This window comes from Papaver somniferum, chromosome 7 (genome assembly GCF_003573695.1).
Source record: "Papaver somniferum cultivar HN1 chromosome 7, ASM357369v1, whole genome shotgun sequence".
Taxonomy (NCBI): domain Eukaryota; kingdom Viridiplantae; phylum Streptophyta; class Magnoliopsida; order Ranunculales; family Papaveraceae; genus Papaver; species Papaver somniferum.
The window spans coordinates 262,419,274-262,491,362 of record NC_039364.1 but is presented as its reverse complement, the minus strand read 5'-3'; the positions used below and the strand labels follow the sequence as shown (position 1 = coordinate 262,491,362).

Below are 72,089 nucleotides of genomic sequence, written 5' to 3'. Positions count from 1 at the left end.
TTTTTATCTTTCCCTATCGGAGATATAATCTCAAGTCAATTATTCCAATTGAACTCCTACGATAGAAAATGGCAAGATCAGATCGCTCAACGACAAGAGAAGTAGTTTCTCCTGGCTCCACAATCCCAATGAAGTCTTCCACTCGTCAATCGACAGGGTCTCGAGAAGAAACCTACGATTAAAGGAGAATCGACTCTAGCAAACCAACTAGTATCACACAGGAGGTGTGGGGATTAGTTCTACACAGTTGCTAGACGTCTCCTCATATAGTTTTCAAATCAGGGTTAGCAATCCAAGTTACCTTCGTAACAAAGCATTCAATTTTCACCGTTAGATGAAAAACCTGATTTATCCAAGCTAGTATCTTTCAACCGTTAGATCTAAACTTAGCTTGTCACACACAAATGAAATGTATTCATTTAGGTTTGAGTAACCGTACCTAAACGTGTACATTGGTTGGTTCACAAATGGTTGACCAATGGTTAGCCATATGAGTGCTTTCATATCAACCGTATTCATCTTTCTCATAACTAGTTCAAATGACTCATAAGAACTAGTTCAAGAGTTGTTAAGTTGCTTAGGTCTTTATAAATAGACACAATTGAAACAAAATCGGTTTGATTCATTTGAATCAATTCATGAACAATATACCCACGGTTTGCAAAGATTGCACTCATTATAATTTATTTTTTTAAGTCCATGAACTACCGATTTGAGAAATAACCAGCTTGGGTACGCGTACGGGTATGCGTACCTTAACTACCAGATTTTGAGTTGGTTTTAGTTTCCAAACTCAGCAGACTTTTTTGGGTGTAAAAGTTCCGCCAGTACGCGTACGGGTACACGTACCTAAGGTGACTGGTTTTTGAGTTCGTAAACTTCAAACCCAACAGAATTTCACGGAAGTGAACTTCCGCCAATATGCGTACGGGTACGCATACCCAACCTGTCTCCTTAACCAATACCGCATGCACACATATGCACACACTTGATTTCCGGCACATGGATTTATACACAAATGTGAGAACACACTAAATTCTTACATCCATAGGTGGTTACATATTCTAAGCACTACATTTTCAATCATTGAAACATTCTTCTATAATGTTATAATAGTCGTTAGACATAAAGAATCGACTATCGTCATCAAAGCTATTTTCAAGACTGAAACGTCATCATGACTTTCATCACGGGTAAAGATGAAGATGGCTAAAGCAAAAGCTTACCAACACGTATTTCGAGAAAAAGATAGGCGAGTAAACTCGGCTTGAAATAACAAATGTGTATGTATGAAAACTATCATACTTATACGACTGTTGTCTCAAGAGTAGCAGATAGAGTAGATAGTCTTTTGAGTGACAAGATGAGTTCAAGTCTCCACATACCTTTTAGTCGGATGAAGTTCCACCGGTTCCTTGAGTAGTTCTTCGTCTTTGCAAGATAATCTCCATGGAGTCTGAAACTCAACTATTCCTAACTATCCTAGACCGAGACTTAGTCATAAGTATACTAGAAATCAATACATATAGTTTTGATCACTAATATTGACAAACATGCTAGATATAGGAATGCATGCGAGTTCGACCGAGCAATGCTCTAACAGACCATAGAATATGAGTTTGGTGGAACCCTGATTCCCAGTAGTCTCTCAACATTGTCATTATCTTTTAATTTATTTTCCAGTTTAATTTTATAATTGAAGTCTAAAATCAACTTCACAAGTCCGAGAATCAAACCCTTTTCTTACCACTTCAAAACTACATCATGGGTAACATCACCGAAAAGACATCTCATGGAGTTAAAATTCGAGGATGAAACTAAATAAAAATATCTAAAATGGACGACCTTCTCGAAATTTATACCAAATCGGTTAATAAGTTAGTTCCTAATGATTGAATGTATTTTAAAGATACCTCAATAAGAGAGGCTGGAGGTTGTAATTCGCTTGTGTCGTGGGTTGACTATGACAGGGAAGGGAAAATATTAGCTCACAAGTTGTTCATGTTTTTAAAGAGTTAAATTCTAATATTAAGATAGTTCTTGCAAACTTGACTCCTTCAGATGACGAGATTAAGCACACGGTTGATGTGCGAAAGGAATATTAATTTTCGAGTCGCTACTTCATATACCAGGTTTCAAACACAGACAATTTGTAACGCTTTATCAAACCTGACAGTAAAGATAAGACTTACTGTCATGGCCTTTGCTAGTTTCAAAGTTTATAATCGATTATGTAACGTGGTTAGGATACACTAAAAAGCCGACTATATCCTCGACAGTAAAATATTTTGATGGAAAAATTAATTGCATCAGAAAGGTGATTGATACATATGAGCAGGTCATCTTATAGGTTCTTAACTCAAATTTTGGGTTTTTTATATGTCACCAATATGCTAGAATTTTTATTTTATTTTAAAATGGTGTTTATGCGTACATGAAACTAATAATTAGTGTTTGCATATACAATTTTCAATATATAATTTTCCAAACAAAACATTCAAGTTATACCCTTGTATGAATATTTATTTGCATCTAATATAAAAAAGTAAGATCTACGTTTCTTGGATTTAGAGATAATTAGCATTTCAAACCAATACTTATTTTTTATATAAATTATCTAGAATTAGGAATTGATTTCATAAAAATGCTTACCAAAATGTCCAAATTCCTAATAATATTATATGCGCAAAAGATATTTATGCAAAAAGAAAATAAATAATATTGCATATAAATAAGTGTATGTAAAAGGATATTCATTAAAAAAATCATATAAGGGGTAAAGGAAGAAGACTTTCTGAACTTCTAGATAGAAGGTGACTATGAAAGAATTCTGAGGTTCGCGGGTGGGACGGAAAAAATGATGGTCTGGCAAAATCAAAGCATTGTGAAGGAAGCTTTGATTATCTTGAGGGAATGTAATGGTTTTTTGGGGTTCAAGTTCATAAGAAGAAGTGGGTATCAAGTAGCGGATAAATTGGGAAAAGAGGAAAGGAAATCTTCCCTGTTTACAACTTGGAATGAAGAATTGTCAACCTTTTTAGACCAATTTCTTTTGGTCGATATGATTAATAATAGTATTTCAAATGAAAGTATCCAGGCTACTATTAGGTTATTTAATGTCTTTCCTAATTCTAGATATGTACCGTAGAGTATAGTGGATGATATTTCTGTTAATACCACTAAATTGATGTTGTCGGATAATCACAACTGGGAGCTTGTTTCTGTTGTGACAGTATGACAACATTTTTCTAATTTGTTTTCTTTATCTTGCTGGAATGTATTCATCTTTATGCTAAAAAAAATTCATATTGCGACACATTGTTTTCTACAAATGAGATAGCTTTTGACAATTAACCTGGTAGTACTGCGGATACTAAATGTATCCACGCCCAACTATTCAAATGCAAGAAAATAAGTCATGTTATAAATTTTGCATGTGTCAATTAACTTCTTTTAAAATATAACATTTTATCGTTATATCACAATATGATACAGTGTGAATCTAAGATACTGATGTATGATCGTACCTCAAATTATAGGTAGCAATGATGCTTATGTGTTTTTAGATATAACTAGCCCATATTTTCTCATGTGTGATCAGTGACCTGCTGCTTTAAATGATTTTCATGACTTGGTTTCACTCTAGAAATATTACGTATGTCAATAAAAATCTTTTCCGACGAATAGTGGCGAATCTTTGAATGTGGAACTACAAATATGATTTTACCTTATAAAGGGGAAGTAGTTATGATCCATGATGACTTTGGATTATTAAAGAAAGAAGTGTGTGAACGGCATGGTTGATCCAGTTGAGATGGCTATTTATGTTGTCCAATGTAATATCGACATGACAAGTTTTATTAACGAAAATCAGTTGAGTGAAGATGAAATACATGAAATGTTCGATTGTATTTATCGTAGAAAGACATTACTTGTAAATTACGCAGATGACGTCAAAAATTTACATTTGGGTGATCACGATCATATCTCATTAGCATGTTTTGGTAATTCTCAATTGGCATAGGGCTTCCTTGATTATTTGGTGCACAAGAGGTAAATTTCTTAAATAAATTTTTTTATTACATATCCGATTTGTGTTATTGAAGCGGATTTTAGTCGTTTCTTTTTATGATAGATGGAAACGGACACCACTGGGAAGGTATTTACAATGGAAGATTGTTTTAAGTCCACTACAACTTATCTTAACACCCCAAAAGTTTCCTGCAACTTTTGGTTTTCACGAGAATTACGACATGACCAAGTTGACGAGTGGTTTCATATTTGTTTCGTACGAGACAGTAAAAATATTTTAACCTTTTAAGCAATGTTGATTAACTTGTTTTATTTGTTGTATTCTTTAAATTTATTGTTGGAAGCAAGGATGAGGATCCAATTATATTTGTTAAAGAAGAGATTGAAAAATCTTCTCTTCTTTATGAACTTCAATTTTTTTATTTTTTTATTATTACAACTCGTGGCATTATTAGTTCTTGGTTATTGACGATATCATCATCTTGATTGAAGTAAGCTTGTTGAGTAAACTTTATGTTAATTGTACCCTTATGCGTCTGTGGAGATGAGATATTAAAAAAGTGGTTGTGGGTATTTACTCGCATATTTATGATCTCATCTCTTGAATGTGTTATTAGTACAATTCATGGAAATTCTTTCAATTTTTGATCATATGCCAAAGAGTTGCTATATTTGTGAGACGAGATAAATTTTTTGTGAAGCAAAAAGTTTGCTACTTCAAACTTTTAGAATTTATTTTTGCTTCTGGTATCCAAACACCCCATCTGAAAATATTAGGGACTTTCTTTTCTAGTTTGATATAAAATAGAAAAAATTACTTATGTTAGTTTTGCTTCATAGTTGGATCCATATTGTCCTCCAAAATCGTCTTCAAAAACTATATTTTAAGGATATTTTCGCCCTCATTCATGAGTTTTTTATTAATATTAACAACATATGTTGTATTGAGAACATTTAAACAAGAACTCATGTGAACTTATATTTTTTATAAGAATTTGTTGATACAATATTATGAAAACTGAGATGGTGTACGGTGACGGATGGCGACAATAAACAATGTCTGTGTATTTTATTGGTAAGACTATTTTAGTTTGACAAATACATAGTGAGACCGTTATAGTTCGACTGCTTAAATATTAGTATAACTCTATTAATCTGACTCGAAAAAAATCCTCTTGATGCCTTTTTACTAAACTGGTACAAAGCCAGTGGATGAACAAAGAGATATGCCTGGCAATAGAGTACTCCCTTTCTGATTGGCACTTCATAACCTGTTCAGACTGGAGAGGATCCGAAATCCCGGTAGTCAATTCTCTAAACCGAGCCGTATCAAGGTAAATGCTTCATAAGTAAACAACATCTTCATATCAAATGTTAGTAAAAGTCTCAAATTAAATACCACCAACAACCACTCGAGACCAATGTACGTGCAGTAATATTTGTATTTAATTATATAAATTTTAAATTTAATACTCACACGAATAGCAGTATCCATACATAAATCTTTAAAAATGAGTAGAAGTGGCTTCGATCATGACAATATAAAACAAGTAAAAGAAGAATGATGAATATGTGATTCATTTGAAAATTGTATAACATTTTGAGATTTTTTGTTGTTTAAAATTAAACAACCCCAAATAACGCAATAGTCGTTCCTAATTGAACAACCGAAGTAGCATTCAAAATATGCAAGAAAGGGTAATTATAAAACAAGGTATTTGGAATGCGACCTCTGATGACAACATGAAACTAGCACTAAAGGGATTTCCCCACCTTAACTAGATGCATCCAAATTGGTGATGATGTTTAAATGGGGTATTAGTAGGGGCAAGAAGGTTATTTTACAACTTTATTGATGACTCAGACTTCTTCTCACTAACCATTTCTCATCCTCCATTATAGATGCATGTTATAAGCAAGAAGCCTGGAAGAAATAAAATCTAATTTATCTATGCCAGTGCCCAAACATGAATGAACATCAAGTAAGTAGAATAAATTTGTGGCCAAAGTATTAGGATGAGAGCCACAAAGTAGATACCATTTTGAAAATAATTTAAAGTTGTGCATGAGCAACAAGATAAACTAGTATATCAAACTAAATTGCATTAACTATTTTAACTACAATTTTTCATAATTATATTAATCTTACATAAAAATCATCAGAATGAGTTCAATGAAGGCGGATGTAACAAATAAGGATTAGATATAAGAACCATGGAATTTCCCATACATCAATTAACATGAGAATATAAAACACCTAGAACAACAATTTAACTAAAAAAGCACAAACAAGAGGAATCCTCCAGAACCAACAGGAGGGTTAGGGTTTCAAACGGGGTCAGTGAAACAAATTACAAGAACCCACCATTTATCCAATGTAAAATAAAAATTATATGGAAGTATATAACCATACTATTTGGATTTGATTCCTTCACCTCAGTAGGTATTTCTGCAAGTAACGACGACTGCAAGTCTGCACAAGAGGAATGAAAAAGTGAAAGAAAATGAAGATTCATAAGAAATAAGAACAAAAGAAGATGGGTTAATGTATTATGTTTATTATTTTCGGGCAAAGTTAACTTATTTACCCCAGCCTAACCTTAACTTCACCTATTGACCCACCAAGGGAGGGTAATTTGGTCCAAAAAAAACCAACTCACACGGACGTTCCAACTACTTTTCAAGCGCATATATTTGATGTTGTATAACGATTTATCATATTTTTATACTTTTCGATTAATGCATATATTGATGAGCTTTTCTCAACAAACATTGTCGGATGAAGTGTGGAACTTCACTCAAAGTGAAATAGTATAGGAGCGAAGAAGTGGAGATGCAAAACGGAAGTAATGGTTTTCTAATCCTAGTTGGTTAAGATACTTAACTTAAGTGAGTGATTTGAATTGGTTAAGGGGAGGAAGACGGCAAAAAGAATGTCCATCAGGGCTAAAACACTAAAACCAAACATATTAAAAATAATTAAATAATTGGACTATACATAAAAAAGGTGAAAATAAATAAATCCTGTATGGCGCTCTGTTTGTCGTATATGGTTCTCTTTTGTCCACTACGTCATTTCAAATATTGAAAGATACTGGTCATACTTAAAAACTAATCAGTTGTGAAGGAATAACTACTTCTCGTTGCACTCAAATACAAAAATAGAATTATAATCGACTAATTATTTTCTTAATCTTTCCCTTTCTTTGTTTTTCCTTTTCCAGTAATTCGTAATTCTCAAAAAAAAAACATCGGTTGAACTTTTAGAATATGAAGGAGCTGAAGCAGCATTTTAATGTACAATGGAGATTAATGGTTATCACATCAAATTTCAAAGCGGTTCTGAACCTATCCTAAAGTTGTTAATCGAGATGTATGTTAAGGCAAAAGAAGAAAGAATTGACAATAATGTTCATTTTGATAACTTCTTATTGACAACGTGTATCATCTCTAGAAAGACAAATAATAACTTATCCAATCTGATTCAGAAATTTCTTAATGATCCTGAATAAAATTGGTCTTTGTACTTCCCTAGTTATACAACTTAAAATATAGTTAGATTGAGTTTATTTTCTTATAATTTATTTTCATGATATTATTAATTTAAGAAAATAGTGCAAGTGAAAAAGTACAAAAAGTTCCCGATTGATAACTTGGTAGATTTTTTAAAATATTCTTAAAAATTAACTTTTATCTTCTTAAAAGTTAATTTCTACACCTAGGAATAAAACTTTTTTTACATGACTAGATGATAGAAGGATGAAAAAAAATGCAAATGCAAGCAAGGGCAAAGCCAGCCCATGGAAAGAATAAGAGACCACCCACCCTGTTAGGCTGGATTCCAAGCCTAATAATTGTTATACTTTGTACTCTAAAGCACATTTTGGCATTCATGCCTACTCTTAATATTTGACTTTATTTTTTCAATCCATGTGTAGATTTCTAGCTCCGCACCTGAATGTAAGCTACATTTTTTTGTTGCTAAGAGCATTTCCAATGTAAGGCCGAGTACTATGGCAAGGATATCCCTTAGCTATGCCTTATTTTAAGTGTAGTGAAATGCGTTCAAAAGTCATATCACTATGGGAAAAAGGTTTCCCTTAGCCAAACAACACCAAAACATAGTTTTCGTGCAAATAGTGCAAAGTACCCATTTTTAGTAAAAAAATAAAAGTTTTAGTAAAATAAAAACAGTAAAAAAGAGAAGTATTAGCGTAAAATAGTGAAAACCATAAACAAATGTACATATCTATTGAATATTGAGCAGATACTCAGTTTCCATAAAGTAGAATCCCATGAAAACTCAGTTGCTAGCATGTGAACTAGCATGCTAGATAGTTTGTCTGAATGATTCAGCGCCAGAAAAAACACATTTTCGCTGAATGGTTCAGCGCTGGACGATATATCTGTTAATTTGACAACTGAGATTTAAAACCTTGAACCATTCATCGCTGGGCTGACGTGAACTGCTAATCTAGCTGCTAGATTAGCACTCCCATAAGACTTAGGTGGTTTTGCTATCTGACGTGGATTGCTAATCTAGGTGCTAGACTAGAACCCCACAAGACTAAGCCTAAGGGGTCAAGATCATCCTAGGTGGAGGTCTTATTAGCACTTTTTTCTTTGTGGGTCATTGCTAAATGACAAAAAAAAAAGAGATAAAACCTTTTACATAGAGTTCATCTCCAATCCCCAAGGTTTATTTAAAGGGATATTTTGACTTTGGGTCACATAAAAGTGACCAGATTTGCGTTTGGGTCACGCAAAATTTTTAATTAGAATTTGGGTCACGAGACCACGGTTGACTGCATTGACAGTTAAGGAAGTTAGTTAAGTACTGAAATGACCAAATAAAATATTAGACTTTGATTTATTTACCAACCAAACCATATAACATCCGTTTGTCACGTGTACGGCTACCAATCATCCATAAAACAACAACAAAATATCAAAACTCTTTAATCTCTTTCTCCTCCCGTCTACTCTTCTCTTTCTCCTCGCATAGTCTGTTTTTCAAATTCTCTATGAATCCTCTTTTCGCTCCGAATTAGTTCCTTTACAAAATCTCTGATAATTGGAATAATAAGAAATCGTTCTCAATTACTCAAAAAAAAAAAAAATCCTCTTCGCTAAACACGAGTTAGGATTTGATTTTGGCTTGATTCTGCTATATATGGGTCTCCATCTGTTAGTAAGGTTCACAGTGAAACATGAGTTAGGGATTGTGAATAATGCTAAGATTGAAGTTGGGTTGGAATGAAATCATGAGAATTTTAATGTGATTATAATAGTGAAATGAATCATTTTGGTATGAGTTGAGAATAATTTTAGGGGAAAATTTGAAGTTGATGCCGTAAAAGAAGAACCGATTTGGGTTTGATTTGAATCCTACTGGAATTTCGCAATTTATGTTGATTCAATCAGAAATTTCTAAAATTAGGATTCTTCATAGGTTCAGGGTTTTATTTTCTTTTGTTTTTTTAACGATTTTGTGTTGATTGAATGATTAACGGTGAAGTTTAAGTCAATGATTTTGATAGATTTTTCATGAATGTAATTATGTCTACGTGGTTGAAGTGTATGGTGAAGATTTAGGGTTCATATGAAATGGAGGTTCTTTTGTTGGTGGAGAAGGCGGAGGCGGTGGAGCTGGTGTGAATTACAGTCAAACCTCGATAAACGAATGTTCGGTAAATGAATAACCTCTCTAAATGAATAGTTTTCTCCGGTCCCGACTTGGGCCAAGGTGATAAATGAATAACCTCTCTTAATGCATTAACGAATAAAAAAATTTGGATCCCTAAAGGCCCTATAGAAATATAAACGAATAATCATTAAATTACATATAAGAAATACATATAAAATAAACCAAAATACATAATCAGAAAATTTTACATAAAATATGTACGTAGGAATGAACTCAAAAATTATTTATGGTTGATTGTCTTTTTCTTCCACCCAAATCAAAATGCACCGTATCCTTCATTTTATGCAGTGCTTGCACAATTTCTGGAATATTTTGCTCGTGTTGTAGCAAGTAATTTTTTAAAGTGAACATCACTTAGAAAAGCATCTCTAGATGACACATTCGGTACGACTCTACTACCACCTGGTTCAGGATCATTCTCATCATTCGTTACTGACTCAGTAATTTCTTCGTTTGTTGGAGACTCCATAACTGCATCATTCTCGGTAGGTGATAGACGCATTTATATGTCTTATATAATCTCAATTGTATATATTATTAGTGCTCGATTTTATATTTATTATGGCTTTTTATGTCCCTGTAGGTATTTTTGGAGAAATAGGCTTTTGCGGCGAAATCGGCTAAAAAAGTGGTTTTTGCGCTCGTGGGAGAAAATTACTATACGGACCCTCACTTTAGATAAGGGGTAACCCATTTCGGGCATGTGCTAAAGGGAGACCAGGACTGGATAAAGGGGAGTTGACTTTCCTTCCCAAATTCAAAAGAAGAAAATTGGCGGGAAAACTAGCTTTCACGCCTGGCAGATTTATGGTTGGATTATTGGACGTGTTTTAACGAGATTCAATCGCTGTAAATGATTGGGCTGGACTTGTATTGATCAAACAAAGTTAGTTTGGGTTGTTTAACTAATCAAAATGGGCTGGATAATCTGTTGGAGGAAGACAGCGTCAACAGCAGGAGCGTGAACATATTTCGAAGATATGGTGATTAATCAGCAGAAGATATCATAAGATTTGCTTTTATCCTATCTTAACAAAGTTTGGAAAGTTATTAAAAACCAAATATCTGCTATTAACGAGAAATCAGAGTCCACAGGGAAAGAAATAACGGACGAGGCCGTGAAGAATAATAGAAGATATTCGGGATTAAACCAAGAGATTTTTGGGCATGTCGAGTATAAAAAGTCCTGTGGGATTTTAGAGAAGCTTTATCAAAAGTTTGGGGAAGGTTTGGGACGCAGAGGAGCGATGAAGAAGGATTAACAACAATTCCCACCTGCTGCTGTTGCTGCCATTAGAGGACCTTGAAGAACACGAAGAACAGACTGCGCAGAGCAGTCTTATTTTTCGCAGCGTTAACAGCAGCATCTAAGTATCGTTGTTTTACAGCAGTGGTATTCTATCGTTGATTTGTGGACGCCTTTTGTGCGTCGTAGTTTCACTGTTTTATATTTATCACTCTTTTAATCATATTTTGAACATCAAGTATGTATTTTGAGAACATGATTATTATGAGTAGCTAAACCCCAATACTGGGATGATGGAGGAAGCTGTTTTTCAGCCATGTGGTTATTTAAATAATTCTTAATTCACTTTTTGCACCGATTTTAATTGATTTATGATTTCAATTAATTACTTGTGATTTTGTTTGATGGAACATGCTTAGTCCTAGGGATTCTTGATGTGCCATGCTTATAATATACAAGTAATATTTTATGGAATCTAATTTGGCAAAGATAGAGTTAATATTTGTTTTAATTTGAGCTATAATCGCCTAGGATTAATTTCTGAGCCACTTGAATATGAAACACATTGGAATCCTGAGTCCTGATTCCTCTTGATCTTGTGACATATTTTCTGTATATATGTTTATTTTTAAATCTTTACAAGTCCGAGCAACGAATCCTTATTTACCTCGCACGAAAAATACTACAACAAAATGGCGTCGCCGACGCAGACTTGTTTATAGATTTATTTTTATTTTTTTTTTAGGTTTATATTTTTTTTTTATTATTTATTCCTTTTTACTTTGTCTTTTTTTATTTGATTTACAGGTTTGAAGTGGAGCACTAAGGACTTGGAGAGGAAAAAGCTTAAAGCGAAAAGCGAAAAGAGAAGAAAAAAGGACAATTTTAGGATTTAATTTTTAATTTTTAATTTTTTTTTAGAGTGTGTGAGGAAAACTGTAATTTTTTTATTTATTTTGGACTTTGGACTTTAAACAATTGGACTTTATTTTTTTTATTTATTTTAACCCTACGGAAGGGTATTATTAAACAAAAAAAAAAAATTATATAAACTGTGTGCAGGGAAGGACGACGATTACTATATCGTCTCGGCCCCTCGGGTTCGTACATGACATAGGAGTCGTGGCCCGAGTCGACTTCAACGGTTCATCCCCCGTCTGGTACGGGAGGTAAGTCCATCGAAACACTCGCGAATCTCCTGTAAGCGAGTTACTGTATTCCTTAAGGTGATTCATTGATTGAGGACGAATTTGGACTGTTTTTAAATTCCTAGTAAAGGGCAAGGCCTGGCCAAATCAAGATAAGGACTCGGATTTCATCACCGTTTCCTTCTTGCCCGCCTTAGGAAAACGAAACCAAACGCGAACCTAAGCCTAAAATTTTGAATAGAACGAGACCAATAGGGTAACGAGCTTAATAGGAAACTCGTTCGAAAAATATTGGTTGCTCTTTAAGCACACTTCAAAGTTCATGATGGTTTCTGTGAGTTGAATGCGTGACTGCGCCGCCTTGTGATAGCGATGAGGCCTTGGGTATCAAAGCTCCACTGAGCTTCCCTCGCCTCGATTCAACTTACATTAGCTCGGATTGATTCCAGAGGGGTGTGCTCAAATTGTAACGAATTCCTTTTCGAAGGAATAGAAGCTGGTCTAGAAAACAATCTAAGTGGAGCCATCATGCTTTTTGTTTGCTAGATTCTATAGGTTTGATTTGGTCGAGTCAGCCTTGTTTGTGATTGTGTAGAATTCCATTGCAATTAAGAATGTCGAACTGGTATGATAGAAGCCAATACAATGATTATCGACCTGAATTTGAATATGGACATCATCCTTTTTATGACCATGTTGGGAATAGTGGTTGGGAACGCCATCCTTTGGAAGGATATGGGTCATACCCTGGTGAGCCCAATTACTATCCACACATGCATCAGTCTTACGAGCAAGAAGATTATAGTACTATTTCTTCGTCTCTAGAGGATACAATCAAACTATTGAAAAGTAGTCCTTTTTATGATCCTTCTGATAATTCCTCTTTACTAGAGTCAACACGTAAGTTAGCTGAGTCGAAGCGTAAGTTAGCTGATATGAATAGTATAATTATAGACGAAAGAACTACAATAATGAGTGAACCTTCTTTATAAGACCACCTCAAGCGAATAGCTGAGACGAACGAAATAATTGCTCGAAATTACTTGAATTGCCAATATAGTGTATCCAATAATACCCTTGAGAATGAAGATAGTTATTTACATAATCAAGATAACAAGGTTAGAATTGGTAGCACTACTTGTTTTGATAAGGTTCGATCTTTTTCATGTTATAATGATGATTATGATGAGGATAGTATTGATAAAGAACATGAAATATGTAGGAATAGTGATCAGGAATCTAGTAATCCAATTGAGCCTTATAATGATTATATTATTTCTGGTTCAGATCCTAATAATTTTAACAATTATTCACATATTCAAAAGGACAAGGATTTGACTAGATATACCCCCGTTTTAGACGATGTAGTATTTCCTTTTGATTACGAAGCCGATAATGGTTTAGAGGAACGAGTTTATTCTGAGAAAAATATTGTAAAGTCTAGCGATTTAGAAACAATAGTCTTAGACGAAGAAGATGAACTCGTAGAGCATTTAAACATGTGTGAGGAGGCATCACCTGAGTATAACCTAGAAGAAGCAATTGACCATTTTCATGATTCTCATGATCTAGAAATTAGGGAAATTGTAGCTAGTCTATCTAGAGACACCCAAAACTCCAAGTTTGGGGGTGATTATCATTCTCCATGTGATTTAACTCTTAGAAAGGTCCCTCACTTGGGTCTTGACATATCTGCCTCAACCATTTTACAAGATTATCTTCATACACGTTTTCCTGAACATGGTGATGTCCATAACGAAGTTCAGTTATTAGAAACCCATCCTATGGTTGATGTGGTTTGCCCAGGCTATGATACCCAGATTGACTTTGTTTTCCCACCAAATAGTTTTCTTCCAATTGTGGGAACGTATAAATTTCAAACGTGTCACTTATTAAGTTCTGAGACTAAGCCTAAGTACTTTAGGAAATTAGAATCGACACATTTGCTTCAGAATGACCACTACTCTGACTGTGGTCAACTATGTAAGTCATACCTAATTGACTTAGAGGATCCTAAATTATTTAGGTTATTTTGTGATTCCAGGTTCTTATCTGAGTTTTTCCAGACTCTAGGACCTAATAATTTGGATCCTACCTATGAGGAAATGCATCCGAGGAAAATAGTTTATTTAGACCCCTTCATAGAACCTGAACCTGAACCGCAATTAGCGATAGTTATCCAGAAACTAGGTAAGGGCATGCTAGTCTTGTACATTTTCTTGGTTCACTGCAGTTTCCTTTTGTCAGCTCTTTTTGGTTTTAAAGACCCACAGTTATTCCGGCTACTGTTATACGGTTCGAGTTGACTAAACCTTTTTTATGTCTGGCTGAAGACTTTAAACTTAGCACTTCTTGGGAGGTAACCCAATCTCATGCAACACGGTAATATTTTTCCTTATCTCTTTTGCTTCAAATGGTAACAGTTTCTCCTTGTTCATGCTTTTAATTTCATCTTTAGAACATTGAGGACAATGTTAGATTTAAGTTTGGGGGTATGGGAGAAACTTTTTAGTTGCAGTATGAATAAATAAACTCCAGAACTTAGAAATTTATGCCTATTGAGGATTTCACTAACTAATCTAAGTGGATGGAAGCATTTTGATCGTAGGAGTTGAGGAACCAATCTGATTAGATGACAACATCTAGAAGAGTCTATTCATAAAAGCACATAGCTCAGGTGTTAGAAATAACATGATAGTTTCACCATATCTCGTTGAGTCCTTTTCACTTCTATTTTTATTTTGTTTTGTTTTTAAACTATGTTTCTCTAAGTGATTAGGTGGGGCTCACGATTCAAGTTGTTACCAATGCTAGGGTGAATTAGAGTGATTGAGATACCATAAAAAAAAAGTTGCAAAAGAAAAAGAAAAAAAAGAGAGATGAAAAAAAAAATGGTAGTTACCAAAAAGTTGAAAAAAAAAAAAAATTGAGACCAGACCATTTGACCAAAAGGAATAAATTCAATAAAGTCGATCACTGGTACCCTTGTATATGCCAGTTGTGTTGACCTAGAGTTAGGTTATCGACCACTGGTTCCCTTGTATATGCCAGTGTGTTGATATTAGTCAGACTAATATCTCAATCCATTAGGATAGGTTCATTTTGGCGGAGGCCTTCAGACAGATATGGGAAACGCCGTTCACTTAGTAAACATCAAAACCATCTATGTTTTTCTATATCCATCTTCTTGATCTATCCATATGATTAGTTTGACCCCGAATATGATGTCCATAGTGCAACTATCTGAGTAGATCTCTGTCACGTATATATGAATTTTAGTATGCTTGAGTGCAAACTCGTGTACATCAATTGGAATTTCGCATCAGGGTACTTCCTCTTGTAGTCATTAAGTATGCCAACCAAGGAAATTCTTTAGTGCCTTCCAAGGTTCGTTGTAGATAGCTAGGGTCTGGAGTATAAAGGTTTTGTGGGTATATCTCTAGTAATCCCTCCCGAGACTATAACTCGGCCACTAGGGACACCTAGGGGTTTAAAGGCTTATTGCATACGCTAAATGCAATCGACGATGCCTGCGACAGTGAGTTAGGATTTTATTTTTTATTTGATTTGCTCGAGGACTAGCAAATAATAAGTTTGGGGGTATTTGATAGACGCATTTATGTGTCTTATATAATCTCAATTGTATATATTATTAGTGCTCGATTTTATATTTATTATGGCTTTTTATGTCCCTGTAGGTATTTTTGGAGAAATAAGCTTTTGCGGCGAAATTGGCTAAAAAAGTGGTTTTTGCGCTCGTGGGAGAAAATTACTATACGGACCCTCACTTTAGATAAGGGGTAACCCATTTCGGGCATGTGCTAAAGGGAGACCGGGACTGGATAAAGGGGAGGTCACTTTCCTTCCCAAATTCAAAAGAAGAAAATTGGCGGGAAAACTAGCTTTCACGCCTGGCAGATTTAGGGTTGGATTATTGGACGTGTTTTAACGAGATTCAATCGCTGTAAATGATTGGGCTGGACTTGTATTGATCAAACAAAGTTAGTTTGGGCTGTTTAACTAATCAAAATGGGCTGGATAATCTGTTGGAGGAAGACAGCGTCAACAGCAGGAGCGTGAACATATTTCGAAGATATGGTGATTAATCAGCAGAAGATATCATAAGATTTGCTTCTATCCTATCTTAACAAAGTTTGGAAAGTTATTAAAAACCAAATATCTGCTATTAACGAGAAATCAGAGTCCACAGGGAAAGAAATAACGGACGAGGCCGTGAAGAATAATAGAAGATATTCGGGATTAAACCAAGAGATTTTTGGGCCTGTCGAGTATAAAAAGTCCTGTGGGAGTTCAGAGAAGCTTTATCAAAAGTTTGGGGAAGGTTTGGGACGCAGAGGAGCGATGAAGAAGGATTAACAGCAATTCCCACCTGCTGCTGCTGCCATTAGAGGACCTTGAAGAACACGAAGAACAGACTGCGCAGAGCAGTCTTATTTTTCGCAGCGTTAACAGCAGCAGCTAAGTATCGTTGTTTTACAGCAGTGGTATTCTATCGTTGATTTCTGGACGCTTTTTGTGCGTCGTAGTTTCACTGTTTTATATTTATCACTCTTTTAATCATATTTTGAGCATCAAGTATGTATTTTGAGAACATGATTATTATGAGTAGCTAAACCCCAATACTGGGATGATGGAGGAAGTTGTTTTTCAGCCATGTGGTTATTTAAATAATTCTTAATTCACTTTTTGCACCGATTTTAATTGATTTATGATTTCAATTAATTACTTGTGATTTTGTTTGATGGAACATGCTTAGTCCTAAGGATTCTTGATGTGCCATGCTTATAATATACAAGTAATGTTTTATGGAATCTAATTTGGCAAAGATAGAGTTAATATTTGTTTTATTTTGAGCTATAATCTCCTAGGATTAATTTCTGAGCCACTTGAATATGAAACACATTGGAATCCTGAGTCCTGGTTCCTCTTGATCTTGTGACATGTTTTCTGTATATATCTTTATTTTTAAATCTTTACAAGTCCGAGAAACGAATCCTTATTTACCTCGCACGAAAAATACTACAACAGTAGGATAGTTTAAAAGTTGTTCGACGTCCATCAAATTTCTATTACGTAAATTAGAAATGACACAAGTTAATCTTTGAATTTTCTTCTTCTAATTGACCATTTCTATAACGCTACATGTATTTTCTTAAACTCTACGTATTCAATTCATATAATCGGATTAGTGGTCACAATACACACTTCCGTACTTATTCTATACGTATATCAACGATTGAACTTCGAATGTACACTAATATAAAATCACAAGAAAATGAATGTTAATTATATTCTTGATAAGAATTTTGACCAATACCCCTAGATATATTTATACATCTTCTCCTTTACGATTTAACTTCTTAATATAGTAAATATTATCTAAATGAATGAATATAAATGAATAAAATATTCATTTATCGATAAACAAATAACCCCGCTAAACGAATATTTTTTCTTAGTCCCGAAAGCATTCATTTATCGAGGTTTGACTGTACATTGTTCTTGTTGCACGTGCAATGCACATGCTGACGCTTAACTGACACCGTTAGCAGGATAAAAATTAATTTAAAACAAAATTATTTATGTAACGGTCAAGACGGTCAACCGTGGTCTCGTGACCCTAAACTCTAATTAAAATTTTGGGATGACCCAAACGCAATTCTGGTCACTTTTATGTGACCCAAAGTCAAAATATCCCTAATTTGAATTTACAAACAAATCATAACGTGAATTCAAGACGCAAGATCATGACAAAAATTTAATATAGACTTTCTCATTTACCTCCACTTAGCCATGTCATCTGTTTTTGTGATCTTTATCTTTGTATTAGAGATAAATATTTGGTGAAAAGAATATTAAATCCTAGACGTCGACTTTCAACCCTTACGATAGAGAATCGGAGGCACTCTAACCGCAAAGTTTACTATGCTTATAATTTATTCAAATTTAGATTAATAACATTCAAATCTTCTCTAAAATCTTCTAATCACACTACGATTTCAAATTACTCAAATTCACTCAAATTTTACTATTCCCGGTTGGTTAATTTACTCAAATTTTACTGCAAGCTTTCACCGGAAGATCCACATTTCAGTCGGCCCCGCGGTTGCAAGGTCATCTACTTTAAATGTTCAAAATCCAAATGACCCTTTTTACTTTTACCACTTGAGGAGAGGAGAGAGAGTACTGTACTGTAGTACCATAAAGTAGTGGTTGAAGATGACCAAACCCCCCAATTAACACCTTTATGTTTTACTGCACCAAAAATAGCAGATTTGCACAACCAACGAGACAACACCCAAACAATAAATAAAACACCAAGCAAAAAAAAACACTTCCCTGTCTGATCCCTCTGTCTGCCATGACGGAAGGTGACTTATCTGACCTGCAATAAACTTAAAACTTTTCCGTGACTTCAAAAAGTAGTCTTACACACAGTGAAGAAGGAGAACAAACCAAAGAAATCTCAACTTTCTCCATTGTTTCATTCTTTCTTCTTTTATCCATGCAACTTTTCTGGGGCATTCGCTCTTCTTCTTCACAAATTCCATCTGCTGAGTGAGTTCATTTATTCAACATAATAATGAGGAAACATGGATGGCAACTTCCTTACCATCCTCTTCAGGTTAGTAGTAATTTGATGATTTTAGTTGGAGCGTTTTTTGGATTTGTGATTTTGAATTTTGAGTGTTTGTTTTGATATTTTAGGTGGTTGCTGTGTCGGTGTTTCTGGCATTGGGATTTGCTTTCTATGTGTTTTTTGTTCCTTTTGTTGGAAGGAAGAAGAAGTTTCAATACATTATAATGGGGATCTACACTCCACTTGTAAGTTCCAACACTAATTATTTTAGGGTTTATGGAAATCAGATCTGTGTTGTTTTTCTAGTTTTTAACTTTTTACAAATGTCGGAAAGTTTGATCTCTTCTCTAATCATGAATCATGATTTGTTGTTTTTCTACTTCAAATTTTCTTCCGTTTTGTGTTGGATCAAACTGGAATTTGATTTCTAGCTACATTTGGAAATTGGGATTTCATTAGTAAACATGAGGGAGACTTGGACAATCAGTTGTTGAAGCTGAATTGAAAGATCATCTTTGTTTCTACTTCAATTTTTCTTCCCTTTTGTCTGAGATCAAACTGGAATTTAGTTTCTAGCAACATTTGAAAATCGGGGTTTCATTAGTAAACATGAGACTTGGGCAATCCCAGTTGTTGAAGCTGAATTGGTGTTTGTTAAAAAACCTGTGTTGATTCAAGATAGAAAATGTAGTTTTATACAATTCTTTTGTTACTTATCAGCTGAGGAATTCAGAGTAATTGCTGTTTAACAGATTGATTGACCGATTAGAGAACTTGATTCGGTGGAAACAATCAAACAATGAAACATCTGAAACCAACTTGTTGCTAATGTGTAAATACACCACAGGGTCTCTGAGATTTTGTATGCCGAAACCTTGAAAATTGTCATTAGGTGGAGTCTTGAAGATATCTGATTTGCATATCGCTATGTCAAGGATCATGAATAAAACAAGTGCTTAATAAGATGCAGAAAAAGAAACTGTGTGACATACTACTTATCCTGTATAAAAATGGATGGTTTTAACTCCAGGATAATGTTTGTACTCTCATTTGATTTTGTTGCACTTTGATATCTTTGAAATTGGATAACTATTCTCTTCTTATTGAAATTTGTATACATATGTTTACTCTTATCAGATTACAGGCGTCGTCTCCCTATACATTTGGTGCGCAGCAGCTGATCCTGGGGACCCTGGAATCTTCAAGTCCAAGAAGTATGTCAACATCGTAGAGAGTAGAAAGCATACATGGCTCAAGGAATCTAAACTAGGTGGGAAGTCAGCACCCTCGATAAATGATGCAAATGCTGCGACGGCAAGAGGAATGCCGTTGAGTGAAGGTGTGGTGGCCTCCTCAAATGAAATTGAAGAGAAGAACGGATCCTCTCATCATCCTTCATGCTGTATGGGTTTGTTGAGGTGGTGTCCTTGTGCTCTAATATGTAAATCCAGAAATCTCCATGAAGAATCCTGTCAACAACAAAAGAGTGAAGAGGGCATGTTCTACTGCAGTCTGTGTGAAGTGGAGGTGTGTCTACTTGCTCGTCTGTGTTTATAAATTTACTTCGCTTAGGAGTAGGCTGGAGTTCTAGTAGATACATTATTGATAGACAACAGGCTTCGATATAACGTATAATGATTCTTTTGAATTATTGATAGACAACAGGCTTCGATATAACTTATAATGATTCTTTTGAATTATTATCCAGGTTTTCAAGTACAGTAAGCACTGCAGAGTTTGTGATAAGTGCGTAGACCACTTCGATCATCATTGCAGAGTATGCAACCTCTTGATTTGACAGAAACTATTCCTGTTTGCCGGAACAAACACATCTAACATCTTCTTCCATGGGTTTTGTAGTGGGTCAACAATTGTATTGGCAAAAGAAATTACAGGCAGTTTTTCACCCTTATGGTCTTCGCCCTTCTCTTGGTAAGCTCAAGCTCTCTTTAGTCATTATTAATGTGGTAAATTCAAACTTTCAGTCCGTGTCCTTGATGAACTATATGATCCTACTTCCTCTGAATTTTTCTTGATCTCTGTGCCATGTCGGGATGCCATTCTGCTTTTACATCTATATCACCCTTTCTTAATTCTGGAAATCTTTGAAATAACAATGAAAGCCTTCTTTCAGTCTCCACCTGTAATCTTTCTGAGTTTGTAACATCAACTTCCCCTAAACCTCTGTAATGACACGCCACACTCGTAAGATCAAAGCGTAAGCATTTTATCTGCAGTTGCTTTTCCAATTCGGTTATTATTGACAGGTATCATGGTTTGTGCTCATTGGGCATGAGATTGCAGCTCATTCTTCAGTGGTCTACTGGAATCCTTGTAATGATCAGTTGTTTTCTGGAGCGAAAGCAGTTCTCAACAGAGATAACTTCCAAATTGGGGAGCAGTTTTTCTTTTCTTCCTTTTATAGCAGTGGTGGTGAGTATGATTCTTTTATTTTATTTATCCTGTATTTCATGTTATTCCATTATACAGTGGTGAAGTTAGCCAACTGAATGTTTTTATCGAGTTCCATAATACACTGCAAATGAACTTTTTTACAGGCTTCTTGCACCATTTTGGCTATGATTGCTACCTTACCACTCGTGCAGCTATTCTTCTTTCATTTACTAATTATAAAAAAGGTCAGTCCAATAACCCATTCATTACCCCACTTCCTCATGAAATTTGGAAGAAGCAATAGCGTAGTCTATTTTCTGCATTTTTATTTCTACATTAATCTTAAAGAAGCTGATGATGTGATTGTCTTTGTTTAAAAGGGAATCAGCACATATGATTACATCATAGCATTGAGGGAGCAGGAACAACAATTAGTTGGAGGTCAGCAAACCCCTCAAATGTCCCCTGTTAGCTCTATCACTGGGTTAAGCAGTGCAAGCTCTTACAACACATTTCATCGAGCCGCTTGGTGTACTCCCCCACGTCTGTTTCTCGAGGATCAGGTAAGCTATTCCTCTGTCTTTTTTATCTGAAAATATGGTTTGTCATAAACTTAACCTTATCAAATTATAAAATCGTGACCGAGCGATTTCACCTTTTACGATGCTGATATTCAAATTTCTGGTTTTCTTCCAGTTCGATGTAGTTTCTCCTGACACCAACAGGACACTAGGTTCTTCAAGGAAGAGGATGATTGGAGAACAACCAATCAGGAAGAAGAATCCTGGGGCTGTAAATCTAAATCCTTGGACACTGGCACGTTTGAATGCGGATGAAGTATCAAGACTTGCCGCTGAGGCGAAGAAGAAGTCCAAAATCCTTCAGCCCGTTGGGAGAAGAGAAGCAACTTCTGGACTAGAAACAGATAGTAGCTTTAGCAGCAGTGGACGGATGGCGCCAAGGCCTGAGAACAGAAAGCGAACCACCAAGAGGGTCCGCCTCCCTGCAGACCTTCCACATGAAGCCCTCGCTAAGATATCTTCCAAAACTACTGATATTCACAGAAGTGGTTTCAAAGCAGAGACGTCAAGCAGTTTAACACCATTGCAACTTGAAGCACGAAGCGCTTTCCAGACAAGTCGGGCCATGTCTGCCACTACCAGGAATGTCATTTCTTCTCCTGATAGCAGTCAAGATTCCCCAGATTTTCATCCTTTCCGTATATCTTCATCAGGGGCTGAAGAGGCTAGAGGGCTCACTGGTCTTTCAGCTGCTGCTTCATCTACACATAAGGGAATCCCATTTGTAAGATCTACCAGTGATGGATACGAGCCATCTGGAGGTGAAGACAGTGACCGTGTTCCCTCGAGAACTATGCCCAGATCTACGAACTTTAATAAACTCTGGAGTTCTGCTCAAAATGAGTTGGCGGTTGAATCCAAGGCGTCAACTTCAACTCTTTTATCTAACCTTAGAATGCTTTAATGGATTTGACAAAGTTTGTTATTCTTTGATTCATGATCTAAGGCTTTGATTGGTGTTGCTGACTCATCAACTCTCAATACTACTGCCAGTTGGGATGAAAAGAACATCAAGAGACAAGTACAACTTACAGTCTGGTTCAGATTTCCAGTGGTTGCTGAACTCTATTCTGCCTGGTTCTTGGTATAAAAGAACCGAATGCTGTTACACGCTTGTACACTCTCTTCCAAAACGTCGCTATCAGAGGCTGTATCGCTCCATTCGAAATAGAGTACCAATTAATGGTGGTTACGCTAACTTGTCGTAGTCGATAATTATGGATAAATGGATTTGTGAATTAAACTACAATCAATCCAATTTACTTGTTGGTTGATCACATTTATACATATTGGTTTGGTTATTCACCATTGACTTCTTGGCATTGTTCTGTAATTGTGTCTTTTCTCAAAAATGCTTTTCATTACCTAACCAGATAAAATTGCAGGAGAAGGAATGAATTTTCTTAGCTATAGAGCTTTCAATGTACATGAAAATGACAACCAGAGATGAATTTTGTGCAACATTTCAATCTTTAGCTTCGAGCTATTTTATCCATGTAATGTAGGGTAACTCTATAACTCTGCAAGTGGAAAAATTTACAGTTATCTCCATTGTTTCAGTTAAACTTCTTGTAGCTTGTCATCAAGGCAATTCATGCAAATATTTTGAGTCTGTGAATATTTCATTTTCCTCCATGCTCTTAATACTGTAATAATAATAGTTTGAGTTTCCTTCCCCGTCTATTCTTAACTCTGTCTTGCAATTTGTGTAGAAAATGCAGGTGATGACAGTTTCTTGAAGAATGAGAAGGGAGTATAAATAAGCAATCAACAGACCCTCTAAAGCCATATAGAAGCTGATTTTATCAGACAGATGGTAAATTGTTACGACGCGGTACTGGAACAAAGCTTCAAGAAATGCTAGACCCAAATTGACAGGCAAGGCTAAAGAGAGAGCAGTAGACACCCTGCTTCTGATCAGCACACATGCCTTGAGAATCGCCACAAACCCGCCACAGTTCTCCATTCCTGCAACTACCAAAGCCATGTTGCAGATGATAAGGGTGTTGGCAAGGATTAATGAGTACACAACTGCTCCACCAGCAGAGAGGAAGAACGCCGAGCCCGGTGAGGAATACCCGAATTCACTAAATGTGTTGAAGAGAACAAAAAGAAAGCACAGTCCTACCGCGTGCGCGGAGAAGATTATAAATGAGTTGCATAGATGTGTAAGAAGAAGAGGGTTGTAAAGAAAAAACACAGAAGAAGTAGTAGTTGAAGGTGTTTTGTGGTGCAGAGCTTGAATTATAGCTGATTTTGCAATAAGAAGAAATGAGAGGGTGAAGGGAAAAGAAAAGATTGAACAAGTTATGGTTTGAGATAGTTTTACATTGAGCAGGAAGAAGAAATGCGACGACGGAGGGAATCCGGCTGCATTGAAAAGATTATCTAGGCGAATTTGGATTGTTAGTAAGAGCGGATATGAGAAGAATTCAACTGCTTGTGACAGAAGAACTAGAATTGAGACGGGCAACAGAATGAGCGCCACAAAGAATGTGAAGTACTGGTAGTTTTGAAAGAAAGCATGAAATGATTTTCTCAAAATCTTGATCTTGTTCTCCATGGATTATCTTGGATTGTTTTTTCTCTGATTTCAAAAAGTTTCAGAGAAAATGATGGTTTAATCAAAATTCAAGAATTGTCAGGTTCTTTATATATGAGCCAGAACAAATAGACATTGATGTTTTATTCTCCCTTAATTTTTTAATTTCTCGACTATATTATTGGCAGGATTATTATTTTCTAAGAAAATAAAATAAAACAAAGTTATTATATTGGTGGCTTGTTTCAAGTTGGGTGTCTTTTTGGATGAATGTGATTGACCTACTCATACGCCTACAAGAAATGGATGATGGAGTTGTTCTCAAATTTCCAAACTCTCTTTTCTTTCCATTTTTCTCCATCTTATTTCCTATTATCCGATCATTCTTAATCTAGCAGTTTCATAATCAAAAATATATAAACAACATTTAAACAATCTAACTGATCCGATTAAGTTTTTCATTTTGTAGTTATTGTCATAAATATATAAAATGGTTGGTTATAGTGCTGCCAGATCAAAAATGTTGGGACAACGTAAGGGCCATTTCTTTTACCTTTTCAGGATATATGATATCTGAACCAGAAATTAGGTCATTTAGGTTTACTTAGGTGAAGGGTTTATTATCTTGTAAAGAAAAATGTCACAGTTAGCTTGCCTAATTTAATTTAATGTGGTCCCTCCCCCATTGGGAGGAGGAGGAGGAGTTGGAGAAGAAAGGTACGGTGATGGGGAGGTGGTGGCATCATGAGTTGGGTGTGGAGTCATTTATAAATGCAGGCAGCTGCTGTTTCCTGTTAGTTGAAGAATTTGTTTACTTATGTGACGTTACATCTTTTACTTTACTTTGCATCTAATTTTTGATTCTTCTCCTCCGCAAGAAATCAAAAATCGAAGTCCATTTTAGTTGGTGGAACTACAACTGATTATCTGAATATCTAATTTAGACACAAACCAGCTTATTTTCTAGAGACGAAGAAAATAATTTGGTTTGAAATTTACCTTTATATTCTTTTATCCATAAGCGACTTATGGTACATGTCACAATCTAGAAAAAGAATGTATCGTGTCAACATGTTCACAGCACAGCATAACACTGAACGAGAACACTGGGAAAAAAAAAAAAACTCATGCACACTTGGTTTATATAATAAGAAAAATGTATGTATTTTTTGTAATGAGAGATTATTATACGGTAGACTTCTTCGTCATTTCATGTGCTAAGATGCCTCGATTTATATTATACTACTCCATGAGACGGCGACTCTTATCGGAAAATGGATATTATGCAGATTTTTATGAGTTAAAATATGCATAAGTGTGCATGATTTCAAAGGATGTTTCTTGTATTATTGGTACCGTGGATTATTTTTATGGCAATGATTGTGACCTGTATGGATAGAATTATCATGCCAGAAGTACCATGGAATAATTATAATCCATCCTGTTAACTCTTCTCTGGCTTGTCCTTCTAGTGTCCTTCATGATCAGCTGGTGCGTGCTTCGCAAATCGTGCCATGGTTGAACAGTGGAGATCCGGTCGTCATTGACCTCTTCACTCTTGGCTCTTGCAGCTAGTTCCAGGCACCCTTTAGTTAAGGCTGGGTAAAATGTACAGCGACAAACATACATCTATGCCTAGTTGTGTCCACAATACTTGCATCCTTGTCACTCTCCGGTTTTTGAAACCATTGGAAAAAAATATGGAAACAGTCATTTATGGGCCTGGTCTGATTGTTTGTGTTAAGGATACAACTATCATCGCTCATTCAAAGCAGTAACTACAGTTGTATCCTTCTAAGCTATAGCTGTCATATTATGTCGACATTCTAGTGTCCGTCAATTTTGTATTTTGGTGAAATTTCCACACTTGATATTGTGGATTCTCATTCAATATAAAGAACCGTATACGACTATTATTACAAAATATATTGCAAGATTGTATACCAAAAATACAAGATTGACAGACATTAGAATGTCGATATAATATGACAGTTATAGCTTAGAATGATACAACTGTAGTTACTGCTTTGAATGAATGAGGATAACTATATCCTTAACAGTTTGTTGGTCTATAAGACTATACCATGACTATGAGTACAAATACCACCACAAAATTTTAAATTTTCAAAGTTTTCTAATTTTTACATTCTCTCTTTAGATAAAAAATCAGTTGAATTTGGAAAATGAATTATGGGACGATATTCATTTACTAAGATGAACTACTAAGGGCCATTATATAAAGTGTTGGACATCATGTGTAAGTCTACAATTATGGGGACTAGGGTTTAAAGATGCTGAAAAGATGAACCATGCAATGATGGCTAGACTTGGCTGGAGATTGCTAACCCAACCAGATTCCTGGTGGGTGAAACAGTTTAAACAAAAATACTTTAAGAATTAATCTATGTTTTCTATAAAAAAAATCATGTTGCAGGGAATCAATCTGATTCACAAATATCTGGGTTGGGATGTGGGAGATGGTCAGTCCATTAATATTTCGACTGACCAATGGATCCCTGATCTTGAAATTACTCTTGATCAACTCTGTTCTGAAAAGAACAAATCGTTAACACTTTGTATCGGATCTGATTAATCCTGATACAAATAAGTAGAACCAGAAACTAATTAAAGAATCTTTTCCTCATATAATTGCACAGTCTATTTTGAACATCAACTTGTTTTTAGATATGGATGAAAACTTAGAACGAGATAAACCTAGATGGAAATTAACTAGGAATGGCATCTTCACAGTTAATTCACTTTATGATAGACTATGTGGAATGCATGATATTGACAGCACTAAGGAGTTATTTTGGAAAGCTGAACTTCCACAGATAATAAAATTGTTTGTATGGAAATGTCTGAATGATGCTTTACCAATTAATCAGATTCTCTCATGTTATATGCCTGATGTACATGAAAAATGCATATTCTGTCAGGATCATATTGAAACCTTAGAGCATCTATTTTTTGAATGTGCTTATTTTAAATTAGTTTGGGGGAGTTAATAGTAATTCAGGGTTTTTTCTTTGAAGGAACAATATAATCAATGACAGGTAGGAAGGGACATTTTGACTGAGACATGTGCAACTAAATGCTGGTTCATATGGAAGGAAATGTGCAATAGAATTTTTGAAAAAAAAAGCTACCTCTTCTCTACAGCTTTCGATTACAATTCAAAGGCATATGAACTATTGGGGAATGTCTAGAAAAAATACGAACCAGCAAACTAGTTGTTCTAACTGAGTGGCATAATAAATTAAATGTCCCCTGGAAATTACTTGACTATTGAGACGCCCCAACCTAAGCACCTGCTTAACTAACAAGATTACAACTAATTGAAGCATCAAATCTAGATTAATGATCTTAAGAATCTCAGTTTCATAAGCTAATCCCAAAAAGAAACCCATACGCTCTGATATGACATAAATGAAGATCTATCGAGTGATATGAATATAATAATGTGTTGTTTTACGAAGAAAAAATAATACATACACAAAAGATAAACAAACATCTTCAGTACGCTAAAACTTTAAGCAACGAAATCAGATATCTTTGCGCGCACCATTTCTTCTGATTACTGAAACTGAAGTGGGAACGAGTGAGCACATCACCCCAAAGGGTGCTCAATGATAACATATAACTCTCAAGTAATCACTAACATGCTTCACAATTCTAACATAATATAAATCGAAAGATACAAGAAGAAACTAATCATACAACTATTTATGCATCATGAAGCAAGTGTCACTCTAGCCTCGCCAAACTCATTGGAGGAGACGACGAGAGAACAACCCTAATCAGTAATAATAACATCGTCCAAACAGAGTGCCCATACAAACCATGATTCAGAATATTACTATCAAGATCAGAAAGTTAGTCAAACTAGTAAAATATGCACACGAGTGATTTCCCCAAAATAAAATAATATATATAATAACGAAACGGGGAAAAAGCCGCCCTACTAGGTAATATTATAAAGGGGAAGAAGCCGCCCTACTATATATTATTTGTATACTATCGAAACGGGGAAGAAGCCGCCCTACTAATATATTGAAACGGGGAAGAAGCCGCCCTACTAAATAATATTAAAACGGGAAAGAAGTTGCCATACTTAACTTAGCAAAGAACCGTGGGGAATCACAGACACTCCTTGCGGGGAAATCATACAACGCATATTACACGCACATCAAGACACATACAAGCATTACATAGATAGTAAAACACACAACATGCTAAAAGTAATAAAGACTCTTCATGCTCGCAATACAAAGAATGCTCAATGATTACAAGAAGGTTACAAAGTTCCCACCTGATTCTGAAGGAAAAAACTTCTACCTTGAGATCCTCATTCCACTGGTTCATCCTTTAGATCGGTCGCTGTTAATGAAGACTAACTGTTAATCGCACAAGCACTCTAAGAATTAGCCAAAAGTCTCATACAAGGCTCATACAAGTCTAACTAATGGTTCTAAGCCCATTCATAACTTTACATCTTTTCCATTCTCTATATTTAGCATAGCTAAGGTTTATTAAATGAATTGGGTTGGATCTATAGTCCATTAGATCAGTCTTAAGAAGACCTACAACTTTGTTTAAGGAACCAAAAGCTAATTTGGACCATAAGGGGTCTAATTCATCAAAATAAGAAAACTAACTCTAAGCCCAAGTCCACTAAACCAGTCCATCAATCTAAGGCCTGGTCTATCTGAGTCAACTAACGGTCGCTAACAGTCAAAAGGGTCAATTAACAGTCAACATCCAAGTCAAGGTCAAACTCAAAGTCCAATCAAAGGTCAAATCAACGGTAAACTGGTCAAGTCTGGTTTTGGCTCACTGATTCAGTTCTGAGTCGAACCGATTCAACTCAGTCAGATATCCTAAGTCATCTAAGGTCAGAGTCAGACAGACAATCTGACTAGGATGACTAATAGGTCTAAGACACAAGGCCAAAGCCTTAGCGCAAGCCAGAGCCATTGCTCAGGCTAAAGAATACTAATGCACAAACAAGATGCAACACAAACATGTCAAGGCCAACAACCTAACTCTTCTTCATTAATTCATTTCAACTAGATTAACTTCAACTACAATACTTCAGTCATACATTCATTTCAATCTTCATACTTTCTAATTTCAGTCACAACCATTGTCTATATCATAGCAGCATCAACATCCATAGCAAAACCAAACATCCATATCACTGCCAGTGATACAATCCTCCAATAATAAACACATACCTCATGTTCATTAATATCTCAACTGCAATTACAGAAGTTAAGTATCAGTTCTTCTTTGCCATACTACCCATAGGCTACAACACCACACATACAACACCACCACTACCACCAGATACTCAACTCCAACAACATTACAATACTTGTAATTCAAACTTACACAACAAAATCATTTCAGTACCATTATAATCATCACCTCCACCTGTATCTATTCACAATTCAGTCTCTGCAGTTCACTAACCATGTGCACACTCCATAGCAGTAACTTTCACTAGCCCAATCACTCACACCCAACTTCATTCGAAGCTTCTGCCAAAACATAATCATCTCAACCTGAACATCACTCATCCATCTTCAATCACAACATGATTAAACTCTAATCTTTCTCAAACTCCTCAAGTCAGCAACTTCATAATACAAAGTCAATAACTCAATTACACCTGCCACTTGAACTTCATCAGCAACAATTCTCTAAATTACCTTTCTCTTCTTCCAATTCAGAACACCAATCAAAACCCTAATTCTAAATCATCAATTCGTCTTCCTTCCAGTACCAATCAATTGATCCCCAACTATAATCTCAAACCCTTATTTACAAAATCCCTAATTTTCAATTTGAATTGCACATAACTAAAATTAAACCATATATGAACATCTCTACTTCAAATAAAAGCAAACCCATATACTAATTCAATCAAACAACACATCAATTTCACACAACACAGAGCTTAACAAAGAAACCCTAATTAAATCTCTAATTTACTTTTTTCTTTTCGATTCATCATCAGAACAACATCACCTGGACAATCCAGTAACAACCCCTCTATTCTTCATCCCAGAATGACACTTTTCCATCATCAATATCATCTTCTGATTCTCCTGGAACTCAAACAACCTCAATTCAAACTTCATCTTCTTTGGTTCATCAAGCTAACTAATATCTATGAATAACTCACACGAGAACAACTCTACTCTTCTGAACTGAGCTCGACAGAGAGGGGAAGAGAAAGAACGTGGAAGAAGAAGAAGAAAGAAGAAGGAAAGAGAAGAAGAAAAGAGAAATGAGTTTCTCTTCGACACGTTTCAGATAAAACCAAATGGTTTTACTACAACACCCAACACTTCGGATATGTGCAGCCAAGCGGTGAATCATTGAAAAATACTTTACCCTTCGAACTAATCCAGTAATATCTTTTTCGTCCGGTACCTGAATGACACGTTCGAGTAGTCTAAGTCGCACAACTTTCCGAGACCTATTCAGCGGTACTAGTTTGTATCTAGATCGTTGTTAGATTAATTTCTATCAGTTAGGGTTCATCTCTAATTAATCGAGTCATTAGCGGTTTAGTCATCTCTTGACTGGTCTAATAACGTTGACGAGCTTGAGGGTCCTTACATTCTCCCCACCTTATTCATTTTCGTCCTCGGAAATCGAACCGTCCTTCTGGTTTTCAAAACTCCCCACCTTATTTAGATGTACCATCTCTCGTCTAAATGCAAGTATTGCTCATACTTACAAACGCGCGAAAACTCAACTCACTTAAATGAGTTCACAACAACATGAAATGAAACACAAACCTTTTTGGTTTTCTACAACTAAAATATGTAGTTTGTAGCTCTAGATTCAACTACCATAATTTTTATTCTAACTAATAGGTATGTCTAAGTCTTCCACCCTAAAATTTATAATATTTAATAATTTTATTAATTTGATGTAATTTATCCATATATCTAATCCAAAGTTTGATTTCACTAACTCTATAATGTCTGATATTTTAAATTTACTGTTACACAATATATAAGTTTCAATTATGCTTATTTAGATTCTACCAAGTAGGCAAATCTAAGTTCCTCACACTAACTTTCTAGATCAATGGTTTAATGGTTCTAAATATCTGTAAAGTATTCAATTATTTTTTAGAAAAAAAATTCAATATATATCAACATTACTATCCTCACTATTTTTCTTGTGTTGGATTCTACTACGGGAACATATATAATTCCAAACTAATTGTTTTCCAACTTTAATGAACTTATAAACCATAATACAATTGGTTTGACCTACAATTTTTAGTTCATAGCATACACACAACACAAGGAGACAAACAAAACAATCAAAATAATATTTTAGTTACTGATAGTTTTTAGTGATTAAGATTTATCTCACAACCCATTCCAGTTCTAAACTAATCTAATTCACTAATTGATACTAGCTATTATCTATTGTTTCCCATGTAAGACCTAATAGTGAGCTCTGATACCAACTTGAGACGCCCCAACCTAAGCACCTGCTTAACTAATAAGATTATAACTAATTGAAGCATCAAATCCAGATTAATGATCTTAAGAATCTCAGTTTCATAAACTAATCCCAAAAAGAAACCTATACGCTCTGATATGACATAAATGAAGATCTCTCGAGTGATATGAATATAATAATGTGTTTTTTTACAAAGAAAAAAGAATACATACACAAAAGATAAACAAACATCTTCAGTTCGCTAAAACTTTAAGCAACGAAATCAGATATCTTTGCGCGCACCATTTCTTCTGATTACTGAAACTGAAGTGGGAACGAGTGAGCACATCTTCCCAAAGGGTGCTCAATGATAACATATAACTCTCAAGTACTCACTAACATGCTTCACAATTCTAACATAATATAAATCGAAAGATAAAAGAAGAAACTAATCATACAACTATTTATGCATCATGAAGCAAGTGTCACTCTAGCCTCGCCAAACTCATTGGAGAAGACGACGCGAGAACAACCCTAATCAGTAATAATAACATCGTCCAAACAGAGTGCCCATACAAACCATGATTCAGAATATTACTATCAAGATCAGAAAGTTAGTCAAACAAGTATAATATGCACACGAGTGATTTCCTCTAAATAAAAGAACATATATAATAACGAAACGGGGAAGAAGCCGCCCTACTAGGTAATATTATAATGGGGAAGAAGCCGCCCTACTATATATATTATTTATATACTATCGAAACGGGGAAGAAGCCGCCCTACTAATATATTGAAACGGGGAAGAAGCCGCCCTACTAAATAATATTAAAACGGGGAAGAAGTCGCCATACTTAACTTAGCAAAGAGCCGTGGGGAATCACATACACTCCTTGCGGGGAAATCATACAACGCATATTACACGCACATCAAGACACATACAAGCATTACATAGATAATAAAACACACAACATGCTAAAAGTAATAAAGACTCATCATGCTCACAATACAAAGAATGCTCAATGATTACAAGAAGGTTACAAAGTTCCCACCTGATTCTGAAGGAAAAAACTTCTACCTTGAGATCCTCATTCCACTGGTTCATCCTTTAGATTGGTCGCTGTTAATGAAGACTAACTGTTAATCGCACAAGCACTCTAAGAATTAGCCAAAAGTCTCATACAAGGCTCATACAAGTCTAACTAATGGTTCTAAGCCCATTTATAACTTTACATATTTTCCATTATCTATCTTTAGAATAGCTAAGGTTTAATAAATGAATTGGGTTGGTTCTATAGTCCATTAGATCAGTCTTAAGAAGACCTACAACTTTGTTTAAGGAACCAAAAGCTAATTCGGACCATAAGGGGTCCAATTCATCAAAATAGGAAAACTAACTCTAAGCCCAAGTCCACTAAATCAGTCCATTAATCTAAGGCCTGGTCTCAACTGCAATTCCAGAAGTTAAGTATCAATTCTTCTTTGCCATACTACCCATAGGCTGCAACACCAAACATACAATACCACAACTACCACCAGATACTCAACTCCAACAACATTACAATACTTGTAATTCAAACATACACAACACAACCATTTCGGTACCATTATAATCATCACCTCCACCTGTATCTATTCACAATTCAATCTCTGCCGTTCATTAACCATATGCACACTCCATAGCAGTAACTTTCACTAGCCCAATCACTCACAACCAACTTCATTCGAAGCTTCTGTCAAAACAGAATCATCTCAACCCGAACATCACTCATCCATCTTCAATCACAACATGATTAAACTTTAATCTTTCTCAAACTCCTCAAGTCAGCAACTTCATAATACAAAGTCTAACTCAATTACACCTGCCACTTGAACTTCATCAGCAACAATTTTCTAAATTACCTTTCTCTTCTTCCAATTCAGAACACCAATCAAAACCATAATTCTAAATCATCAATTTGTCTTCCTTCCAGTACCCATCAATTGATCCCCAACTATAATCTCAAACCCTAATTTACAAAATCCATAATTTTCAATTTGAATTGCACATAACTAAAATTAAACCCTATATGAACATCTCTACTTCAAATAAAAGCAAACCCATATATTAATTCAATCAAACAACACATCAATTTCACACAACACAGAGCTTAATAAACAAACCCTAATTAAATCTTTGATTTACCTTTTTCTTTTCGATTCATCATCAGAACAACATCACCTGGACAATCCAATAACAACCCCTCTATTCTTCATCCCAGAATGACACTTTTCCATCATCAATATCATCTTCTCCTTCTCCTGGACTCAAACAACGTCAATTCAAACTTCATCTTATTCAGTTTATCAAGCTAACTAATTTCTATGAATAACTGACACGAGAACAACTCTACTTTTCTGAACTCAGCTCGACAGAGAGGAGAAGAGAAAGAACAGGGAAGAAGAAGAAGAAAGAAGAAGGAAAGAGAAGAAGAAATGAGAAATGAGTTTCTGTTCGACACGTTTCAGATAAAACCAAATGGTTTTACTACAACACCCGACACTTCGGATATGTACAGCCAAGCGGTGAATCTTTGCAAAATATTTTACCCTTCGAACTAATCCAGTAATATATTTTTTGTCCGGTATCCGAATGACACGTTCGAGTAGTCTAAGTCGCACAACTTTCCGAGACCTATTTAGCAGTACTAGTTTTGTATCTAGATCGTTGTTAGATTAATTTCTATCAATCAGGGTTCATCTCTAATTAATCGAGTCATTAGCGGCTTAGTCATCTCTTGACTGGTCTGATAACGTTGACGAGCTTGAGGGTCCTTACAACTATCAGTGCAACAAGATTAACTATGATGCCTCTTGGGTATCAGTTGTTGATAATGATGGATATGGACTAATTGTGAGGAACGATGCATGTGAAGGAAGAACAACTAAATATGGAATATTCAAAGCTTCGTGTCCTGAAAAAGTCGACGGTCTAGCTCTTCTACAAGGTGCCAAATGGGCCAAAGACGAAGGCATATCGTGTTTCTGGTTAGAGAAGGACTGTGAACGAATGGTTAACTTCATTTAAGGAAGGGATTATATGATAGAATGGAGAAATCAAAGGATTTTAAAAGAGGCGAAAAAGGTATTGGAAGACTGCAATAATTTTTTGGGTTTCAAGTTTGTAGGATCAGAATCTCGCAGCAATAATGCCTCAGCGAAATTATTAACAACACAACACAGCAGTGTCGCAGAATAACTTCATAAATGAAATAATAAACGACGTCAGGTAAATCATGAGAAAAATGTGACGGTCCTGCGAAAATTAGAGAGTTTGCGAGATTAACATTTGTAAGGTCGCGAGAATTTCGCAAGACATATCCGAAAATAAAGGACATATTAGTTGTCATCCACTATGTAATTTCCTATAAATAACCGCTCAGTTGTAAAGGAAAGGAGGAGATCTTTTCTGAGTGAGAATTAAGTAAATAGGAGAGAGAAAATCTAGAGCAGTGGTTATTCTTGATTCCTTTATGTTTTCTTGTAAGATTGTTCAAAGATTCATCAATAAAATTAAGATTGTTAATCTAAAATGAGTTGAATGTCAATGAAATCTTGTGAGGGGTGTAGTGTAGGATTTCCTGCAACTACGTAATGGCGCTAGAAACAGGGAAAGATTGAAGATTATTCTAGAAAAAATTGAAGATTAATATTGAGATTTGTGAAGATTTGGAGATTGTTAAGAATTTTACATAATCTCTTGCAATTCGTTAACATTGAAGAAATGGCTAGAAGAAGAAATACATCAGAACAACCAACTATGTTAGAAGAAGCAAGAGAATTGTGGAAGGGAAAGAAGTGAAATGGGAGAATCTACTAGAATGAGAAATAATGGAGAAAATCAAATTCAACCACCAGTTCAACAAACACTAGTACAAGGAAGGAATACAGATATGATAGGGTGAGTATACACACTTGGCAATCAAATTCAGCAGAAGAAGTAGAAGAAGAGCAGCAAACCAGAAACCATAGACAGGTAGAGAGAAATCAAGAAGCAGATGAAGGAATAATTCATGGAGATGAGGAAATTGGAGCGTTAGAAACGTTGAGACGAAGAATACATGAAGAAAGAAGAGCTGAGGCAGAAGAACGTGCGAATCTAACAAGGAAAAATCACGAATTGAGGATGGAAAATATGAGACTACAGAGTAGAAGATCGAGAAGTATTACAAAATCATATTCAAGATCGACTAGAAGAGAGATGAGGCGAAACTCACCCACAATTAATGCGGAAATAATATTCAAGAAGAAATATCAAATCCTAATGAAGAACATCGCGAAAATAGAGAAAGGACTGATGATCGTTACGTTCCACAAAATGAAACTTTTGATGATAGGCAAAATGATAGAAATCAAGAGAATGGACAACGTCAGGGACGAAATAATCAAGATGGCGAAGGGAATCGAGAGGAAGGAAGGAGAATTTTACATGAGAGAGAAGCTCAAAGAAATCAACAAACGATTGAAGAAGAAATTGAAAGACATTATGCTGAACAAGCACGTTTAATTTGCGAACGTGAAAGATTGAGAGCGGAAATGGAAGAACAAGAGCTTCAGGAGACAATTCGCCAGAACAATCACGACAATCGAGAAAGGCGTACACAAAACGGAATAACGGTAATATCAATGAAGAGTATGATAGAGTACAGAGGATGGCTGAAAGACAGCGAATGGAATTGATAAGAAATGAACAAAATCATGAGGGGAAAATGAGAGACATCATATAGCGAATTCAAGATAGAGATGAGGAAGAGAATCGCAGAAGAAGACGAGATGAGATGATGAAGAAGAAATGCAAAATTTCGCGAGAGAAGAAAGACATGAACGCAGAAGAAGGGAGGCGAAATTAAAAAGACCAATGGATCAAAATTCAGGTGTAAATAAACAAATCTTAAAAGAATTAGAAGAAATGAGAGGAATGCTAAATAATAGAGGAGAAGTAGGCAGAAGACAATTAGATGAAGCTATAGAAGAAGCTGCGAAAACTCCATTTACAAGGGAAGTACAACTAGGAGGAATACCCCGAAATGCAATTTGCCCGCATTAACCAGCATTTTTGATGGAACAACTTGTGCAATTCAACACATTAAAGCCTACGTGAGGTGCATGTTGCAATGGGAAAATCATGATGCCGTATTATGCAAGTATTTGCATCCAGCTTAACGGGGAGGCGTTAAAATGGTTCGAAGGTCTACCAAAGAATACAATAACATCCTTCAATCATTTGCAGACTACATTCCTGGGGGCATATATAAGTAATAATTCTTCGCGACCTGGTATTGAAGACGTGTTTGGATTAAAACAAAGGATTGGCGAAAGTTTGAAGCACCTAACTAAAAGATGGAGGACTATGTGTAGCGAAATGGCTGGCCGTGTAGATGAGAGATATCTTATCTTATCATTTATCAATGCTATGTTTGCAACCAACCTATTGTATATCCAAATTTTCAGAGTCAAGAATACAATCACAATGACTGAATTGCGAGAACTTCAGGAAGAATATTTGCTCTAGAGGAAAGGCAAAATGAAATGGAATCATACCCGGTTGCGAACACCAGTTCACAAACAGCGAATGCAAGCTTATTACCCAAACTAATAAACACAGTGGCGAGCACTTCGCAAGTACAACAAGAAAGGTGACGGGCAACAATCAACAGAAACTGGTGGCTATGGGAAGCCGAGATCAAAGGAGTATGAAAGAGAAAGAAATTTCTACAATCGTGGTGGAAATAACAAGATTCAAAGACTCGATCACCGCAAGAAACTTATGGAGGTCAAAGACAAAACTATAATAGAGGACAAGGAGGTCACAAGGTGGTATGGGAAGAAATCAAGATGCCACCTCTAAATGCAAGTGTGGAGAAAATATGGGAAGCTATAATTTTGATGGAGAATATCAACACCATGGAACATGGGAACGGAACCACCTCCAAACCACAGAAGTCATGAGTTTTGTTCTTATCATCATTTTCATGGACATACTACAAATGATTGCAGAAATGTAAAAAGAATTATTCTGAGAATGATAGATCAAGGAAAACTAAACCACTTTTTGGTAGGGCACCCACAATCTCAACCATTGCCACCACCACCAGAGCATCACAAAGTAAACACGATGAAAAAGAAGGAAACATTCTTCATAGAAGTTGGTGCAAAAGCAAAGAATCTATTCTGTCACTCTATCGTACATTCATACAAGACAATTGAAGATTTTCATGACAATGTTTTGAGTAGAGTGTTCGCAAGAGATAATGATGGAAGAGAAATTATGAATATTGCGAAAATCTCGCCACTAGAGGAATGGCAGAAACAGATTATTTCTTTTACCGCAGAAGAAATCCCCGAAGGTGAAGAGGTACATGATAATCCATTGGTAGTAAAATTAGAAATTAATCCAAAACCGAAAGAAGATGAGGATGATGAAGCTGAAGATTCATGGGCAATTAATAGGATTCTAATCGATACTGGAAGCTCTGTGAACATCTTATTTTATCATACTTATAAAACTATGGGAGGAAGAGATGATGATCTTATACCATCAACATATAAGATATATGGTTTTAATGGTACTGCCAACAAGCCTAAAGGGAGGTTACTATGCGAATTCCATTGAAGGGAATATCTTCTGAAATCCTATTCTGTGTCGTTGATGTAGAATCACCCTACAATGCATTAATTGGTCGACCTTGGCTACATGGGATTCTAGGTGTAGCTTCAACTTTCCACCAGTGCATCAAATTCCCTCACCCCAGGTGTAGGAATCATAAAGGGAGATTGGGTTGAAGGAAAGAGGTGTTACGAAACTGAGAGTAGAATCCTGCGAAGGAAGAGCAAACAAGAAGGAAAATTGGCGACACAAAATCAAAGAGACACAAAGAAGTGAGAGGTTGATGGTGGATGCAATCGAAAGAAAAGAAGAAGAGATGTTGCGAAACTAATGCTAGCTCAGAATAAAAAATGGTGAACATACCACTACCAAGCAGAAAAGCAGTAGCAGAAAATAACAAAGAAGCAGAGGATGGCAAAGGTAATGTATGAATGATTGATTTGTTGCGACACTCTCGCAATAAATAAAATTCTCAAAAATACATTTTATTGAATGAAAATTGAGATTGCGAAATGCAAATACAATATGATGATGTGCAAGAATCTCGCAGAGATAATGAATTCTACAAAAGACAATCAGAGAACAATGACAAAAGAGAAAGGGGCGAACCTTTATGGCGTACACCCTAGTTCGCGAATACAATTTCGCAAGAGGCAAATGTAAGACCTAAAGTACGTCATATAAGGGGGTACCTGTTGCATGGCTCAGGGAAAGGCTACACCGCCACCGGAACCTGAGTCATGGAGATTTGGGGTCAATAAAGCCCATCCGGGAGAGGCACCTTGGATTCTCAGCTTAAGCATATGACTTAGGTTGGGCGACTAAGGTAATAAGGACTCTCCCAAGGAGTGCAGAATCTGATCAAGGCGCCGAGGTACACGGTTGAGTCAAGAGTGCCAGGGGCGTCTGGAGCGTACCTTGCCATTCTTGACAAGTCTTGGCTTATACTGCACTCGGCCCGAAGAAAACCCCACTTAGGGTGCAGTCTCGTAACCATAAACCCTATAGGTAAAAGGGATAAGAGGCTGCGAAAACAACTGGTTGTTGTTAAGACTGGATGGGAGGAGCTAACCTTGTATGGTAGAAGTACGCCTCCTTGAAGGGGAAACCAGGGGGAGATAAGGGCGGCACCCTCCATTAGGGAGCTGATAAGTGTCTTAAGACGCAAATGTCATGAGGCTTTTTACTCGCAAGGGTATTAAGGCTTGTCATATTTGTGCAACAATCCTGAAGAGGCAATAATACTAAAGAAAAAGATAAGACGAGATCAATGGGTTTTCGCATGAAAGTGCGAAGACGTCCTGCGATTTCGTCGCAAGACGGCAATGTAATGGGGCTTTATTTTCGCAAGAATATTTAGGCTTCTTATATTGTCGCAACATTCCTGAAGAGGCCATAATACAAAAGAGAAAAGTTAAGGCAAGATCAATGGGTTTTTGCATGAAAGTGCAAGGACGTCCTGCGATTTTGTCGCAATGACAAGAGGTGGCATAATAAGACCTTTAACTAGGAAGGCAAAATAAGACCACACAGGATGAGATTTTGAAAAGAATCAAAATTCACTTGCATATGATTGCGAAATTATACATAAACAACTGCGAAGTTGAGGCACAAAATAAGAAAAATCTGCAAAATCTCTCATTTGGATACAAATAACAGAGGCAAGTATGGGAATGAATGAAATTAGAAAATGTTATTTGTCTCCACATGATAGATTTACGCAAAAATTAAAAAATTAATGATTATATTGATTAACCATATTGCAAGGAAGAATTGTTTTAATGAATGCAGGTCAAAATGAAAGAAACTCATATATTAAGGAATATGGAGAACCAAAAGAATTCGCAAATATACAGAAAGAAGGAATAAATGTACAAGTATTACAGAAGATTAAAGAAAAAGAAACAAAGACTACTTCTTAGTTGATCCTTCATCATCTTCATCAGACTTGTTCCCTTCTTCGTCTGCATCAGAACTTTTATCTCCATCAGAACCTTCATCACCATCAGATTCTTCATCATCAGCTTCGCTATCAGAAATAGTCAGACTAGGAATGTTCTTTGGGATCTCCTCCAAGAGACAAGGATAATCAGAATGAGGAATACTATGGTCATCACAAACCATTTGAATAGTTTGATTGCGAAAATGCATATCATCGTTCTTAAAGTTCGCAACAGTGATCTTGATTTGATTCTTTAATCTAGAATACTTATCGTTGCGAGAAGAAAGATTCTTTGCGAGTTCCTCTTTTTCAGCTTCAAGTTCCTCAATTCTTTCGCGATATCTACTTTCAGAATCTGCGAGCAAAAGGCAATCAATTAATAACTTGATGAAAATTCATAAGAAACAAAAGATTAGTGAAGAAGAACAGTTAATAACCTTCTCTGTCAGAAATCATATCTCTAATCAAGGCTGTATGCTCAACTTGGAGACTAACATTTACACTTAAATATTTTCGGGCATCGTCTAAGATTTTCGCATCCCAAACGAATTCGTCCTCATTATTTATAAGGAGACGAGAACGAATTTGGTTTTCTCTTTCGCAGAGCTCGGTATTCTTGCAGTTAGCTTCATCTCGTTCAAGTTGAACTTCAAGAAGGGTCTCTTGGAATTTCGCCAAAGCCTTAGCACCTTGATCAGATATGCGATCCTTATCATCTATGAGACCGCTAATTTTGATTCTTAGCTCATTGATTTTCTATTTATAATTAAGAAAGAAACTCTTAAATCGGTTGGCTAAACCTAAACTAGATCTATGATCAATCTCTAAGAGGCGAAATTTGGATCTCAGTTTATTCAGAGAAAGAGACGAAATCCTATCATTTGAGAAACTATTTAAAGATTTATTAAGACGCTCAAGAAGGGTATCATTATCCAAGGCATTAGGAAGAACGAAGAATGGTAGCTTCATCAGAAAGACCTTAAATGTCTGCAAAAAGGATCAATCGAATAAGATAAAACAACAGGATGAATGAATAAAGGGAAAGGAGAAAAATAACATACCATAGAGTTGATTATTAGCTTGCTGAAGACTAGAGATTTTATTCTTGAACGAAAAAGAATCAATTTCTAGTTGTTTGTTCTTCTCGCGAAGACCTTTGACTTCAATTTCCAATTCTTCATTCTTTACACAAAATTGAAGGTTCTTCTTTTCAAGAATTTCGCCTCTCCTCTCCAGATCTGAGGCAACAGCGAAAGAAGCTTTTCCAGCCTACGAGAAAATGTAAAAAATATTAAAATAGAAAGAGATTTTGAGTTACAGTAATGAAGAAGTAAAAAGACGAAAGCATACCAGGCTATTAAAAGAATGCAGGAAGTTGGGAGTAACCGATCTAGAAAATACGCGAAGAGAATTATCACCATCCAGTAAAGGAACATCGCAAATCGTAGCGAGAGCTTTGAAGGTATTAGCGAATTGATTATCTCCCATTCCTTGCCAAGAATCAGAAAAGAGGCCATAGAGCTTAGCCATAGAAGATTCAGATGGAGAATCTTCATTTGCAGCAAGGTCATCATTATCCTCATCATCCTCATCACTCTCGGAGTTTTCATGAGAAGGAATATTTGAAGGAGAGGAAGAACGGATTTTTCTCATCTTTAAAGGAGGAGCGGTTGGTTTTTCCCTGCGAAGAGCACCTTTGCCTTTATCACCAGTCTTCGCAACATTGGCAGGCTCTTCTATTTCAGCAATAATCTTCACATACAGATAGAAATAAGAAATAGAAGCAACAGTATACTGTTTAAAATCATAAGAGAATATTTCTTACCTCATCTGTGTATGAGCGAAGAGCTAACAAGGTACTAGCCTTCCCAGTCCTTTGATAACTATCTTTCAGTTGTTGGATCTGTAGAATGTCGCAAGAATCAGCGAACAAAAGAATAAAGACAAATAAAGAAATATAAAGTGGGTGAAACTGGAAGAGACATACCTCTTTCTCCTTCTCGGGCCAAGAGAATACCCAAGGTTGATAAGAAGCGAGATTCTCATGAAGAACATTTGACCCATCAATGTAAGGTCCTTTCAGTATCAAGGGAAAAACACACCATTTATCATCTTTGGATTGGCGAGGAGTTGTGTTCTTACCAGAGTGCCAATCAATGTCCTGCATGAGTATTTTAGCTTCATCAATATTATCTTTCCTTTTCAAGCGAATACCCCAGCTAGTATTCTCTTTCTTCATGGATATCAATTCATAATTTTCAAAGAAACTCGCTACTGTGTATTTTTCAGCAATTATCTCCAAGTATGCGAATTTAGGATCCCTAAGTTCTTTGGAATATAGAGATCCTTTACCAACACCACGGTTAGCGAACTCCAGCATCAAACGGATGCAATCCCCACTCAATTGGAAGATAGCTCGCGAAAATCCCGAGTGAGCGAGAATTTCATAGAACAGAGGAATATCTGGGTCATAAAGAGGAATGGGGATACCTGCGAGAATTTGACCTGGCGAAATTATGATTGATTGATCATCACAATGTTGATCAGAGAAAATTTTGATAGAAAGAATTGACTTGGCACTTTCACCAGGAATGGTAGAAAGTGTGAAACCTTTATCAGCAAGATCTTTTTGGACGTCTTTTAAGTTTTTCTCATGTTTGTGGCCACTTGGAGGCATATCTAAATATAGAGTATGGGAACGGATAAAAAGTAAGAAGATTGAAGAGGGAAGAATTACAGTAGCAGAACTTACGAAAGAACAATAGAGTTGCAGAGATGAGAGAATAAAAAGAGAAGAGAAAGTAAAAAGAAAATGGAAAGAAGAGTAAGAAGAATATATAAAGAAGATTTTTTTTACTCGAAGAAATAAACACCATTAATGCGAAAATACATGAGCGGTTGAAAAGCAGCGGTTACAGAAGACGTGTCAAGAAATAAATGGAAAAAAGAATACGTGTGATAAATGAAGAATATGAAGAGATGAACAGTTGCGGCATTTCTCACATCATTCTCTACTTCGCAGAGAAGATATGAGAAGAGGCAATATGTAGGATCAGAATCTCGCAGCAATAATGCGTCAGCGAAATTATTAACAACACAACACAGCAGTGTCGCAGAATAACTTCAGAAACGAAATAATAAACGACGTCAGCTAAATCATTAGAAAAATGTGAAGGTAATGCGAAAATTAGAGAGTTTGCGAGATTAACATTTGTAAAAACTCCCATTTGGTATGAGACCCGTAGCCCCGGCCCCGGTCGCGAGAATGTCGCAAAACATATCCGAAAATAAAGGACATATTAGCTGTCATCCACTATGTAATTCCCTATAAATAGCCGCTCAGTTGTAAAGGAAAAGAGTAGATCTTTTCTGAGTGAGAAGTAAGCAAATAGGAGAGAGAAAATCTAGATCAGTGGTTATTCTTGATTTCTTTATCTTTTCTTGTAAGATTGTTCAAAGATTCATCAATAAAATTAAGATTGTTAATCTAAAATGAGTTGAATGTCAATGAAATCTTGTGAGGGGTGTAGTGTAGGATTTCCTGCAACTACAAAGTTCATCCACAGAACTGACAGTTCAGTGGCTGACAAGTCGACAGTGGAGGCTAGGAAATCTTCAATTTTTAGTGTTTGGAAAGAAGATACGCCTGCCTTCTTAGATAACTTTATTAAGCTAGATAAAAGAAGTAACTTTAAAGAAAATAGTAGCAGTATGATCAATGAAATAGGCAGAAATGAAGGTTTATTATCTAATGATCATAACAGAGCAATGTCCTTAGGTGGTAACTTGACAACATCATACCTTCTCTTCTGTTTTCTGTTTTTTTGTGTTTGTTTTGTGTTTGTTTTTCCTGGGTAATATGTTTCGTCTTTACTGTCAAAAATAAATAAATAGATGAACTACTAAAATAAATTAACGTATGATGACAGTCCATTTTCCAAATGAACCGAGGGATGGCAATTCATTTTGGGAAATAAACCATGAGATGACGGTTGATGTTGCCAGATGATTTTGGAGTTCATTTACGGTGGGGTGGGATGAGCAGTTCTCTTTACTAGACGAACAATTAATTTACAACTTTCGAATTTAAGTTAGATTTAATGAAATCTATATTTTTGATAACGGATTGGGATGACCTACAAAATAAGATCCATTGTTAATAGCAAATTTTATTTTTCTTTTTTCAAAATATAGTTAAGATAAATCTAGATGTATCCTAGTTTGAAATAAATTGAAATTGCACCCGTCTTCGTTTATGCTTAAATGAATCTATAGATTTATCCGTCTTTGAAATCTGCACCACCGCCATTTTCAAATCACACACAGTAGATTCTTCAACGTCACTAATAATTTGGCCACCAGAAACTTATCAATACCAAAATTAATTAAAGCAAAAGGAGCGAGGAATGCGAGAAGATTAAAAAAAAGTACAAATTAATATTAGGATCACCCCTATTAATTTACTACCAATTTGGCATTGAAATTTACATAATGTGGTAGAAATTTGTAGAATTAATTCATCAATGTTTGTGCTTTTTTTTTTCCTTAGCATGGACGATTTACATTAACTATTTACATTAACGCAGATTTATAATTAACATCAAGCTAATGTGGAAATCCCTAGAATCCAATCAGATAAGTTGGATCTGTTTTGTCCCACATATTTTTTTATATTCTTTTTTCTCCTTCTCCCTGTTTTTGATTTCATTTTTGGAATCTGCACTGTTTTGTGATTTCAAATTTGGGTTCTGCCTTATATTATAATTAATTATTAATGGAAATGAAATGCTACTTTATATTATATGTTGGTATGTTTTTGGGCGTGAAAATTGGTTAGGAGCTGGAATGAGAACGAAGAGCTTCTGGGATCTGGAATGAGAACGAAGAGCTTCCGTAAATGATGTTCTCTGTTCGCGGAGAAAGAAAAATCTCCAATCCATCCCGGTTTGGTCCACCCCGGTTCAGTCCACTCGGTTTGGTTCACTCCATCCCGGTTCAGCTAGGTCTGCCCTGTTCCAGTTATATCATGTTCTGTTCTGTTCAGGATTTTGCATGTCCTGTATTGTGGATGTATAGTGGGAACCAAAATCTGAGGTAAGTAATCATAACGCGGGTTTTTACATTGAATGAACATTTGCTAGGCTTATCTATTTGTTTTTAGAACATGCCTAGTTTTGTTTATTTTTGTCTTAAGGTAAGTCAACAACATATAAACAGTCAATTTAAATTATGATTGTTGATCTCGATCATTAAGAATTTTGGTCTTAATACTATTTTGTTCTCTTGAAAATGATATTGGCTTTAGTTGAATTGTGTCTTTTGTTTAATTGGTTGTACCAACTCGATTCCAATGTATTCATTTGAAATTTAGAAATATTTGAGCACCATTATTTTCTCCCTAAATTTGAATGTTTTGTGGGTTGTAATTCATTTGCTCGACTATTAAAGAGTCGGTATTTTCAAAAGATACGTTGGAAATAAAATCACATGTATTCCTATTTTTGTGGAAGAACTCACAAAAGGTGATATGACTCAGAAAATTTCCATTTCTCTACTTCATCCATGATACTAACGAACCAGTATATGTTGAAGTATAACAACAAAAGAACTATCTTTAGTAATATATTCAACCTAAAGTACGTGGTTGACATGTGTAGTGAGATTTTCTTGGCCTGTTGAGATAATGAATATTCTCAAATTAAGCTAAATGTAGCAAATTGAAAACGGAAATAACCCCGAAGTAATAAGGGTTAGACGTACCGACTCATATAAAACATGTGAAAATGGACATATATATCATGAGACAAAGATGCATTTTTTTCCCCAAGTAGTAATGACACCAGAGTACAGGTATCAACTGAATATGGGATGAATCTAAAACGTAACTCTAGCTCCCATCATAAATAAAAGAGTTGGAAATGCACTTGGTCATAGATGTTGGTATATACAATGTAATGTGTGTATCATAGTATCAACCAATTGTATCATATAAACTTTAATGGCAACAAGAATTTTGCCTGGCCAACTGACTATCTTATTCAGTTGAACTAGATCCAATGTCTTCATTTATGGAATAAAAACACGAGACATAATTAAATTCTCTAAAGCGCACTTGAGATATATTGGGTTAAATATCATATATATTCACTAATTTAAGAAATATACACTAATTGTTGAACTAACTTCTTATAATGTAACCACGATGATTGGCTCATCGAGCGAAGCGCTGCTCAAAAACATTTGTTGTCAAGATGGAATAAAGACCAAAAGTCGCATAAGCTCTGTATGTACTAAGGGATAATTGCACCTTGTTAAGTGCAAAGGGTGTTCATGCGTGAACTATTTCCTACCTTTTTGGAAACTTACAGTGAGAATGAAGTTGATTGCATCTATAAATTCTAATGAATGTGGAAGGAAGCATATTCTTAGAAAACTAATGTGTCAGTCTAGTGAATTGTAAATCACTGGAACTTGAATTACTGAATCCATATTAACCCCAACAATGAACTGATTGGGATTGATTCATAAAGACTTTGACATAACCATAAGGCACATTGGTTGTAACACGATGTTCCGTTTTGAAAGTACTAGCACGGGCATCACTTTATTTGAGTGTAAAAGACAATGAACTAATATAATGCAAAGTTCCGGCAACGTTCCGGCATCTATCACAATCAGTGATTTCTAAAGTTACTAGATTTGCACTGCCTCTCCCCATTATGCTTTAGAATAATGAAGCACGTCACTCATGTTACAAAGTCTTTCTACAGTAAAACATGACTGAGACCATCATGTTTTAATTAGATGCAAATGGTGAATAACTCAATCTTCAAAGAAATAAAGTGTTTGTAGTGAACATATATCCATGCAGAATGCGGACCATTCAAGTGATTTATGGCTCTAGTGGATGATTCGACGCAATGAATCAGTTATTTGTCACAAAAAAAAACGATGCGTTTAATTTTTCTAGAATTCCTAACACATATTACACAATGCAAAGTGCAAAGACTCACCACCCTTGTTAATGCTAGATAATTTACATCAAAAAGATTTGATGAATATTGCATGTTTAATAGGATCAATATAGAGCGTCTTATGCCCAATGGTCTTGCAGAGGCTACCGTCAAAGGTTACGGATGGTGTCTAAGGAATAGGTTATGCGTACCAACCTACCTTTTTTGCTCTGGGTATATGCAATATTACATGCATCTTTACTTAATTCGTTTTAGAACCCAGTATTAGTCAACATTTTCTATGTACCAGTTGGTAACTGGATTTAAGCCTGACATTCGTGTTCTTCCGCATTTTTGGTTGCACTATATATGTGCCATTACGATTCCACATCGTACTATGATGGGTCTACAAAAATGTTAAGTAGTTATGTTGGAAATGAGTTCCCAACAATTATTCGCATTTTTAACCTTTTGGCAGGAGATCTCTTACCGCTGGATTTGCGGGTTATCACTTTAATAAGACAGTCTTCCCGTCGTTAGGGGGAGATAATAAAGAGTATTTTCTAAGGGAACGACATGAATTGTCTTGGTGTGTTCCCACTAGGTATCACATTGATTCATGTACTCCACAAATGTTAATTGTTGTAATTTTGAAAGTGGTAGTAAAAGTTCGTTGCTCGGACTTGTAAAGATTTAAAAATAAAAATATATACAAAAAATATTAACAATATGGGCAAGAGTACTGGGACTAATGATTCGGCCAATCTTCATAAAATAGGGCTCAATGAATTATTCTCGACAATAATCGCTCAAAACATAAGTTATATGGACTCTTATTTTGCCAAAGTAGATTCTCAAAAAATTGATTGTAAATGTTAAGCATGGAACATCAAATCACCTAAGCTAAGCATGACCCATCTAATCAAATAACACCCAATTTAATCAAACCATATTTCAATTAATTTTTAATGCAAAAGTCTTAAAAAGAATTAATTAAATTATCCATGTATGAAGCTCGACCTCCTCCGTCGTCCCAGTGTTGGGTTTAGATCATCATGATAAAAACACGCTCAAAGTATTTATTTATTGCTCAAAGGGTGTTTACAAGGATGAAAGGAGATGAAATAATAAAACAGTGAATGTGCGACCCACGGAAAGCGTCCAAAATGAACGACACAGAAGAAGTGCTATTGTTGCTGTATCTCTAAGACCCACACCTACGACCCACGTGTGCGAGTCATTTCACTGTTGATAAACGACTGCTGATGCAGGTCCGTTCTTCATGTTCTTCATCTTCATCACGAACAGCAGCAGCAGCAGAGAGAATTCGTGATTCTTCCTCTGCAGCTTCCTCTCTTCTCCTCCCAACTCTCGACACCCTTTTCCAAACTGTTTTGCCTTATATTTATAGTGAATTGGAGCCAAAAATACGACCATTGATTGCATATATTCTCCATTTAATCCAAATATTCTCGGCTGCCAATAATAACGAAAATTTCCAAAATTAACTCTTTCACACGTTAGAATTGGTTCTGCCCACTCCAATTCAGCTCTCCCACGCCTAGTAAGTCGTCGAACGTCCCTTAATCACTTCCATGCATAGCCAAAACACACAAACATCGTGTACAGGGTGTGTTCTGTCCGTGTAGCTCTGTTTTGAGCTCGAGAATCAAATCGATATTTCCAGCCAATTCCGATCAAATTAGACACCCAAACTATCTTCCTTAGGCTAAATCATAACTTCCTACCAAGTTTGAGCGATTGAATCGCACTCTAACCCATTCATTTTGACGATCACAATTCTGCCAGTTGAAAACTTCATTTCCCGCCAAAACACAAATTCAAATTGTTGAAGAAGGTGCCCCTTATCCAGAGTGCTGGGGTGCGAATATCAATTGGGGTGGAAATAGTAATTTTTATGGGTTCCTCCGGGACATTTCTGGGACGCTTCCGATGTATTTCTGGGGTGCCTACGGTACATTTCTCAGGGGTGTAAAACACTGCTTTTTAAGCCCATTTCTCCGTAAGGGCTTATTTCTCTAAAATTTCCTACAAGAACACAAAATAACACAATAAGTACTTAATCGAGTCTAACAATACAGAAAATTGAGAACAAAATAGACACATAAATGCGTCTATCAAATACCCCCAAGCTTATTATTTGCTAGTCCTCGAGCAAATTTATTCTAGAAAGGAAAATCATTTGAACCCCTAGGTGGCCCTAGTGGAGGAGTGTTGTCTCCGGAGGGTTTACCAGAGGTGTACCCACAAAACCTTTACTCCAGACCCTAGCTATCTACAACGAACCTTGGAAGGCACTAAAGAATCTCCTTGGTTGGCATACTTATTGACTACAAGAGGAAGTACCCTGATGCGAAATTTCAATTGATGTACACGAGTTTGCACTCAAGTATACTAAAATTCATATATAAGTGACAGAGCTCTACTCAGATAGTTGCACTATGGACATCATATTCGGAGTCAAACTAATCATATGGATAGATCAAGAAGATGGATATAGAAAAACATAGATGGTGTTGATGTTGACCAAATGATCAATGTTTCACATATCTGTCTGAAGGCCACTGCTAAAATGAACCTATCCTAATGGACTGAGATACCGGTCTGACTAATATCAATACTGCTGGCATATACAAGGGAACCAGCGGTCAATAACTTAAATCTAGATCAACAAACTGGCAAATACAAGGGAATCAACAGTTGACTACACAGAACAATAACCATTTTTTTTAACTTAACGGCATGAATAAATATTTTTGATCCAAGCGCATGCTTCTTGTCAGCAGATTACACGATAGTTTCCACGGGTCCTGCATTCCACGCTTGCTTAGGCGACGGAAACAGGGAGAACACACGCATATTGCTATCCAAGTGTTAATACTTATTCCGATTGGTCTAACTGGTCCGGTCTTAACTTTTTTTTTTTTATAGTAACTCAATCACTCTAATTCACCCTAACAGTGGTAACAACTTGAATCGTGTGCCCCACCTAATCACTTGGAGAAACATAGTTTAAAATGAAAAAAAATAAAAATAGAAGTGAAAAGGACTCAACGAAATATGGTGAAACTATCATGTTATTTCTAACACCTGAGCTCTGTGCTTTTATGAATAAACTCTTCTAGATGTTTCCATCTAATCAGATTGGTTCCTCAACTCCTACAACCAACATGCTTCCATCCACTTAGATTAGTTAGTGCCTACCTCAATACGCATAAATTTCTAGGCTCTGGAGTTTATTTATTGCAACTAAAAAGTTTCTCCCATACCCCCAAACTTAAATCTAACATTGTCCTCAATATTCTAAAGATGAAACTAAAAGCATGAACAAGGAGAAACAATTACCATTTGAAGCGAAAGAGTTAAGGAAAGATATTACCGTGTTGCATGAGCATGGGATACCTCCCAAGAAGTTCTAAGTTTAAAGTCTTCAGCCAGACTTAGAAAAGGATTGGTCAACTCGAACCATAAAGTAACAGTCAAAATAACTGTGGGTCTTCAAAACCAAAAAGAGCTGACCATAGGAAACTGCAGTGAACCAAGAAAATGGACAAGAAAAGCCTGCCCTTACCTAGTTTCCTGAAAACTATCGCTAATTGCGGTTCAGGTTCAGGTTCTATGAAAGGGTCTAAATAGAATATTTTCATTGGCTGCGTTTGTTCATAGGTTGGATCCAAATTATTAGGTCCTAGAGTCTGGAAAAACTCAAATAAGAACTTGGAATCACAATGTAATAACCTAAGTAATTGCGAATCCTCTAAGTCAATCAGATATGACTTACATAATTGACTACAGTGAGAATAGTGGTCATTCTTAAGCAAATGTGTCTATTCTAATTTCCTAAGGCATTTAGGTTTAGTCTCACAACTTAATATTCGACACATTTGGAATATAAACGTTCCCACAGTTGGAAGAAAACTATTTGGTGGGAAAACAAAGTCAATCTGGGGATCATAGCCTAGGAAAACCACATCAACCAGAGGATGGGTTTCTAACGACTGAACTTCTTCCTGGACATCATTAGGTTCGGGAAAACGAGTATGAAGGTAATCTTGTAAAATTGTCGAGGCAGAGATATCAAGTCCTAAGTGAAGGTACTTTCTGAGAGTTAAAGGTAAGGCACTATGAAGGTGATAATCACCCCCAAACTTAAAGTTTTTAGTGTCTCTAGATAGACTAGTTGCAATCTCCTTAATTTCTGGATCATTAGATTCTTGAAAATGGTCAATTGATTCTTCTAATTTATTATCAGGTAGTGCATCTTTACTCATCTCTACGGGTATATCTTCTTCATCTAATACTATTGTTTCTAAGTCGCTAGACTCTAAAACAACACTTTCGGAATAAACCCGTTCCTCTAAACCACTATCGGCTTCGTAATCAAAAGGAAAAAATACATCGTCTAAAACGGTGGTATCCCTAATCAAATCCTCGTCCTTTTGAATAGGTGAATAATCATAAAAATTATTTGGATTTGAACTAGAAATAATATAATCATTATAAAGATCAATTGGATTAATAGATTCCTGATCACTATGCCCACATATTTCAAATTCTTCATTACTACTATCCTCATCATCATAATAGTACAAAGATGATTGAACCTTATCTAAATAAGTAGTTTCTTTTATTCTAGCCTCGTCCTCTAAATTAGGCAAATATTCACTATTGATATCAAGGGTAGAATTAGAAACCTTATTTTGGAAATTTAGATTATTTCGAGCAGCATTAGCCAACTGTTCATTTTCTGCCTCTAGACGTGCCTGAATTTCACTGAGCATAACACTTATACGTTCACCACTCTCGTTTATCATCTCAGAATATCGTGTACACTCTTCTTTTGAACTATTCATTGCAACTAAACGTTTATACGTCCTTTCAATCCGTTGTTGGGTCTCTTCTAGAGATGGAACAGGTTCAGAAATATCATAATCGGGACTAGTTTCCAAAAACGAGTAACCAGTACTACAGTGTTCCTGATTTTCTTGCTCGTAAGACCAATTCACGTGTGGATAGTAATTGGGCTCACCATGGTATGAACCATAACCTTGAAAAGGTTGGCGTTCCCAACTACTATTCCCACCATGGTCATAAAACTGATGATGTCCATATTCAAATTCAGGTCGATACTCATTGTATTGGATTCTATCGTACCAGTTTGACATTCTTAATTGCAAGGGAATTCTACACAACCACAAACAAGGCCGACTCGACTCCACCAAAACAAACCTAAAGATTTCTAGCAAACAAAAAGCATGATGGCTCCACTTAGATTGTTTCTAGACCAGCTTTTATCTTTCGAAAGGGAATTCGTTGCAATTTGAGCAAACCACTCTGGAATCAATCCGAGTCAAAGTAAGTTGAATTTAGGCGAGGGAAGATCAGTGGAGCTTTGATACCCAAGGCCTCACCGCTATCACAAGGCGGCGCAATCACGCATTCAACTCACAGAAACCATCATGAACTTTGGAGTGTGCTTAAAGAGCAACCAATATTTTTAGAACGAGTTTCCTACTAAGCTCGTTACCCTATCGGTCTCGTTCTATTCCAAATTTTAAGCTTGGGTTCGCGTTAAGTTTCGTTTTCCTAAGGCGTGCAAGAAGGGAGCGGTGATGAAATTCGAACCCTTATCTTGTATTGGCCATGCCTTGCTCTTTACTAGGAATTTAAAAACAGTCCAAATTCGTCCTCAATCAATGAATCACCTTAAGGAATACAGTAACTCGCTTACAGGAGATTCGCGAGTGTTTCGATGGACTTACCTCCCATACCAGACGGGGGATGAACCGTTGAAGTCGACTCGGGCCACGACTCCTATGTCATGTACGAACCCGAGGGGCCGAGACGATATAGTAATCGTCGTCCTTCCCTGCATACAGTTTATATAATTATTATTTTTTTAATAATAATACCCTTCCGTAGGGTTAAAAAAATAAAGTCCAATTGTTTAAAGTCCAAAGTCCAAAATAAATAATAAAAAAAATTACAGTTTTCCTCACACACTCTAAAAAAATTAAAAATTAAATCCTAAAATTGTCCTTTTTTTCTTCTCTTTTCGCTTTTCGCTTTAAGCTTTTTCCTCTCCAAGTCATTAGTGCTCCACTTCGAACCTGTAAATCAAAGAAAAAAAGACAAAGTAAAAAGGAACAAATAATAAAAAAAAAAAAACCTAAAAAAATAAAAAAAATTGAAAGTGGAACATCAAAAAAATAAAAATTTATATACAAATATATACAAAAAATAAAAATATTAACAATATGGGCAAGAGTACTGGGACTAATGATTCGGCCAATCTTCATAAAATAGGGCTCAATGAATTATTCTCGACAATAATCGCTCAAAACATAAGTTATATGGACTCTTATTTTGCCAAAGTAGATTCTCAAAAAATTGATTGTAAATGTTAAGCATGGAACATCAAATCACCTAAGCTAAGCATGACCCATCTAACCAAATAACACCCAATTTAATCAAATCATATTTCAATTAATTTTTAATGCAAAAGTCTTAAAAAGAATTAATTAAATTACCCATGTATGAAGCTCGACCTCCTCCGTCGTCCCAGTGTTGGGTTTAGATCATCATGATAAAAACACGCTCAAAGTATTTATTTATTGCTCAAAGGGTGTTTACAAGGATGAAAATGGAGATGAAATAATAAAACAGTGAATGTGCGACCCACAGAAAACGTCCAAAATAAACGACACAGAAGAAGTGCTATTGTTGTTGTATCTCTAAGACCCACACCTACGACCCACGTGTGCGAGTCATTTCACTGTTGATAAACGACTGCTGATGCAGGTCCGTTCTTCATGTTCTTCGTCTTCATCACGAACAGCAGCAGCAGCAGAGAGAATTCGTGATTCTTCCTCTGCAGCTTCCTCCCTTCTCCTCCCAACTCTCGACACCCTTTTCCAAACTGTTTTGCCTTGTATTTATAGTGAATTGGAGCCAAAAATCCGACCATTGATTGCATATATTCTCCATTTAATCCAAATATTCTCGGTTGCCAATAATAACGAAAATTTCCAAAATTAACTCTGTCACACGTTAGAATTGGTTCTGCACACTCCAATTCATCTCTCCCACGCCTAGTAAGTCGTCGAACGTCCCTTAATCACTTCATGCATAGCCAAAACACACACAACAACGTGTACAAGATGTGTTCAGTCCGTTTAGCTCTGTTTTGAGATCGAGAATCAAATCGATATTTCCAGCCAATTCCGATCAAATTCGACACCCAAACTATCTTCCTTAGGCTAAATCATAACTTCCTACCAAGTTTGAGCGATTGAATCGCACTCTAACCCATTCATTTTGACGATCACAATTCTGCCAGTTGAAAACTTCATTTCCCGCCAAAAGACAAATTCAAATTGTTGAAGAAGGTGCCCCTTATCCAGAGTGCTGGGGTGCGAATATCAATTGGGGTGGAAATAGTAATTTTTATGGGTTCCTCCGGGACATTTCTGGGACGCTTCCGGTGCATTTCTGGGGTGCCTACGGTAAATTTCTCCGGGGTGTAAAACACTGCTTTTTAAGCCCATTTCGCCGCAAGGGATTATTTCTCTAAAATTTCCTACAAGAACACAAAATAACACAATAAGTACTTAATCGAGTCTAACAATACAGAAAATTGAGAACAAAATAGACACATAAATGCGTCTATCATTAATGGGAAGTGACAAAGAATAATTGATTTTCAGAATGTACATTGATGTCGCTAAAGTGATGAGATCACACATACCAGCTGCAAACCTAACTGCAAGGTTACGAATCTTCAATAAGGGATATACACCATAGACTAAGGTGTTGCAACTACACCTAGTGGAAGTGTGTTTAAGGCCGTGGATCCATAAAGGAAGTTGGAGAGACCACTTGGTTCGATTAATCCTCACCTAGAAAGGAAATAGGTGAGCAAGGCACAAGTTATTTATATCATAAGAAATCATCTCATAAGATTGTCTCTGAATATGTTCATGAATCAAACTGGAGGACGCCCCTAAGTTTAATGATTCCAGAGAACAATGACACCCCAAGTGGATTATGAGAATGCTCATGATTCAATGGAAAGATCATGCGGGCAAATTGATGATTAATTTCATATACACTTGCTTAAGAAAATAGAGCAAGATAAGATTAAACCAAGCTCCTTGTTGCTTATGTCAACGAAGAGCATATTTGGCCTATACAATCCTGGTAGAACTTGGTTCTTTGACAAATATACAAGTATTTGGTGTGGTAGTGCTAACCAACCAAGTGTAAATCCTATTGCGCATACATGATTAGTTTGTCACAAAGCATAATGAGAAGAAAGCAGTCTTAAATGATAAAGACTCACCTTGTGGCGCGAGGTTTCTCACAAAACCCTGGAATTGTTCTCTTGTAATGAACGTTATATAGCTTGGTAATTTCAAAAGGACTTGAAATGCATCATATGTATGTGGTTGTTACGTATCTCTAAAAGAATCAAGAGATAACAGATATATACAAAATTCCTTGATAGGTTTTTGTTTCCCAAATCAAGTGACTCTAAACAACAAAGTGCGTTTACAGTTAGTGGTAGAGCACTGCTCGGTCGAACTCGCAAGAGTTGTTATCTCAAGCTTGTTTGTCAAGTTTAGCTTCCAAAACTATAAGTATTGATTTCTAGTCTACATATAGTTAAGTCTCGGATTAGGATAGAAAATGTAGTTGAGCATTAGACTTCACGACGTTCATCGATTGAAGACGAAGAACTACGAAGGGGAGCTTGTGGAACTTCATCCACGAAAGGTATGTGGAGAATTGAACTCATCTATCACTCAAAAGTCTATCTACTCTATATCCTATTTGAGACCAAAGTAGTATAGCTGTATAGACTTCAATTATGCACATTTGATACTTCGAAATGAGTTTAACTCGCTTACATATTTCTCGAAATATGTGTTGGTAAGCTTTAGCTTTAACTAAGTTCATCTTATATTCTTGACAAAAGTCAAAAGATGATCATGTAAAAATCTCTTTGTAACATCTTACACGATTTGTGTGAGACAGTCATTTGATGTAGACTCAGAATGTTTCATATTGATCATTCGATCACTTGACAATTGCCTTGAAACTAATAGTATGTGTGACACAGCTATTGTCGTCTTCGAGAATGTTTCAATGATTGAAATGGAGTTTAGAATAATTGGATATAAGCATAGTATGCATACTTGCATATATGTAATCCAATTCCGGTAACCATAGTATGCATACCCGTGTGCCTACTGGTTGGTTTAATGAAAGTCTGCGAACCTTGTACGCATACCGGTACACGTACTGACGTGAGGTTCAGGTCCGAGAATTTCTGCTGAGTTTGGAAGGTATGCGTACCCGTTCGCATACTGGCGAACCCAAATTTAGTCTGCGTACTTAGGTATGCGTACCCTATGTATACCTGAGTAAGTTAAGTTCTAAAATTGATTTTTTCATGAACTAACACATTTATATAATAAGGAATGAAATCTTTTGCAAACCATGGCTATAATGTTCATGACTTGATTCGAGTGAATCAAAATCGATTTTTCTTCAATTGTGTCTTGTATACTTCTATGAGAATATAAACAATTGAATAACTCTAGAACTAGTTTCATTTGAGTCATTTGAACTAGTTATGGTTAAGATGAATGAGGTTAATATGAAAGTGTTCATATGGCTAACTTCGGTTAACTACTGTTGAGCTAAAAAAGGTGTACACATTTAGGTAATGTTACTCATATCTAAATGAAGTCACTTTTCATTTGTCTGTAACAACCTAAGTTCGATCTAACGGTTGAAAGATATCAGCTTGAGTCTAATCAGGTTTTCATCTAACGGTGAATATTGAATGCTTTGTTACCAAGGTAGCATTGTTTACAAAACCTGATTTGAAGACTATATAAAGGTGAACTCTAGCAACTGGAAAACCTAATCCCCATACCTCATGTGTGATTTAGTTGCGACTAGAGTCAATTCTCCTTTAATTTAGGTTTTTCACGAAACCCCGTAGGTTAACGACTTGAAGACTTCATTGGATTGTGAAGCCAGACCCAACTATTTTCTATGTAGTTGCGTGTTCTGATCTTGTTGATTTTTTATCGTGATTGAGTACTATCTTCTCTAAGATTTTCTCGAGATTTAATCTCCGATATGCAAGATAAAAAGTAGTCACAAACATCTTCGTCTCATCGTTTGTGATTCCAAAATATCTTGTTTCGCTACCATACAATTAAGATTATTGTGAGGTGATTGATATTTCTAGGATTTTCTTCGGGAAAATAAGTCTGGTATATCAATTGGTTCTTGTTCACCTTGATTTATCAAAATATGGAACAAAAATCATAGGTTTATCTGTGGGAGACAGATTTATCTATTCAATAGACTTTTCTGTGTGAGACAGATTGGTTTATCAAGTCTTCGACTTTGGGTCGTAGAAACTCTTAGTTGTGGGTGAGATCAGCTAAGGGAATCAAGTGCGTAGATTCCTGTTGGGATTCAGAGACGTAAGGAACGCGATTGTACCTTGATCAGTGTGAGATTGGTTATGGCCCAACTACATGTCTGAAGTTAACTTAGAGTAGGCTAGTGTCTGTAGCGGCTTAATACAATGTGGTGTTCAAATCTGGACTAGGTCCCAGGTTTTTTCTGCGTTTGCGGTTTCCTCATTAACAAAACTTCTGGCGTCTATGTTATTTATTTTTCGCACAGGTTATGCATAAGTTGAATCAGTTATGAATCCAACCTTTGGTTGTTGATTAAATTGATTGACACTTGGATATTGGTTTTTTATACCGTCCAAGTTATTTATTATATTCAATTGGGCTCGCAAATTCCTACTTGTTTGATTGCGGATTAAATTGGGAAATATAGATATAACTCTTTGATATGAGTATGACTGTCTAGTTGATTCTCTTGAGAGTATATTGGAGTTAGTCCATACAGATTTATAAGCGAGATATTGGGTGTGGTTGCTAGACCCCCGCTTTTTCAATTGGTATTAGAGCAGGAAAACACGTTTAAGACCTTTAAGTGTGTGTTTGTAGCGATCTGACTCTATGGACAGTAGTGTTATCTCTGACAACGCAACACCCATTCTAAAGATCTCTGATTTGGTTCAAAGTCTTGAGTATCCTGAGAAATCTCTCATATTTTCCCCATTAACTGAAACTGTGTTCGACTGGGAAAAATACCTAGATGAACAATTGGATGAAATTTCAGATGAAAGTGATTCAGAAGGGGGACAAGATCTTGATGAGAAAGTCTCACAATATATCAAGGTTTTTGACCATCTCATAAAGAGAAAGAAGACAACTGCTTGCTTGGTTGAATATCTGACTCCTCTTAGTCAAGAAAACAGGAAATTGAGAAAACTCTTTAGGGGGATATGATTGTGCTTACAAACTCTTACAATCTATACTTAAATATCGTGAAGAAGATGTGCGTTCAAAGAATTCTAAATGTGATAATCTTCGTCAAAATGTATTTTTGTTGAAAGAAAGACTTGCGAAAACTGAAGCAAGATATGACTCTCAACAAAAATGTTTTAACAACAGAAAAGTCAGCCTCCTCGCCAGAGAAACAATTGGAGGCTGATCTTACTGCTTCTCTTGATAAAGTCAAATCACTGGAAGAGAATATGAAAAGATTCAGTGCTAGCTCTACAAAATTATCCACTATGCTGGGAGCATGTAAAGAACATCGTGATACACGTGGTCTAGGATATAAAGGAATAGACGTTCCAAGTATTAGTAAGATAAATTTTTTCCGTGCTAATGACAAGTTTCTAAGTGAAAAACCTTCTTCAGCCGCTGATGTTCCTATGAACAAAGAGCATCCACATTCGAAAACAGCTCATATGAGAACAGTCAAAAACATTTCCTACAACTGTTATTATTGCGGGAACAAAGGTCACCTTGAAAGGAGATGACGTTTTCGACTGCGAAATGAAAAACTTCATAATATTCTTGTATGAATGTATAAAGAAGTAATCAAACCTACCTATCATTTTGCTGGAGTAAAAGGTCTTGTCTGCAATAAAGAAAAGTGTTGTGATGAGCCACTTCTTGATTGTAAATATGACACAATACCTATTTACAATTGTAAATGAAAGAATGTCATATAGACAACTGACTCTTGAATTCACTCTGTGAAAAGAAAAAGTCATCAAAGGAAGAAGAAGAGTTCAAACTCCTTGCCTCTCACGGAAGAAAGTATTGAATCTAAATTGTCTACTCCTGATTACATTCACATCAATAATCGTGTCTCAAAACTCAAGACAAGTACAAATAGACTCAGACGCAACATTAAGAAGGTGAGGAAGGCAACAGTTTCAGGTATCTCTTGCCATTCTCTTGATAATTCTCTTTTTACCAACCCTTTCGTTTCTTCTGAAAATCTTCAAGAAAGTAAAATGGAAAATGTCAATATCATTGATGATCAATGTGCTCATCAAAATACAACTTGACTGCTCAAAAGATCATCCTCCTTGAAACTGTGTGAGGATGCTCATAATTCTCAAGAAGGTCTTCAGTCTTGAGAATGTGGTCTTTGTTGTATTATTATTGTTATTTTTCTTGTTATAATGATCATCTTACTGTTGATCCCGGCTCCAGTATATTATTACTTAGTGTAATATTTTTTTATCAATGACTCTTGAGAATATTCTCTTTGTTGCTTACCTTGAAAAACTTTTGTTTTCTTCTCATTGACGGGTGAGTTGTTGTTCTTCAACAATTATCTTATGTTCTTTTGAGATAAGATCGTATGTCAATATGTTTAGAATTTGTGTTTGATTGTTTTATCAAAACTACTTCTAAATTAGTCTCCATCACTCTCATGGTTTTGAACCTGGTTCTCGACCATGAGCGTACGTGCACCCGACCCGTACCGAACATGGAAGAGTATGCCTAGGGTTTACCTATGATGCACTCATATATGTATATCATAGTTTTCTTCCCCTGATACATACACGTTCCGTAACGTCGAAATTTCTCTGACTCTTTGGCGCACGCAATGGATGGATGAAAAAAGGAAAATAAAGTTGAACATGGCAAGGTTATTGAGTTTCACGAGAACCCTGTTTTCATAACTTGCTATCATTTTGTTAATCATGAAAACAAACTCCCATTTCAGATGTCATCTCAACTGGAAGGAAATCTTCTTCGAGATTTTGAGGTCGTACATGAACAACTTGGAATTGCAACAAAGAATCTTGAGTTTCTGAAAAACGAACTGAAGAAAGCAACTGACGAAGTTGTTTATGTTCGATCTCTGGTTGCTGGTCATGTCTGATGACTCTCGGTTGCGTTCTTCCTAGGAGTTAATTTGTCTAGAAAACTTCTTATGAGAATTTATTCTTGTTTTTTAAGAAGGATAACTAGGGTTTGGAATAACAATTATTGTGAGTACACATGGCTATTTCCAACGTTTTTCATCTTGCAATGTTTTTAGATTTATTTATTTGAATTCTAAAGTTTATTTGGAAGATGATTTTGCAGTATTAATCTTTATGTTTTTATATATTGCAACTTGTTATGGGATATGTGTGTTTGCGTCTGTGAACTATGATTGTCCCATATTTGCTCAAAAGTTAAGTCTATCATATGTCATTATTGATAAAAGATAGAATGAACTTTTGACAACAAATTATGCAAATATTGATGGAAGATAGGATGAAATTTTGTCTACAAAGATTAAGTCTATTACATCTCTATGCGAATATTTATGAAAAATAGAATGAATTTTTGAATATTCCGCAATATTGGTCTTTCCCTGATCCACATCCTTGTGTAAATATCGTGTGGCTCCATAAGTTCTCTTATGTAAGCATTTGCGATTAAATTAATCATGGGTTCTCTTGTGGTTAATTTAATTGAGTATTTTGGATGCAAATTCATGTTTCATGTGATTTGTTAATGTCCAAAGAAATCCTTCTTTTCTTGTGAAAGTGAGGTCGCTCTTGTTGTTCTTTCGGGAATGACATTTTATGGGGGAGAGTTCTTAATAGAAATCGTGCTTAATTGTAAAATCTTTGTGGGGGAGCGCGGCTGTGGAATATTATAGGAGTTTTCTTGTATCTCTATAAACTCCTTGATGAATACACTAGTTTCGGCTATGTGAAATCATCGAAACAAAGTTGATATGTTCTCTTTTGGTCATAAAGTATCTTTATGGAAATTTCATTAGGATCCCACCAGTTTTCGTACCTTCGCCAATTTATATTGACAAAAAGCGGGAGAATTAATGTGTAGTTCACACTATAGATACATATGGTTTACGGATCATTATGTAAGGGGTAGTGGTTTTCATGTGAGATGAAGTATTGACTAAGGGGGAGTGATACATATCACCATAGTATTGTTGTCAAAGTTGTAATACAATTGGACTTTGATGTTGTGTAATAATACTATGACACTGTATAACAATGATTAAGAGCAACTGTTTTCTCATTGTTATAGCTAGGTATCTTCAACAACGATGATGCTGAGTTGAACACGTTCAGAATCACTGGAGTACTTGGAAGTGACGAAGATTTCGAGTAATGTTGAAGAACCAAGGAAATCAAACATTTGGATTGAGAGCTACAAAGTTTATTTATTTTGTAATCCATATGTATTGATAGTTTTCTCACTAAAATTGACAAGGGGGGAGATTGTTAGAGCACTTCTCGGTCGAACTCGCAAGATTTGCTATCTCAAGCGTGTTTCTCAAGTTTGATTGCCAAAACTATAATCTTGATTTCTATTCTACTTATAGCTAAGTCTCGGATTAGGATAGAAAGTGTAGTTGAGCATTAGACTTCACGATGTTCATCGATTAAAGCCGAAGAACTATTAAGGGGAGCTTGTGGAACTTCATCAACAAAAGGTATGTGGAGACTTGAACTCATATATCACTCAAAAGTCTATCTACTTTATCTCCTATTTGAGACAAAAATCGTGATGCTATATAGACTTCAATTATGCACATTTGATATTTCGAGCTGAGTTTAACTTGCTTACATATTTCTCAAAATATGTGTTGGTAAGCTTTCGCTTTAACCAAGTTCATCTTATATTCTTGACAAAAGTCAAAACATGATCATGTGAAAATCGCCTTGTAACATCTTACATGATTTGTGTGAGACAGTCATTTGATGTAGACTCGGAATGTTTAGTATTGATAATTCGATCACTTGAAAATTTCTTTGAAGCTGATAGTTTGTGTGAGACAGCTATTGTCGTCTTCCGAGAATGTTCCAATGATTGAAATGGAGTTTAGAACAACTGGATATAAGAATAGTATGCGTACTTGAATATATGTAATCCAAGTCCGGAAACCATAGTATGCATGCCCGTATGCGTACTGGTTGGTTTAGTGAAAGTCCGAGAACCTTGTCTGCATACCGGTACGCGTACTGGCGTGAGGTTTAGGTCCGGGAATTTCTGCTGAGTTTGGAAGGTATGCGCACCAGTTCGCATACTGGCGAACCCAAACTTAGTCCGGGTACTTAGGTGTGCATACCTGAGTAGGTTAAGTTCTAAAATCGATTTGTTCATGAACTAATACATTTATATAATAAGGAATGCAATCTTTTGCAAACCGTGTCTATAATCTTCATGACTTTATTCCAATGAATCAAAATCGATTTTGCTTCAATTGTGTCTTGTATACTTCTATAAGAATATAAACAGTTGAACAACTCTAGAACTAGTTTCATTTGAGTCATTTGAACTAGTTATGGTTAAGATGAATGAGGTTGATATGAAAGTGCTCATATGGATAACTTCGGTTAACTATTGTTGAGCCAACAAAGTGTACACGTTTAGGTACGGTTACTCATATCTAAATGAAGTCACTTTTCATTTGTGTATAACAAGCTGAGTTCGATCTAACGTTTGAAAGATATTAGCTTGAGTCTAATCAGGTTTTCATCTAACAGTGAATATTGAATGCTTTTTTACCAAGGTAGCATTGATTGCAAACCCTGATTTAAAGACTATATAAAGGGGAACTCTAGAAACTGGGAAACCTAATCCCCACACCTCATGTGTGATATTAGTTGCGACTAGAGTCGATTATCCTTTAACCTTAGGTTTTTCACGAAACCCTATAGGTTAATGACTTGAAGACTTCATTGGGATTGTGAATCCAGAACCAACCATTTTATCTGTAGTTGCGTGTTCTGATCTTGCTGTTTTCTATCGTGATTGAGTACTATCTTTTCTAAGATTTGCTCGATATTTAATCTCTGATAGGCAAGATAAAAAGTAGTCACAAACATCTTCGTCTCATAGTTTGTGATTCCATAATATCTTGTTTCGTTACCATACGATTAAGATTATTGTGAGGTGGTCGATATTTCTAGGTTGTTCTTCGGGAATATAAGTCCGGTATATCTATTGGTTCATGTTCACCTTGATTTATCAAAAGACGGTAAAAACTCCTAGGTTTATCTGTGGGAGACAGATTTATCTATTCAATAGACTTTTCTGTGTGAGACAGATTGGTTTATCAAGTCTTCAAATTTGGGTCGTAGCAACTCTTAGTTGTGGGTGAGATCAGCTAGGAGTCAAGTGCGCAGAATCCGGCGTGGTTCTAGAGGCGTAAGAAACGCGACTGTACCTTGATCAGTGTGAGATTGGTTATGGCTCAACTACATTCCAGTCTGAAGTTAACTTGGAGTAGGCTAGTGTCTGTAGCGGCTTAATACGGTGTGGTGTGCAATATGGACTAGGTCCCGGGATTTTTCTGCATTTTCGGTTTCCTCGTTAACAAAAATTCAGTGTTTGTGTTATTTCTTTTGCGTATTATATTTGTTTATATAATTGAAATATCACAGGTTGTGCATAAGTTCAATCAATTATGAATCCGACCTTTGGTTGTTGATTAAATTGATTGATACTTGGATATTGGTTTTTGATATTGTCCAAGTTATTTCGTATATTCAGTCAGGCTCGCAAATTCCTATTTGTTTGATTGCGGATTGAATTGAGAAATAGAGATATAACTCTTTGATATATTTTTCTTAAGATTGAGTCTGACTGTCTAGTTGATTCTCTTAAAAGTATATTGGAGTTAGTCCATACAGATTGCTAAGCGAAATATTGGGTGTGGTTGTTAGACCCCCGCTTTTTCAGTTATATCTAACGCTCGCTTATAGCTTGAAGCAATCAGGCGGATGTGGTATACACGTCTAAGTGACTATTTGATTTGGAGGGCAAAGACAATTAAGGTATTTTTCCTTGCGTATTCACAAGAAAGTTCCTGATTTGGAATTGTAGCTATCTATGTCGATGGTACATGCATGATGGGTACTTTTGATGTAATAAGAGACCTTAAAAGCTATTTGAAATCCGAATTTGAGATGAAAATTGTGGGGAAAGCTCGACCGAATACTGAGATTGTGGTATATTATTCCACCAGTTTGCATATGTCTAAAGTTGTCAGGAATTTTAACAAAGGCATGCATCTTGATAGCATTCCCATGATTAGTCGAGGTTCAAATGTAAGTGACTGACCATTTCTTCTAAGGGAAGATGAGGAAGACGTGTTGGGATATGAAATTCCCATATCTAAATACAATAGACGCATTGTTGTACTTAGTACAATAATGTACTCGATTAAATTTTACATCTTCAGGGAACTTGTTAGATAGATATATCTCAGCACAAACACAACATCATTGGAATAGTGTAGTGAATGTTATCATGTACTTAAAAGTCATCATTGACATAAATGTGTTTATTCCTGCAAAGACATTAAAAGGAATGCTAATGAAAGTGCAATCCAAAAAGTTGTTGATTATAAAGGAACAATAATCTCTTCTCCAACGAAAGTAATCAGGGGAGATACGGTAGACTATTTTCTAGGTCATTACAGATATTCAGTTTCGAAAATCACATGACTAAAGGAACAGTCTGGAACAACTCTGAAAGTAATCATGGGGAGATGTCGACATCAAGGGGAGGATCCAAGGATATGATGTCGACGTAATTTACTTCGAAATTGAAGTTGTGTCGTACTCTTTTTCCCTTCGATCGAGAATAGTTTTTCCCAAAGGTTTTTGTTACTCGACAAGGTTTTTAGCGAGACGACACTAAAAGTATCAAGTACGTTGAACGTTGAGGACATAAAGGTCGCATTGATATTATTGAAAATATATTACTCAAAGAAATGAAACACGGTTTTCCGTTAAGCAATGTAACTTCCAGAATCAATAAATGGTCATATAAACATTCAAGTCACTAAAGTAAAATGTGATAAACTCCTTTTGACTTCATTAGACTAATGAAAATTTTCTGACATCAGGGGGAGCATCTAATGGTGTGTTGAACTATTTTCCTTCACCGAGGTTGCTTTCTCCCACAGGGTTTTGTTATTCGGCAATGTTTTTAATGAGACAACAACAAAACACTGGGAAGTAATTTCCTATATAAGGCTTTTGTATTTCTTATGAGCATTTTTTGCATTAGGAGCTGTGAAGAAACTAGTCAACTTCAACATAGCAAAGTGATCATCGGGAATGGATCACCTTTACTTGCATCTGTCAAGTTGTACTATTTTCCCTTCGTCAAGGCTTTGTCCCACTGGGTTTTCCTTGTCAAGGTTTTAATGATGCAACATATTCGAGTCCAACTATGTTCTAAGTTTTCTTAATATTGTACTCTTTTTCTTTAGTCAGGTTTTGTCCCTCTAGGTTAGCCTAACGAAGTTTTGACGAGGCAATGAACTTAGAATCACTGATCTTTGAAGATCGTATTGCATGTGATGAACTACATGTAAAAATACGAGACAACATGTAAAGTACTACATGTGAACAGTTGTACCAAGGTTTTATCCCACTGGGTTTTTCCTTGTCCAAGTTTTAGTAAGGCAATTGATTTCGGCACAATAGTCATAAAGAAGAGAAGTACATTTGAATATCAACATTCGAAGCCTATATGTGAAGCACTGCATATTAAATTTTACTGAACCGTACAAGGGAGGGTGTTAAAGGGTCCATGCCCATGGATATGCGGTCCAAAATATAAGTCTTTAGGTTTTCCCCTCTCCATGTATATAAAGGATAATCTATCCATGTAACCTAGAGAACTCTTATGAATGAAATCCTTCTCTTTCCCTGCCTCTTTCTCTTTCCCTAATATTCTGCTACAAAAAAACAACAACTAAAAAACCTGATTTTATAAGCAATTTCCTATAATAACTCCACATAAATCTATCTTCAAATCAATTCCTAAAATTACTCCACAATTTTATCACGACTTCTCCTTTTCTTCTTCATATTCCTAAAATAACTCACTAAGTTAATTCTTTAAAATATGGTTAATCCAAGAATTAATGTTAATCATAAAATAACGTTTTCTACCAATAAAATTCCTAAAAGAACTCCCTAAATATTTTTTTTTAAAATAAAAACGGGTAAAATATCCTCCCTGAATTAATTTTTCGTGTTATAATCTTCACAAAATTAGATTTTGCAAAAATCATCATAACTAGTGTCACAGGTTCGCAACACTCAAATGCTACAACCAACTTGACAATGGCAACTATGCTCCACAGCACAATTTCAGCCAACTCGAACTTAGCCAATACTTCAACTTCTTGACTAATTCTCTATTCGACCCATATTAAATAGAGGTTCTGCTCACAAATCTTCCAAGCCATCAACCAAATACATACACAAACAATAATCCAAACCAAAGGGAAATATACACCAATAAAACTTTTCTTTAAATCAGGCCTTAGCCTTTTTTTATTTATTGCACACTTAGGGTCACACACTCTTCTTGTTCCGGATTACCCAATCTCTTGACAAGATCAGGCTTATATAGCCTTACAAAAATCTATGTAAAAGTAACTGCAAGCAATTACAGATTTACTTTACATGTGGCAGTTAGCTAACTGTGCCAACCTTGCCAAACAGCTCACTCTGCCAAACGGGACCTTCCTATTAGTTAAGAAAGCATAAAGTAAACTCACTCTCGTGTAACCAACTCTAAACTGTCGAGGCTATGTGCCCTGCACATGTCATCCTGCCTCGTTGTGTGATTATCGCATTTGCCGATCAAATGTAGCGCCATCACGGTTGTGCATCATTTTGCCAATGATGCAAGTGTGATAATGCAAATCTTGTTTGCATGCCTGTACGCTTCATGCATACAGTTTACTTGCCAAACTCATTTGGCATCTCTTAACACTAATCTCGCGTCATTGGCCATGTCCAAACCCTGTTTGGCACATGCCACTGTCTAGCTGCAACTCAGACATGCACTCCGCATACCTGACACTTTGGCCAAGCCACTGATAATGCGCCATTGTGTAGCATTTTCACTTGGCCACTTGACAACTATGTTATAGACCTCCCCCACCAGCTGAAATCGACGCCCTCGTCGATTCCTCTTGCTGTAGGTAAGCTTGAATTTGTTCTTCAAATTGCCAAAATATAGTATCCTTCTCCCAAGAAGCTTCGTAGTCTGGAAAACCTTGCCACTTAATCAGAAAATAAGTTCTCTGATTACTGGTGGTGCACGCTTTGCTTGTTGTCTCGAAGTGTCCAGCAAATCAGGATGGTATTTCTTCAAAGAGCTGACATGAAAAGTGGGATGCACTTTCAACCTGTCTGGAAACTCAAGTCTGTAAGCCACCTTACCAACTCTTCTCATCACTTTAAAGGGACCATCATATATTGGAATCAGGCCTCTATGCACTGTCTTGCTAGAAATATTCTTCCAAATCTGGGGCATTAGATTTAACAACACCATGTCTCCCACCTCAAATTCCACATCTCTGCGATGCAAATCAGCATACTTCTTCATTCGCCTTTGCGCCTTGGATAAACTATCATGCGCCAGCACAGTCATCTCCGTCTTTGACCATGCATAACGATAAGCTGCTGGACAGGAACCTTGCTTCTTAGCCTTTGGCACCTCATGAGGAGTTAATGGCTGCTTCCATGTAGCTAACTCGAAAGGACTCAGCTCTGTAGCTGAACTCTTGTGCAAATTGTAACAAAATTGGGCCGTATCCACCAACGCCACCCAATTTACCTGGCTTGTCGTCACATAATGACGCAAGTACTCTTCTAGCAATGCATTTATCCGCTCCCTCTGACCATCAGTTTGGGGGTGATTGCTAGTAGAAAACTTTAGTTCGGAACCAAGCATTCCAAACAAGGCGGTCCAAAACCTGCCTGTAAATCATGAGTCTCTATCGCTCACAGTATCTTGAGGAATTCCCCAATACTTCACTACATTCTTGAAGAACAGCTCCGATGCAACGTCTATTGCAAGAATGGGGTTAAGGAATGAATGTAGCATACTTCGAAAAGCGATCAACGACGACCATTATCGAGCTAAAGCCTTGCACCTTTGGCAGTCCGTTAATAAAGTCCATCGACAAGCACTGCAATGGCTTGTCTGGAATCGGAAAAGGCTGTAGCAATCCTTCTACGCTTTTCCTTTCCGTCTTATCCAATTGACACATTAAGCATGTCTTCACATACAATTCAACATCTTCTTCCATCTTAGGCCAGTAATAGGAACGAGCTATTAAAGCATGCGTTCTTTCCATGCCTGGATGACCAGCCCAAATGGAATCATGTGTCTCTCGCAAGAGTTTCCTTCTCAAGCCACCTGAATTAGGTACATAAATTTTTCCTCCTTTGGCGTAAATGATTCCATCATCTATCCAAAATCGACGAACGATCCCATCACAGATATGTTTAGTCAGGCGCACACATGCCTGATCATTCTTCGTCTCTTCTTTGATTCGAGGCAACAACTCTACCTCAATCATGGTCAGTACCGCAACATTTTCTGCCACCAACTTTCTGCTTAAGCATCTGCCACAGAATTAAGCCTTCATGGCTTATGGTCGAACTTATATTCGAACTCTCTTAAAAAGTCAAGCCACCTTGCTTGTTTTGGCGAAATTTTCTTCTGGCTGTTAAAGAACGTAATGGCCACATTATCCGTCCTTATGATGAAATAAGTTCCTAACAAATAATGGCGCCACGTTCTTAGGAAATGTATCACTGCCAACATCTCTTTCTCATGCACAGTGTATCTCACTTCAGCATCATTAAGCTTACGACTCTCGTAAGCCACTGGATGGCCATCTTGCACCAAGACTCCCCCTAGAGCCTTGTCTGAAGCATCAATGTGCACTTCAAATGGTAAATCGAAGCTAGGCAAGCAAAGAACTGGTTTTGTCGAGATCGCTTCCTTCAACGCATCGAATGACCGCTGACACTCGTCAGTCCATGCCCATGATTTGTCCTTCCTCAACAAATCTGTCAATGGGGATACTTTCTTTGAATAACAAACTACGAAGCGTCGGTAATAGTTAGATAAACCCAAGAAATAACGAAGTTCTCCAAGCTTCTTCGGCTCAGGCCAATCCATAATGGCCTCTATCTTTTTCTGGTCCATATGCACGCACCCTTGTGATATCACATGGTCAAGGAAAGTAATTGTGGTCTGGGAAAACTCACATTTTTCCTTCTTCACATACAAACTTGCTTCTCTAAGCTTTGAAAACACTTTGCGAAGATGCATCACATGCTCTTCCAAAGTCTCACTGTATATGACTATGTCATCCAAGTATACCACTACAAATCGGTCAATGTACTCAGCAAACACATCATTCATCAGGTTGCAAAATGTTCATGGAGCATTCGTCAAGCCGAATGGCATCACACGGTATTCAAACGAGCCATATCTTGTCACCATTGCAGTCTTTGGTTCATCGCCTTCTGCTATGCGCACTTGGTAATAACCTAAGCGCAAATCCAATTTGGTGAAGAATTTATCCTTGACAAAACGATCAAACAAGTATGCCACTAGCGGAATTTGGTACTTGTTCTTCACAGTTAGTTTGTTCAAAGCCCTATAATCAACACACACTCGAAGCGAGCCATCTTGCTTCTTTTGGAACAGAACCGGAGCACCGAATGGAGCTTTAGACGGTTGTATGTAGCCTGCCTCAAACAGTTCAAAGTTCTACTTATGCATCTCATCAATTTCTAGCGGTGACATACGATATGGTGCTTGTGCAGGCGGCGTCTCCCCTGGCACCAACTCAATCATATGATCGATCTTACGCCGCGGTGGTAGCGTCTTAGGCAATTATGCAGGCATTATGTCTGCAAATTCTTCTAAGACCTCAGTTATTTCGTCCTCTACTTCCACTACCTTTCCTGGTTTGATCTCAACCAACACGCATAGGAAAGTATCCAAGCCTTGGCGCATACCACCTGAACCGCAGATAAACATGGTTTAAGTGTCTTGTATGGTTCATTTTGCCTCACCGTAGACACAAAACATGGGTATTAGGGGTGTTGTATCAATATCCCATTTCTATGAGGTAATAGTGACTCCTTCGCCGCTTAAAAGAAATCCATGTCCAAAATCAGGTCAAAATCATCCATGACCGAGACGAGAACCGAGAACCGTTTTCCAGTAACAAGTACCGAGTCGAGCGAAGATAAACCGTATAACGATCTTATCTCTAGAGATGCGGCTAAAGCTTTTACACCGGCTGCCTGCGGGCCTAGGCGCAACCCACCAATTGGTAAGAGTAATCCTCAACACATTCCGTGTCGTGTTGTGATGAACAGGGAGTGAGCACACCGCTCTAGTTGGGTTTACGTATTCACGACCGTTAGAGTAGCATAGACACTTTATCCATGCCCAGAAAGCATAGCAAATCTGCCAACTAGTTGTTTAACAAGTCCGCATGCTGAGGGTATGACCATCGTCTAAGTTGTCCCTGATGACAGGCCCGTACACATGAACAAGAATCCATGTATACGGCTTACCACCCAGATGGGCATGTCACCAGATGTTGATGCAACGACAGTTTTAACGCTCAACATTATTGAAGGGTTCGATAGTATGGTCATTCCGGTCAAGGTCATTGCAATGGTCTATCCCATCAAGATGAAATTTTCGAAGATTACCCAGGCATGTCGGCAAGGCTATATACTCGTTGAAAAATCATCCATGACCATCACTAAAAAATCTATTTTTCCTTTCCATTCTCCAACTTTCACATCTGCATTACGAACTTTCCCTTGACTGGCTTGTGGTTCTGCGTTAACAGTTTTGATGGTGCTAGCCGCGCTAGAAACTGTTAAGTTCAATGCCATGGAAACGTTTGGATGAATGGAAGACTTCGTAGCACCGGTATCAGACATCGCTAATACCCATTCTCCATTGATCTTCACATCAATGTACATCAATCCAGAAGACATCTTCTTCTCTGTGTGTGCTTTGCTCCCTAGCAAACGACTGATAATGCGATGTTGGCCCCTGCCAACATCATGCTGAGCCTTCCCAGCATCGTGTTGTTTCTCATCAGCACTTGCAGTGTCTCCGGTACCCTTAATGCAGTTCTGATATGTAAAACAACTCGTTTCACCCTTATCAAGTTGTTTTGAGGCCTTCCTTCGCGTACGGTTATTGCTTGCAGATTGTTTAATATAACGTTCACATAGTCTGAGTGTGAAATTTTGGCATGATCTTCTACTTGACTTTCCCATGTCTTACATTCTCAGTGTGGATCCTTCACTCCAAATGCAACGCTTCCAATCAGCCTTTTATATCTCAACGTTGACAGAGAGACCCTTAACCAGGGATCTGATACCCAAATTTTCACAGGTTCGCAACAATCAAATGCTACAACCAACTTTACAATGACAACTATGCTCCACAACACAATTTCAGCCAACTCGAACTTAGCCAATACTTCAACTTCTTGACTAATTCTCTATCAGCCCATACTAAATAGAGGTTCTGCTCACAAATATTCCAAGCCTTCAA

At 36.4% G+C, this 72,089-nt stretch overlaps 2 protein-coding genes and 1 long non-coding RNA gene across 3 annotated transcripts; 1 reads left to right on the top strand and 2 right to left on the bottom strand.

Moving 5' to 3' along the window:
* The first annotated feature begins 18,447 nt into the window (after positions 1–18,447).
* Positions 18,448–22,996, top strand: LOC113300276 (probable protein S-acyltransferase 22). The gene is made up of 9 exons (XM_026549494.1): positions 18,448–18,779; positions 18,863–18,979; positions 19,872–20,261; positions 20,443–20,511; positions 20,595–20,666; positions 21,039–21,167; positions 21,293–21,373; positions 21,509–21,691; positions 21,825–22,996. The coding sequence occupies exons 1-9, from the start codon at positions 18,738–18,740 to the stop codon at positions 22,611–22,613; spliced, it is 1,872 nt and encodes a 623-aa protein (XP_026405279.1). The 5' UTR covers positions 18,448–18,737; the 3' UTR covers positions 22,614–22,996.
* Positions 22,997–23,291: 295 nt separating this feature from the next.
* On the bottom strand, positions 23,292–23,696 carry LOC113296475. Its single transcript, XM_026544782.1, has one exon. It carries the CDS (start codon positions 23,694–23,696, stop codon positions 23,292–23,294), a length of 405 nt encoding a protein of 134 aa, XP_026400567.1.
* A 4,005-nt stretch (positions 23,697–27,701) lies between these two features.
* On the bottom strand, positions 27,702–30,586 carry LOC113300275. The gene is made up of 2 exons (XR_003335644.1): positions 28,564–30,586; positions 27,702–27,837 (listed from the first exon to the last, which is right to left on the bottom strand). It is a non-coding gene; the product is annotated as an uncharacterized LOC113300275 (long non-coding RNA).
* Between the last annotated feature and the right edge of the window lie 41,503 nt (positions 30,587–72,089).

Bases quoted from the DNA above. Each gene is read 5' to 3' on its own strand.
- LOC113300276 (XM_026549494.1), top strand. From the start codon at position 18,738: ATGAGGAAACATGGATGGCAACTTCCTTACCATCCTCTTCAG. The intron at 20,512-20,594 runs GTATGCAACCTC...TGGGTTTTGTAG, and splicing joins ACTTCGATCATCATTGCAGA to TGGGTCAACAATTGTATTGG. The intron at 21,692-21,824 runs GTAAGCTATTCC...GTTTTCTTCCAG, and splicing joins GTCTGTTTCTCGAGGATCAG to TTCGATGTAGTTTCTCCTGA.
- LOC113296475 (XM_026544782.1), bottom strand. From the start codon at position 23,696: ATGGCTTTGGTAGTTGCAGGAATGGAGAACTGTGGCGGGTTTGTGGCG.